Here is a 72,089-nt window from a genome sequence, read left to right as displayed (position 1 = left end):
AGCACAAAGATGGTAGAGTTTACAATAGAAGTTGAAGTCTTCTGATTCTTGGCCCAATTCCCTTTTCATTAAACTTCCCTGTTGATTTTACAGATGGGATAAACACAGAGCCAGATGACAGACAGCTAGATTTGTTAGGACTTTTCACTTTGTTTCAAGTTACAATTTTCAGTAGTTTTTTGGATCCTACATTGAATCCAGTATAAGTAAAGCAGGAACTGAAGTAAACTAGGACACATTTAGCCCTGATGTTATGTGTCAAAATACCACTTGGATTTGTCCATTTTAATCTACATTCTAAGATTTTTCGAAACAAAGAATAAATAAATACATGCATTCTTGAGCACAACGTTTCATGAATTTGGGAGTTTCATTTTGTGATTTTTTTTTTTTTGGTAGGCTGATTACTGTTCCGAGCTTATCTTTTGATCTTCTAAGATAAATGCTGTTTTTTAAAAGAAATTGCTGTTGAAGTTGCTACTGTATTTTGGCTTTGATGTGTTGCTTTATTCACATTTTCTTGTTTTTCCTACTATATATTACCTTTCAGGGTCTTTGAGAAACAACCTCTTCATTTGCAAAATTCCGATTACAGATTTTTAATAAAAAGAGGTATGGTTGGATTTATTTGTTATTATAGATTGAGTTAAAATCCATTAGTAAATTACACTAAAATTATTTCTTTTACAAAGGAAGAAATTTATAAATCAAGAAACCCAGGGTTACCATAGCAATCCACGGAATCTAAAGATTGGAAACAGAGGACTATATTCTACTTTCTAGAAAACACTTCATTAGAGGAAAGATATATGATGTGTCTTCAGGGCGGAATATGACAATAAGAGTAGATCATTGCTTAACAAAAATACGTCCATTTTATTCCCTGCCTAAAAATAATGCAAGGTAATTTGGAACAATTTTTATCAAAAATGTGCATAATACTTCTATCTTTGGCACCATTTGTATTCAATAACAGGAATGGGGTAGAATTGTGTACTTAGGTGACTACGTTTTGGAAATACCCTAGCTGTAGCAAATATGTTATGTGGGAAGCTGGGCAGAAGGAGTGAGATTGGAGAGAAGAAGACATTGTTTTTGAAAAGTAAGAAGTGAATCAAAGGGGAATGAAGTCAATCACATAAGGTGGGCTTTCTCTAGGAATTAACACAGAATTGTGTGTGTGTGTGTGAGAGAGAGAGAGAGAGAGAGAGAGAGAGAGAGAGATGCATGTGTCTTTGCATAGTTTCTGGTCTTTTGGCTCATCAAATATACACCAAATAGACCTGCTGCAGTGGACATCTGTTGTTTTTGCCTGCCCAGCATCCATTCCCCCTTCTTTTAGAAACAGCATTTCATTTTTCCTTTGAAAAACTATACTTTGCCCAACATGTATAGTCTTTGTGTTGTATTCATTCAAGGTGTCTTGTTTTCCTCTGGCCAGAGGGTAGAACCTGACCCCAGTAGGCCAGCCAGACTCTCCTTTGGGCATCTGAATCTTTCATGAATGATATACAGGCAGGAAAGGGTTGGCAGGGCTCCATCTCAGCCATAGAACCATGAAGACATTCTCCTTTGCTTCCTGAATTTTGACACTTAGACTTGGCCCAATACTGTCTTTTCAGAGGTTTGATTGCTCAGATTTTCTTGTATTTAGATTTTTCTTTTTAAATTAGTTTAAGTTAGCCAGAGTTAGTTTCTGTTACTTATAACCAAACCCTAACTGTTATTCATGATAAATGGGGCATGAGACACACCAACTGCTAGATTGCATATTTTACAATTCTCTATTTTACTGTTGAGTTTCATTTGGGAAGCTCAATGGTTCTAACATTCATCATTTTGTAGGGGCTGAATTCTGTCCTTTCAACAGATCTTCATCCTTAAGGCAACTGCCAGTGTTCTACTTAACTCGTTAAATTTGAGATTCAGGATGCATGTGAGGAGGAAAAATATGGTGAATTTTACAAACCAGTAGTCCGGTTTGGTTATTCCAGCGAAGCAGCAAAAGGGGAAGCAAGAAGACTAGTCAGTGTTCTGGACGCCTTACACCCATAGGTAGGACTTTGTGTGTCAAGAACGGGAGACCTTAGCCACAGACTGAGGCTGCAGAAGATGAGGAGGCCCAGATGAGATGGAAAAATCCCTCAGTCATCCAAGCATTTTATAGAAATAGGATAATTCATAAAAGTAGTTGCAAAGGGGCTTAGTGGAAAGAAGCGTTCAGCTTTTTTGTGAAGGACATTAGGGCAGGAGCTGTTGCTTTGATTTTGATATATAATGCCATACCCTGAAACTCACAGTTGTTATTTTTTATTATCTTTTTTTTTTCCAAATCCATCTCTGGGTATTCCTTTCCTGAGTTAGGGACATGAGAGCCCAGTTTTTCAGATGAGAAAAAGTTGTATCTTTGGTAAATGACTTATTCAGAATAACAGAGCTAGTAAGTAGAAAAGCCAGTCAAGTCTTTGTTCTCAATAGTAGGAAGTTCTATACTTTTAAAATTTAAATTCCATAAATTTTATAAGTAATACTATACCTTATGTGTATGGTATTATACATATGTGGATTTCTCTCAACATTGAAAGATGATTTTTTTCAGTCTCAGAAAGGTTGTCAGTGTTTCTCAGGCTCCCAGAGGTTCTGAGGTTTCTAAGCCCCTCTAGAAATAGTAATTAATAGTAACGCTGCTGATAACAACAGTTAAACATTGTAGATCACCTGATATTTCTCAGTCTCTGTGTTATCCTCAGTATATGCATTATTTCATTTAAACTTTACAGAGGAGACATTATTAGTAGTATTACTGTTATCTTCCTTTCATAGATGAAGAAGCTGGAGCTTAGAGAGGTAAAAGTGAACTGCCTGAAGTCTCCCAGTTCCTGAGAGATGGAGACAGGACTCAAACACAGGAAGTTTGACTCCAAAGACGGCTCTCCCAACATCACATTCCTACCTTCTCAAATTGAGCTTTGCTTTTTCTCCACGGGCTGCATCTTTGAGTTACCATTCCTTAAAAGGTTGTTCTAAAAATTACTGAGAACAGTATACTTGTTACTTTCACAACAGTAAAGAATAGGTCAAATTAAATTCTTTCACAGCAGGTTATCACTGTCTCTCTCTCTCTCTCTCTCTCTCTCTGTCTCTCTCTCTCTCTCTCTCTCTCTCTCTCTCTCCCTCTTGAATTAGTAATAGTATCTACCGCCAAAGGAACTGTGGCAAGCCTCTGTCCCACCCTTCCTTTCTCCCAGGCATCTAACTCTTCTCCTGTTTGTTCTATTTTAAGCTCCAGCTAGAGTCCATCCTTAGTTAACCTTCCTGACAATTGGTTGTTCTCTCCTCGGTTCCGCCATAGGACTGATAACAGTGTAAAATACTGTTTTTCGGTTACATAGTCGGCTTCCTCATGAGACTGTGTACTGCTCTAAGTTGAGAACTCAGCTTGTTATATTCCCAGAGTCTTACACAATTCCTGGCACATGGTGGCACTCACAGTATCCATACGTAAATGGTCTAAGGAAGTCTTCCTTTGAAATCCACATTGTCCTCTACCTTGCAAGTATATTTTTATAAACAGAGCTCCCTGCACTTGATGTCCTCCCCTTCCCTTGATTTCAATTATTTACATCAGAATTACTTAATCATGTGGCAGATAATTAAGGAATACATTATTTATGTTAAATAAATTAACCCGACATCCCTTCTCCTCTCCTTCCCCTTGGCTGCTGAGCCTGGGTTTCAGTCATCTCACAAGGAGCGCTGACATCTTGCGGACCTGTGTGGCACACTGTCGTGGCTGCCTGGTCCTCCAGACGCTCTGACAAGCTTATCTCCCACCTTGTGCCCTCACTTTCCTTTCTCTGTCCTGTTGCTGCCATACCTAGGTTTTTAGTCCTGGAAACTCTGTGACCACGGGCAGCCCCCTAACCTGTGTGAGCCTCAGTTTCCTCATCTCTTATTGACGCACAGAGTTGTGGTAAAGATTTAATGAGGTCATGCCTTGGACCTTTTAGGAAATAAAATGTCCGCTTAAACAATTTTATGCTCCAAAATGCATTAGTATCCTATCATATATCTGTAGGAGACATCTCTATTCACCAGCAATAAATTGGAGTTACACATCTGTGGAATGTTAGAGCTGGAAGCATTTTATCATAATAATCTATTCCAATTTCTCTTTCCACAGATGAGAAGATAGGCTCAGAATGCATAAGTTATTCTCCCAACATTTACTAAACTATTAATAGTAATGATGAACATTTATTAATAATAACTAACATTTAATGAGTCTTCGTCTATACCAGGCATCGTGCTAAGGCTTAACATAGTTGATTACGTTTGATGATCACAATAATGCCTTGGAAAAAGTATTACTATCCTCATTTGACTGATGAAGAAACTGAGGCAGAGAGTTTATGTAATATGCCCAAGGCCATGGAGGTAGTAAGTGTTAGGGATCAAGCCCAGGCTCATCTTGTATCTGGAGCCCAAGTTCTCGCTCATTGTTCTAAATTACTTCCCACAATGTCGTCAGTTAGGAGTAGGGCCCAGAGTGGGCACTGGAGCCTGACCTCTTGCTTCTAAGTCAGTGAATCTTTGTGATACTATTTCTTAGGCTACCAAATCCCCAGCTACACACCTCATACGTATATAGCCTATCCCAGCAAGAATGTCTCTTTGTTGCAGAAACAGCTGCACCAGATCTCTAATGACCATTTTTTTTGAATTTTATTTAATTTATTTTTTTATACAGCAGGTTCTTATTAGTTATCTATTTTCTAATGACCTTTTGATAGATCTTTATGGCTGGGCTCTCAATGTCAGCATCCATGCATCTATTTAGATATCCTCTTTATGTCAGCATTTGTGCTTGTGGAGTTTTAGCATTGGTAAGAACGTTCTCTCCTTTACCACCAAATGGCAAATGTGCTTTGAAATATCTGTAGGATTTTCACACCTAATGGATCCATCTAAGCACATTGGTCAGTAACATACATTTAATCTCTAGACAATGGCTATTTCCTCTGATTTAGATGGGCACTTACTTGTGTGGTGTATGACACTCAAGTGTACTGTCAGACCCCAAATAGAGGTCTGTTGATTCTGGCTCAGCAGTGTTCCATTTTCTGTCCAGTGTTTACGTGGAAGCAGTTGAAGACTTCAGGGAATTTATGTAGCATGCCGGTACTCCAGTTCACACGAGGGAAGATGCTGTGCCCATATTTGCTGCATGGACTACGTGTTGTATTAAATCTGCCATGATATTTGAACATGCTGTGTTGCACAGAAGACAGTGTTTTCCCCAGAGGAGAGATCCTGTGCTTGATTGACGGGGCTGGTGACCACAGGTCAAGGTTGCTTGGTGTTATCGGCCATCTGTTATCTTGGCAAGTATTTGACTGGAGGGCATTAATGTGTTCGTAATTTCCCACTTGATCTGAGAATAAGGCTAAAAAGACATTGTCACCAGTGGGAGCTGCAGAGCAGAGCAGAGTAGCACCAGCAGTTCGTCTCCTGGCTTCCTGCTCAGAGTGGCATGGGCTGAAATCAGCCTTTCTTTCTGAGTCCCCCTCCCTGAAAGTCATTGAGAAGGCAGCCCCCTTGTCATGCTGCTTAGAGAGAAAAGCCCAAAGCAGGTCTCATCAGCAGGATTATGTACACAGTTTTAAATCACTCTAAAAGGTCTTGATCATTATAAAACCTTTTTAAAGTAGGACAGCCAATTCTTCAGTTTTGCTAAAAAGCAGTGAAATCTCATATCTATTCATATGTTCATTTCTTGTTGCCCCATTTGCTTGAGAAGTCTGTGCTGAAACATAGGATTTTGATTAAGCCCTTAATATTCAAGGAGATATTTACCTATTGTTATGCTTGCTGTGTGGATGAGAACAGGAGTGATTGCTGTGGAACTTCTGCGGTTAACGGTCAAGTCACTTTCTTGTACCTTCCTCAATGCAAAATTGGCAACAAGTAAAACATTCCAGAGAAAGATCAGCTATAATATGTCCTTAGAGCCAACATGAAAGCCCAGGTGAGCCATACTGACTAACAGGAAATAAGATTTTAGCATCCTAATGAATACATTAGTGTATGCTGCTGTTTATTGATCCACTGAGTTTAGGCAGCTCTTCCTTTTAAACTGAAACAAGGAATAAAAGCAGATGGAGAAGAAATTCTTAAACAAATTGTAAATGGATCAAGAAAAATAATATATTTTCAAGCAGGGTATGCTTTAAAAAATAATATAGTCACCCAAAGAGATAGGAGGATTTGTCAAAAAGACTGTCATTGCTGAAGTTTATTTTTTGTTTGGGAACTGCAGCTCCCTAGAAATGTAAGTCTAGCAGAGGACCAACATGTATAAGTTCAATTTTCAGAAGATATCTAAAAACATTAAAATATTATGAAGATAAATACCTGTCTCTCTTTCCTCATGCTTTTTATCTTTAGCTGATAAATCATGGCTGAAGACACTCAAGCACATGTATAGACCTTATAACTAGTGATATTTGTGCAAGGAAATCAGGCCTAGCTCCAAAGATGGATTCTCTAGATTTTCTAATCTCAGAGATATGAAGGGACTGGGGGACTCTGGTGGGGTTCAGAAAGGAGGAGTCTAGCTGTTTTGACTATTGTGATAACACTGCTTTGCTTTTGATTAATAACAAGAAAATCATTCCCCAAAAGTACTACTTTCCTTATATTCCCCCCAATGTATTCAAATCCTTCTCTATGATAATTATTCCAAAAATCTCCTCTAATTATTTGTTATTATAATAAGAAACTCAAAATTGAGTATTATTAAAAGAAGTCCAGGGTCTTCCCTGGTGGCACAGTGATTAAGAATCCACCCACCAATGCAGGGGACATGGGTTCGATCCCTGGTCCAGGAAGATCCCACATGCCATGGAGCAACTAACCCCGTGTGCCACAACTACTGAGCTCGTGCTGTAGAGCCCACGAGCCACAACTACTGAAACCCGCACACCTAGAGCCTGTGCTCCACAACAAGAGGAGCCACCGCAGTGAGAAGCCCGTGCACCACTACAAAGAGTAGCCCCCGCTCGCCGCAACTAGAGAAAGCCTGCACACAGCAACGAAGACCCAACGTAGCCAAAATAAAGAAAAAAAAAAAAGTCCATTCACTTTCCATGCCTATATATAAATAAAGGGGCATAGATATGTTATTGGCTGAAAGTCCCACCTAAGCAATAAATGCACTTTACTGTTCTTTACCACATCAGAGTAGTGTTTACTGAGTTCCAAGATATTTATAAATTATTGCCATCGATGGGCTGAAATATAATTGAGAAAGAAGGAAAGATAATCATCCAGTGATCAAAAACAAGTTGCTTTGTCTTTCTAATATTATTTGCCCAACTTCAGAGCAAATTTGCTGGTAGTGAATTCTTTTAGTTTCTTCATCTGATGATGTTTTGTTTTGCTCTTCATTTCTGAAGGATATTTTCACTGGTATTTTCACTGGGTTCACAGTATTTTTTGTTCAAATTTTCACTGGGTTCATAGTATTTTTTGTTCAGCTCTTTAAAAATGCTGTGACACTTCCTCTGGCCCCATGGTTTCTGAAAAGAAATCTGCTATCATTCAAATCATTACTTAAACATAGGTAACATTCAAGTTTTTTTTCTTTGTCTTTAGCAGTTTAATTATGTTTGGGGGCATTGATTTTTTTTTTTTTTTTTTTTTTTTTTTGGCTTGTTTGGGATTTGCTGAACTTCTTAAATCTGTAGGCTTATGTATTTCACCAGACTTGAAAAGTTTCTAGCCATTATTTCTTCAGATTTTCTTAGTACTGTCTCTGAGAGAAGAGAAAGAGTACAGTACAGAATAATAGACATTCTGTTATTGTCCACAAGTTCCTAAGACTGTTGTCTCTTTGTTGTTCAGATTGGATAATTTCTATTGTTCTGTCTTCAGATTCACTGACTATTTTCTCCATTCTGCTAATGAGCCCCTCCAGTGAGTTTATAATTTCATTTATTGTAGCTTTTCAATTCATTAGTCTAATGAATTCTTTATATCATTTTCTCTGAAGAGACTTTCTGTTTTTTCATTTGCTTTAAGTGTCTTTGCAACTGTTTGTTAAAGCGTTTTTATGCTTTTAAATTCTTTATCAAATAATTCTAACATTTTTCTTATCTGAGCATCAATATCTGTTAATTGTCTTTTCCCATACAAGTTGAGATTTTTCTGGTTCTTGGTATGTCTGGTAATTTTGTGTTAAGTCCTAGACATTTTGAATATTATGTTATGAAATTTTGAGTCTGTTGAATTTTAAGGAGAATGTTTATACTTTTGTTTGAGCAGTTTAGGTTCAAGTTGCAAGTTATAATGTGCCTTCTTTGGGCTGTGGCCTCAGTTTCAGTTCAGTGTTCAAATCCTTTGTGGTGCTGTTCAGATCTGTTCCACCTGTGTGCCACATGGTGACCACTGTGGGATCTGGGCAGTGATCTATTTGTTCAGCTCTCAGATTATTCAACATGCTGATTAGAATCAGATCCATGCAATTCATAAACAAGTTCATGGTATTATTATCCCAAACTTCTTCTCTTCAGTCTCCCCAGTATTTAACATTTCTCTTAAGTGCTCCGTTTCAGTTCTCTGTCCAGAATGCTGGGGCTTTGGTTGCCCAGTGCCCAGCCTTGCTGTGCACCACTGTGATGGTGTCTGCATCCAAGGCCAAGTTGCAAGAGGACAGAGAGAGAGAGTGAGCAAGTGAGAGAGAGAGAAATCTTCTCTTGGAACCATAGTTTCATAAAATAGAGAGGAAGGTGTTCCTCTCTCTCATTTCTGGCTCCTGCAGGCTCCCATTTCTGCCACTACTGCTGCTAACACAGTATTTCTTGGGGGCTCCATTGTGAAGAAATGGAGAAACAGTAAAAGAAAAATGATCATTTCTGCCCTCTCTCTGAGTGTTTGGGAATTCTTTCCACTCTTCCAGCAAAATGAGAAGGAACTCTTTGCCTGTGCCCCAGTTACCACTTTGGGGTCTCAGATTACATTGAGATCGGTTAGGTTGAAAGAAACAAGAAGAAAAAATGTTAGTAAGCTCACTGCCATTTCAGAGGTGTTAGGAATTCTTGTGTTCTTCCCCAATCTGCTTGCTGCTCTTTATTTTTCAGAGTCTTCACCTAGTTGCTCCTTGCATCCTGTCAGGTTTTATAGCTGGGTAGAGGTTATATAGCTGTATAGAGAATGTATATGGTGTGAAGGATGGGGTGGAGTGTGCTTACTCTACCTCATCTGGCCCTGGAGCCAGTTTGCTTAATGTTAAAAGTATTAGTAATGATCAGTCCAGTCTCACCTAGAACTTCTAAAATACTTTACAAAGTTCTTGGAATTTATAATGTTAGTGCCACTAATTCAGCTTTACTATAACTACCAAAAGAAAAGTCTGCAACTTCACATTTGTGACTTTTTAAAATTAATAGGTTATTTTGAATGTTGTCCATTGAGTGTGTAGTAATCACAAAAGATTGTCTCTTCTCTAAGCCCACAAGTTGTCTTAAGTGAAAATTCACAGCTGCTACAGTAAGTACTTTTAGCAAAGAACTAAACTATGATTATGGCGTGTTATTTTTTTGTGTGTGAACCGACAAGTGTTACTTTTAAACAAAACTATAATATGCTATCCACTTAGTTAGAAAAAAGGGCAGGTAGTATCCTCTTTATCAAGATAGAGTCTCAACTCCCAATCAAAGCAAAAGAAATAAATCATTTCATAAAACAGTTTATTATTATTTAAATTTTACATAGGTGGATGTCCAATAAAATTTCAAGTTGCTCTGTTCTAGGGGATGCAGAGTACATTTGGGCCTCTGGGGACCATGGTCCACTTTAATAGATGTTTTAGGTAATATTTCTTCTTAAGAAGAAACTGAAGCAGAGTTTGGGGTATCCAAGATCTAAGTCATTACTGGCAGCCTTCTTATGTTTTCCTAAATGGAAAGGTGGATACAGTTAGAAATATGCTCCCTTATAATATTGCTTGCCTTTCCTGACACCTCTCTCCTCTTCTTACCCATTTCTATAAGGCCACGTTACCTTTTTTCTAAGCCAACAAGATGATAAGTGATTTCATTTTATTAAAGCTTTGGGGGAAGACTCTGTTATGTCTCTTAAGATGGTGATTTGTTGACGAACAGAAGGGCTGAAATGATAAAATCCAATAGTAGAATTTCGGGCATGTTAGCTGGCAAGAGAGAGAAATTCTACTTAAGAAGCGTCCCATTCCTCTAAAATTAAACCACGTGTATACATGCTTATTTATAACCTTGTGTCCATCCTATGCCTCTTTATTGTCTTTGAAACACATTGTTTTTAGCAATATCGCTCATAGAACTGGAAAAGGTCAATGGAATATAGCATCACCAAATGAAAGAGGAATTTAATTAACCATTTATTAATATATTAGTAAATGAGGGCAGCAGTTCCTTTAACAAACTGTGAATGGTAACTGTGGCTGTTCTTTTTTTTCCCCAGTGACTTGGTACTTTTTTTTCTGTGATGGCAGTATTCTACTTCCAAAAGGGATGACTCAGTCTGTAAAACAATGTCTTCTTACTTGCAGAATAAGATTAATAATACTGAAAAATGGATCCCTGCACTTAGATGTTTGCTAGTATCTCTTAGGCTTCCAAGTGACAAAAAGTATTTCATGTTACCCATGAAATAATAATACAAAGAGCTAAAATTCATCAAGTCCTTATATGTGCCAAGCTTTGTATTAAACACCACATGCATTAACTAATCACACTTTTGCCACCCAACCTATGTGGGCAGATGCTGTTTTTATTCATATTTTATAGATATATTAAACTGACAAGAAAGGTGAAGTAAATTTCTCAGGATAATTCAGATAGCAAGTGGCAGAGTTGGCATTTAAACCCAGCTTTGCGTAACATCCAGGACAATGTCTTATCTGTTCTGCTGTCAATAAATAGGAAACAGCTGTTCTTAAAAGTGTTATTGAACTCAAAGACCAGTAGGTGTTAGTGTGCTAATTAGTAAATATATATTTTAAGAAGGCACATTTAAACAGTCTCTTTGGTAACATTTTCACAGTGAGTGTGAAAGAAGTGCATATTTTTAAAAATTTATACTCTGGGAAAGCATTTTGAAATACAGTGTTTGGAAAAGTGTACATTGAAAGGCAATTTCATTGCCAGAAACAATGTGTGTCACATTAAAAAAAACAAAAACAAAAACAGCAACAACAAGAGTCATGTCTGAGCAGTTAAAAATTTGGAAATGGCATTTTCAAACCTATTTTAAAACCCTCGAAATAGTATTTTTACTTTTATTATTTTTTATATAAATTTATTTTTTATTTATTTATTTTTGGCTTAGTTGGGTCTTCGTTGCTGCGTGCGGGCTTTCTCTAGTTGTGATGAGCAGGGACTACTGTTCATTGCGGTGCATGGACTTCTCATTGCGGTGGCCTCTCTTGTTGTGGAGCACGGGCTCTAGGCATGTGGGCTCAGTAGTTGTGGCACACGGGCTTTGTTGCTCCGTGGCATGTGGGATCTTCCCAGACGAGAGCTTGAACCTGTGTCCCCTGCATTGGCAGGCGGATTCCCAACTACTGTGCCACCAGGGAAGTCCCTAAATAGTATTTTTAAGCTGGAGTTTTAACTAATCTTTTACATTATAATAAAAATAACACTTTATGACTAGTTTGCAAGAATAGCTGAATGACATTAAAGAAGATTGAAATTTATGAGCTACATTTAAGCCAAAAAAATACCCTTAACATAATTGGTGGATAAGATTGAAAAATGAATATCATGATTTAGTAAGCAATGTCAGTGATTTGTGAGGTTTCCTTTTTATCAATGACAATGATTAAGAACACATGTTAGGAAAAAATCAAACTGAACTTGAAATCAGACCTGTGAATCATTATAACACAAAGTACATATTCAATCACTTTGCCCTCACTAAAAATATATTTAAAAACATGATGATGGGCTTCCCTGGTGGCACAGTAGTTGAGAATCCGCCTGCCGATGCAGGGGACACGCGTTTGTGCCCTGGTCTGGGAAGATCCCATATGCCGCGGAGCGGCTGGGCCCGTGAGCCATGGCCGCTGAGCCTGCGTGTCCAGAGCCTGTGCTCCACAACGGGAGAGGCCACGATAGTGAGAGGACCGCGTACCGCAAAAAAAAAAAAAGCCAAACAAAAAAACCCATCATGATTATGATGATATACTTCTAGACTCAAATACAGGAACAAACAACAAATAGTATAGATATTGGAGTCAATCCACAATGTATACCTTTGTTTTCCTAACATCATATATAACCATTTCCTTATTCTTTTTTTTTTAAAGAGTTTTTTTTTTCTTTTTTATATGGACCATTTTTAAAGTCTCTATTGAATTTTGTTACATTATTGCCTCTGTTTTATGGGGTTTTTTTGGTTTCCTTTTTTTTTGGCCGTGAGGCATGTGGGATCCCAGCCCACCAACCGGAGATCGAACTCACATCCCCTGCACAGGAAGGCAAAGTCCCAACCACTGGACCGCCAGGGAAGTCCCCATTTCCTCATTTTTAAACTTCTAATCAAACATAAAAGCAATAAACTGCCTAGCTATCAAAATAATACTAATCTATGCAACATAGATAACTATTATTAATATATTTCAGAAAGTACGTAATGTTTTGGACGATTAATAACTAATATAACATTTCATGCTTATCTCACCCTTTTCTGTTTTTCATGTGTATATCATTTGGTGCAGTTTTAAATACATATAATGTGCATTTGAATAAGAATTTGTTGGATTCATGCTCAACAAATTTCTTTTGGGAAGACTGCTCAATTTAAAAGCTTGGGAGGCCAATGGAATGAGTTTTCTGTTCATGGGCAGCAGTATAGGATGGTGGTGTAGAGCATAGCTTTCAGAGTCAGACAGCTCTGTGTTTGAAGATCAAGCCAGCTCTATGTTTGCCAGTTACTTCCATTCTCTGAATGCCAGTTTCTGTTTCTGTAAAGTGGAGATAAAATTACTTACTTCAGGCTATTACAATGAGAGGTATATTATATAAAACACAGAGCACAGTGTTCATACCTAATAAGAGTACAGTACCTTTTAATTTTTTTTAAGGCAACATCATAGCTTGCATAGAATATATGGGAAGGTGACAACATATGTCTTAGACCTATTTGTTCTGAGCAGATAAGAATTTATCTTTATACATGACGAAAAATGATAGCACCAGCATTGCTTATAATTGTATGAAAAATGGAAACTGAGTCTCATAGTTGAAAAGAGTATATAATTAAATTGTATTTTATTCATTCAAGTAGATAGTATATGAAATGGAAACAAATGTACTAACATGGATAAATCGCAAAAATGCAATTGGAGACTTTTTTTAAAAAGAACAAGTTGTAGAATTTAAAAAAAACAAGTTGTACAATATAACAATACATAAAATTTGGAAACATGACAAACAATGTTGTTTACAGATAGGTGCATATAGAATGAAGGTATAAAGAAATGCTTGGGAATGATAGGTACCGAATTCTGGGGAATGGTGGTTACCTCTTAGTGTGTGAAAAAGGAATGAACTTCAACAGCATTTGTAAGGTTTTAATCCTCAGTCTTGGTGAGAGAAACATGGAAGTTCATTATGTTTCCCCTTTTACCTTTTTGTTTCCATATTTTTCCCTATTTAAAAAAAGTCAAAGACAAAAATATTTGTCTATGCAAAAAATAATGAATGGCCAACGATTTGAGACTGCTGTCTTAAAAGAGAGGGAGGGAGAAAGGAAAAAGATTTTGAGTAAAAATAATTTGCTTGACATTTTCCTTCGAAAAGCATTTTGAACAAGCAAGCCAAAAAAAAAAAAAAAAAAGGGGAAGGGGGCACATCTGGTTAAGGTACTGGCATTGAATGTTTAATTATTCCATTTTTGACACAAGGACATGTTTTAACATCTTGAAAAACCAGGTAACTTTCCTTATGTGAAGCCTGAGCAAGAAAAGGAAAAGCGTTGTTAGTCTCTATACCTTTCTTCTTTTTATTTTAATAAGAAATGGTATCATCGTAGGCAGACAATTTGATGTCATATTTTTCTATGATATTTTCACAGTGTGCACTAGGGCGCCTGTACTCTGCACTATATGACATGCAGGAATTTCTTTTTTTCCCCTTCACATCAGAGCCTCAAAAACAAGCTCCTCGGCATCAGGCACAAAGACTATCAATAAACATTCCATCTTTTCATTTTCTCCCTTGTTATATAATAAAGAAAAGGCAGAGACATGATTTTTGACTGTCCAACAGCAGTCATTTTCAGAATGATTTCTCTTCTCATGGGTCTTTGATGACCAAGAGTTCTCCCACCTCCAGCCTCTCTGTGTGACCCCTGGGGATGGGCAAGAAGCCTCACTAGGGAATGCAATTGAGAAACTTGCCCAGCACAGTCATTGGCCTCCCTTCTGATCAGACTGCCTGCGACTCGGAGGAATATCTGGCACCTGTGTGTGTCCTCTCCCTGGCGTCACACATTTGTGTTCCCTCCATGGCTTTGCTATCAGTGGGAGTGGCTTGATGACATACCTGGCAAAATGCAGGCCACTCCTGTTAGCATATCAGCAATGCAGCCCAGGTTGCTAGGGAGCTGCCCTCTGAGCATCCCTTGATCTATTTTTAAATTTCCATGCTTGTTTCCTCTCTGAAAGGAGGCAAAGAATAATATGGCTTGGCTTTCTCCTCTTTTAAGAAACAAAGTAACCAACAAGGCTAGGACCTGTTGTGAAGTTAAAAAGCGTTTGCTAATTAAGCTTCAGAATGTTATGGTATTTGTGCCCATCTAGTTTCTGCTTAATTAATTTCCAGATAAGGCAGCATCTCAGAAGAGGTAGAAGCCAGTGTCTAAAAGAAGTGTAGGTGAAATTTGCTGGTCTTTTTTTTTTTTTTTTTAATCCGTTATGAAGCTCTTGAAGCACTATTCTTCCAAGTGTTTAACGATAACCCATTGTGGGGCACCCAGGATCCACCCCCCCCATGGGTAATAAATGAGAAATTTGGAGGGCTATTGAACAGTGAGTTTTCACAGCTGATACACAGAAAAGTATTTAGCACAGGTGTTTTGGTAACTGTGAAATACTGAGGAAATTCAGTCTTCTGTGACACTTAGATTCACTGTCTTGTGTGGGATGGAGTCTTATGGAACTTGCAAAATATCTGTAATATAAATAAAAGAAGAAGAAGGACAAAATTAGCTTTTCACAGAACTCCAGAAATTGTTCCTTGTATGGAAAAGTCTTCCGTTTTGGCCATTGGTAACTAGCAGTTTTCTTAGTATTTTTTTCCATGTTAAAATGAATCCAATTTCAAATGTTGTTAGTGAATTTTTAAAAGGATGTGTTATATGCATGCAGGTGTGGAGAAATCTGGTGGAATAACAAGTATGCTAGTCTCCGTGTGTCAGGATATTTTTTTTGAGCCTTTAAGAAAAGATTTTTTTTCTCCTCCTCCATGGCCGATTTCAGCCCTCAACAGCAGCTAATCAACAAGGTTAGGAGCTGTTCGCTTTTCAAATTACAAAGCTAGAAGCAAGTTACACTTTCTGGAATCCATAGTAATATTCCAGGGCTACCATTTGGGAAGTCGTGAGCTTGGATATCGTGGTTTTTCTCTGTACATCAGTGAGGGGTTCAGTTAGTCTGAACTTTGAGGGAACAGTCTATATAAATTTCCATGAAATTTCTTGTCTTTTACAATTTATCATCTTCGGTCTGATGTAGTTTTACCAGATGAGATATTGTTTAAAAAAAAAAATGCATCTGTAGGAAAGTTTATATAGAAACCACTAGAATTACAGTGGAATTTCTTCATTTAAAACACACAGTTTAATTCCTAACATCTGTCAATAACTTTCTGGGGATGAATCATTTTTCTATATTCTTCATTGTCTTTAATATTCATAGAAACCCTATAAACGAGATGCTATTGTTATTCTCATTTTTATAGCTGAAACAACTCCAGTTTCCTGAGAGGAAGTTATTTGCTTTAGGTCATTCAAACACAGGGCTGTCAGGTCACAGAAACTACATACACTTTCCTACTATCCCGTGTGATCTCACTTCTTTGGACAAATAGTACACATGATGGATGTTAACTGAAATTTCTGAAACAGTTTCTCAACTAACAAATTCAATGCATCTACCAAGATGCACTCCTCAAAGGTTGCACGTGGGTTGGATCACTCTTCAGACATTAGCCAAGGAGAGGCAGTTTGGCCATGGGGATCAGCAAAATATGGGTTTTAATCCTGGCCCCTCTACTGACTATCTGAACTTGGGCAAGTTATCAAAGCTCCATTTCCATCTGTAAAATGTTGGTAATATTATCTCCTCCTTTGGTGGTTATGAGGATTAAATGAGGTGCTATAGGTGAAAAAATAAATAAATGGTAGCTAAAAATTAAGACTTACACTGTCAAAGTGTAACGTGGAAACTGTAATCACAAATTACCTTAGGACTTAAGGAGTCTCTGTCTTACTCTTCCAAGTTGAAGCATAAATGCTTAGTGTGAAGCTCTGAGCACCAAGGCCCACATCCATATTTTCAGTAACTTGTGTAAGAGCATAGCTCCAGTCTTAGAGGGAAGAAACCAGAAGGACAGGACATGTAATTACCACAAAAACTGTCAGGAACATCTTGAAGTGTGCCCTCCTTTGTTCACGTCTTCATTGTTGTGGTGGGTGATGATGTTCTTGGAGAGATAAGAATTGTTCCTTGTTTCCATTTTTTTAATGGCTCTGAAATCTTTTGATATAAAATGCAACATCACTGGCGAGAGACTGATTTTCATGTTTTTTGGATTTGTTTTGTTTTTTTACTATTCTGACATGGCCTGGAAGCCAAAGAGTGTTTGACATTCTGAAATCTCATCCTGATGACTTGCCATTTGTGGAAGAGGAAATGCAGAAAAACATTGCGTCTCCCCAGCTAAAGGTGATCTTCTTGTTCTGCTCTTTGGGTGCAGACCTATCAAGTATTATCCCTCATCTGGAATGGGGCAGACATTCCAGCGTTACTGCTGCAAAGACGAACTAAGAAGGAGCTAGAATCTCTGGGGATTGCTTATGTTCTTTCATTTACTGAGGACCTAACCACATCCTCAAAATAGTACACAGTGCTATGTCCTGTGTAGCAAATACTGCTAGTGCTGAGCATACAGACACCAACCAACTGGTTGTACCCCAGGCTCACTTCCATGAAAAATCAGGCAGGTAAACAAGACAATGAGTGTCCTAATTGTTCTCTAAGAATATTGCTGAGGGAGGTAGGGGAAGCTGGGGTGGATTTTTTCAGGAAATGCCAGTTATTCACTCCCTTTTCCCCTTTGGCTTCCAAACCAGTTGAGAAGTAAATCTAGGAAGTGAGATAGCAAGAAAATTGTCAACTTCATTACAGTAGAGCTGGATTGGAGAGTGTGACTTAGACTGGGGGGACAACAGGGGTTTCTCCCAGCCCCCAGCCCCGCTTGCCTGCCCAAATGAACTCATTATCGCCCTGGTCTGTGGCAGAGGACCCAGACCACAGCCAGCTGGGGCAGTACTCCCCAGGCTGGCTCATCTGGCAGAGAAGGATATAGGTGTGGGCAGTAGGTGAGTAGCTTCAGAGAGAGCCACAAAGTTGAGACCCTCTACCTCCCCGGAACATAAGTGAGAAATGGGGTAGGAAAAACGGGTGCGTACTTACTCCACCCAGCAGGCCAAAAGACATTATGTCCTGGCTCACGAAGGAAACGTGTTTCGAGGGAACAATCTGTTCCCCTTACAATGCTTCTTTGAGCTGAATCATGCAGGACCAAAAGGAGCCTGCAGAAGAACAAAGGGAAAAGTGTTCCAGACAGATGACACAGCACATGCAAAGACAGAGATAGAAGGGCCTGGTGTGAGATCCAGGTGAATAAAGAGAGGAAAATAGAAGTACTGTGCATTTATGTTTACAGCTCCCAATGTACTGCACTATCAATATTTCCTTTTGATCTTCATGATAATGCTGAGAGAGAAAATTCTGATAGCATTTGATATTCTTAGTTTATATGGCATCTGTGATTGAATGAGCTAAGTTATATAAAGCACTCCACACAGTGTCTAAAGGGCAATTGGTAAGTATTAGCTATTATTAGTTACCACTACAATCCTATCAGTTACTGTTACTGTGGTTGTTATTGTTATTATTGCTCTTGTTACTGCCAAGGTCCCACAGCTAGGAAGTACCATTATGAGTGACATAGCTAGTATGTGGTATAGCTAGTGAATCTTGTAGCAAGTAAGTGGTAGAACTGGGACTCAGTAACATGGTGTCTAGTAGAGTCCAGGGACTTAATAAGAGCTCTAAAGAGCTGTGCAAATCTGTGAGTTTGCCCTGTTACATGAACAAGTTAGCCTGTGACTATTTCATGGGCCCTGGCTCACAAGACTCCTGGCTCAGAACAAAATAACTTTATGACTTGTGGGACAGCAGGAGGCAAGGGCTTCATGCTCTCATTCTTCTTCTTGACCCCAAGTCCCATAAGGGTGATGTGGGATGTCCTAGGGGAGATGTCACCCACAGTGTGCTTGCGCCACAGCTGAGAAATCCAAAGCTTCGAAATTCCCCAATTTTATGAAGAGTTGAAACTTCCTAACCTTTACCTGGAGGGGAGATATTATCTTTATTGTCCTGGTCAGGAAGCATATCTGCCCTCTGCCCCCTGAGGAAGATAGGATCTCTATCTTCTAATGCTGTTTGCTACACAAATATCTTTGAAAACTATAGTCTAGAAAAAGAATGGATATAAAACGTGCAGAAACAGGGAATAGTCTCTCAACAAGCATGCTGACAGAAAGTCACTCTCTGATTTTTGGGATTAGCCATTTGGTTAATCTAACAGTACCCAGAGAAAGATAAATTGATGCATATAACAGAGAAGTTTACAGATAAGCTTGGTAAACTGATTTCATTCACTGGAAACTTCCTTACAACTCTTCGCTTAAGGGACTGGCAGAAAAGAAGAGAAATTTGCCAGGAAGAAATCCAACAGAGTGTCAGATCCCTCAGACCATGGATTGCTCAGGAACCCATAGGAACCAGAGCCCTTCCAGTGCTTGGAAGGAAACATCATCACCTTGAGCATCGTGTGCTCCAGAAAGTAAGGATGGAGGAGTGTATATTACAAAATGGAGACATGGTCTAAAAGTGAAAAACAGTGACTGACTACAGAGGAGCAGAAGTGAGGTCATATATTCCTTTGGACAGAAGCATAAGTTCAAGCACTGAATTCTCTCTCTCTTTCCCCAAGATGCCTGGGTATATATTTTAATGAATTCTTTACCTTTTAGAAATACCTGTTTCTGGTTCCTAGCCCTAAACTTTCTCATTCAGTATGATCTGAGGAATCTCTTTTGAAAACTCTCCCCAGGTGATGAATGGACAGCAAGGACTGGGGACTGTTCATTTTGGATACATTTTAATATTTGGCTTCATATGCAGCTAAGTGATTTTAAATAATTGTTATAGCAGCTTATAATTTAAGAATTGTCTTTTGTGAAAAACAAAAATCAAAAACCCTCCCAGACAAAGTAAGGAGAATTAAGTAATAATCTCTTAAATCTTGTCTTATATTTGGAATTAAGATGTGTGGTTTCATTAAGTATCTACTCTTGGAAACTCTAATGCTTCCCCATAAGAAAATAGGTTATGGTAATAAAGATGCTATGCTAGATAGTAGACTTGAGGTTTTTCAAGTTTGCTTTAGAGAAATCAGGCCTCCGAAATATACTCAAGAAGGGAGATTCATGTTAGCTTTTCTCATTTGTGGTGCCATTCTAATGCACAACTTCATAATTCATCTTGAATCTGTCAATTCCATCATCTAATCTCTAATCAAAAATAGGTGCTAGGTGACTCTAGTCCACATGCTAATGTGACTTTCTGTTTTTTCTGACATTATCATACAATGTCAAGACTCTTCCCGACTCTCTTTAACCATTCAGTTTTTCCAAAGAGCAGGCCTGTCAGCTGGAGACAGTAAAACTGGCTTCACGTTTTCCACACTTACAGATCAAATGCAGTCACGGTGGCTCCAAGACAACTGACTTTGCATAAGCACCTCCAGTTTCACATTGATCTACATAGAGGGTCTTTTCATCTGCCCCCTAATATGAATATTAATATTCAATGAACAGACCAAACTGTGTCTGGTCCCAGGAAGGAGCACTCAGCGGCACATTTCAGGACATTATGAAAGAAAACTGAGTTTTTTGTAGTTATATTGGTATTGTTCATTACCTGTTTTGTTAGGAAATTTCCGCCTCATGTACTGGAGTTGTTTTGTTATGTGCTAGTTGCTCTAACTAGGATTTCTAAAAAAAAAAAAAAAGTTGGAACAGTTAAACTTTATTTGCAAGTGGGAGTGAGACTGAAATTTTTGGGAGAAGGATAATCTACTATAATATTACATTGTTTTTATTTAATAAATAGTAATTGAATGTCTCTTAAGGCAACACAGTAATTGGCACTAAGAAATCCACAAAATAATAATCCCGTCATTTGTAGTTTGAACACCTCTTGGATGCTTATTGTCTTATTTTGTTAAGATGGAGAAAGTATAGCGTTTTTTTTTTCAAGGAGATTATATAATTTGAGGGTGGGGGGTTGAAGGAGTGGGGTAACATAAATAATAAATTAGCTAATAGGCTACAAATTAAAATGTAATCTCTTAGCAATAAGAGATTATATAAAATAAAGCATGGATACAGAATTTATTTTGACGGATAATTCACAAAGACCCAATCAATCATGAGTGGAACCAAATTATGAGCTTAAGATACATAAGGTAGTAGAGTGAAAATGGCGTCTCTTTAAGGTAATACAATTCGATTTGGCAAAAAATATCCTAAGCAGTTTTACTTTAACTTTTAAAGGGCCTTTGCACTTTTTGCTTTTTAAGAGGAAAGAATGGTTCCTCCTCAAAGCTGAATTCAGCTGCTCATTAGCAGTTCTATTGATGGGATCCCTAAGATGAACTGTCACCTTCTTCTGTCACAGGTATGGTAAAGGCCAGAAGAAGGAGTGGGGAGTGTCTGTGATTTTGAGGCAAGCTCAGTATCTATAGTTCATCTCGGCATCTAAAGAGAATGAGGGCTAAAACCAAGAGAACTGGGTTTTCCAAAGGTGATTAAAAATTCAAAATCAGGGTAAATTGTTTTTTAAACTATCAAACTTTACTCTGGATTCATAGGTAACCACAAATGCTCTTTAAACACCTGTTTAAAGAAAAGGACCAGAGAAATAGAAGAAAACATTATCTTTTGTGTGTAGTTATCTGTTTCTGTGTAGCATTACCCCCAAAACTTTACACATTAAAACTACAAGTATATAACACCTTAAAATTCTGTGGGTCAAGAATCCAGGCACATTTAGCTTGTCCTCGGGTTACAGTCTCTCACTAGGCTGCAGTCAAGGCTACAGTCATCCCAAGCCTTGACTTTGGCAGGATTCATTTTCAAGTTTACTCACCATGTGGACCTCTTCATAGGGCTCTTCACAACTTCAGAAGTTTCCTTCCAAGAGAGAAAAAGATTGGGGGTGAGGATGGGGGTTAGTGGGGCGGGGGGAGAGAGAGAGATCACAGTCTTTGTACCATAATGTCAGAAGTTTTATCCTATCACTTTCAATTTATCCTAATTCAGCTTACTCTGTTTATTAGAAGTGAATTACGAGGCACAGCCCATCTCAAAGAGAGGGAATTAAAGAGAGGGATTTACCCAGGGCATGAATACCAAGAGGGTGGATCCTTAGGAGCCGTTTCAGAGGCTGCCTTCCATATAAAGAAATAATCTAATCCAGTCTCTCATTTTACAGCCAAGAAAACTGAGGCGCAAAGTGGTTAATCACTTGTTAGTGTTGCATAGCCTGTGGCTATTGTTGCAAGAGCCTAGGTATCCTGACATAGTCCCAAACTCTCTGATAAGAGAAGGGCAAGAATGGACAGGGTGGAACCGTAGAAGCTATCTTCTGCAATAGTGGTTTTCAAACTGTTGTTCACAGAATAAAGTGGGTGGGCTTCAGATGACTCATCTGGCTCTTCCAACAGTATAAACCGTATTTCAGTTAGTTTTACATATTGGTCTTTCTTTGAATGAAATAGTTGTGCTGGTCAAAATATCTTGACAGTAATTGTTCTTCATGAATTTTATTTGATAAAGTTTTTCGGGTTTAATTCTGGAGCTGATCGCACTTGTGCATCTTTTTCTGACCCTTACATCCTTTTATCTAGAAATTATTTTTATTACTTACAAGTAGATAAAGGTTTTTAATAATTAGTTTTTCTGTAAGACTCAGTATGTTGGAAACTCAGTTTTTAATCCTTTTATCAATCACTTAATTAAGCCAATTCAAAGTATACCTTCTTGGAATTGTTCTCTCACATCATATTACAATGAATAGAATGGTGAGACTTCTTGGGACCACTGATACATCTTTGAATAAACTTTTGCCATCTAGTAAAAAAGGTAGGTACACATCTATCTGAGGACCTATTACATGTAACTAGATCTTTCATATATTTCTGTTAAAATCATTTTATATCACACCACATACGTTCAGTAAAATAGCTGCAAACCTCAGGAAGACACACACAGAGAAAACCCTTCATGCGAGGTTTATTTATTCTTTTGCCAAATTTCTGAAACTTTTGCTTTTTTAATGTATCACCTCAGCAATCTGTTTTTCAACCTGCTCTTTTCACTTAAAATTTTATAAACCCTGTTAAATTCTCTAAAAACACATTTTAGATCACTTTCACCCCTCATTGTCATTTAGAATGTTTCCAACTTTAAAAATTTATTATAAGTATCACTGTGGGGGGCTTCCCTGGTGGCGCAGTGGTTGAGAGTCTGCCTGCCGATGCAGGGGACACGGTTCGTGCCCCGGTCCGGGAAGATCCCACATGCCGCAGAGCGGCTAGGTCTGTGAGCCATGGCCACTGAGCCTGCGCGTCTGGAGCCTGTGCTCCACAACGGGAGAGGCCACAGCAGTGAGAGGCCCGCGTACCGCAAAAAATAAATAAATAAATAAATAAATAAATATCACTGTGAAGACTGTCTATGTACATTTATCTATATACCCTTCTCTGAGTATATATCTCCTTCTGATAATTCTCTGGGAGTCAAATTTCTGAGAGAAAGGGTACTTAAAGATTTTTGGCAAAAATCACCAAATTGCCCTTGAGAAATTTTCCATTCCCAGGAGCAGATTAGGAGAATAGAGGAATGTAAATATAGGTTTCTACAACTTTTGTGACAGCCCTTTTGTTTAGCACACACACACAATCACATACACACACCTTTTTCTTTCTTTCTTTCTTTTTCTGCTAAGGAAACAGTCACTATCTTCTAAGAGGAGGGGAACTTGTGTAGTAGGAAAACACGAATTTAGGTTTGTGTCTCAATGCCCAGTAGGTCCAAGTGGATACTCCTCTTGGCCCGATGCACTATTGCGTTCCTAATCGCCAAAGTGTTATACCAGGAAAAGGTAGTGTTCTGTTTTGCTCCCTATCTCTCCCATCCATTCTGACACTGCATCACTTTAGGAAATATTAAAAAATATATCACAGACATTTAGAGGGGAGCAGGGGAACTCATTGATTTTCTGAAAGCAATTTGTTAATTAACATCAAAGGAATGAAATCTGACTTGCATAGCCTAGTGAGTGGCATTTTTCCATAGTCCTGGTTGCTATGGTGATGAAGGAAACTCGTTTGTTCTGGGTCACTCCTAAATTTGTGCATGAAAGCATAAGAGATTATTCCTGTCTAATCAAGTTACATGGAAAAGTTGAAGGGGAGGTGCTGTATTTTACAGCCATCAACCCTCACCAGAAGAAAACACAATAGCTGAGAAAAGGGGATTATATTTTCCTTTTAAAAACAGAGCAGAGAATTTCTAACTGACCCCAAAGCCTCTTCCAGCAGAATATTTTTTTTTCCCCTTGCACTAATGTGAGGAATGTGGAATCACGTTTCTTAAAGGGAATTAGAGCACATATTGAAAAACTCTACAACCCGACTTTGCATAATGAATAAGGAGTAGGGTGTGCATTCATTAAACAGTTTTACTTTTGAACTTAAATTCTACAGTGTGTCAAATGCCTCACTAGCTCTGCTTTGCCAGGAAGCCAAGTTCTGTTACAATTAACATAATTGGGAAAGCTGGAATCGAGAAGGAATGGCTCACCTTTTTTTGTTTTTTTTTACCAGATGTCCTGGCCCCTGTGGTGTATAGATTTAAGCATCTCTTGCACATTCCTCTGCCTGCCCAACACCTTAGCTACTCCTTAAGCAGATGGTAGTTTTGTATGTAATTACTGGAATTTCTGTATCAGTCCAAACATTATTTTTATAAAAGATTGTGATTTCCTTATGTTTTGATTTTTGTTTATACAAAGCTTACTTTTTTTTTTTTTTCTTCTGAGACACATAGATGTGAATTCAAATCTTTACCCTTCCATTTATTAGCTGTGTGGTTTGGGAAATTTTTTTTTTTTTTTTTTGCGGTACTTGGACGCCTCGCTGTTGTGACCTCTCCCACTGCAGAGCACAGGCTCCAGATGCGCAGGCTCAGCGGCCATGGCTCACAGGCCCAGCCGGTCTGCAGCATGTGGTATCTTCCTGGACCGGGGCACGAACCCGTGTCCCCTGCATCGGCAGGCGGACTCTCAACCACTGCGCCACCAGGGAAGCCCTGGGGAAATTTTTTTATACCTCAGCTGCTTTATCTATAGAATGAGTAGATTTACCTATACAGGATTGCTTTAAGTTTTCCCCTATATTAGTCATCTATTACAGCATAACAAAATACACCCAACATTTAACAGCTTAAAACAATAAATATTTATTATATGACACAGTTTCTGAGAGTCAGGAATCTGGAGCAGCTTAGCTGGTTGATTCTGGCTCAGGGACTTTCATGAGATTGCAGTCAGACATCAGTCACAGCTACAGTCATCTGGAGACTTAGCTGAGGATGGAAAACCTGCTTCCAGGCTCACTCATGTGGTTGTTGAAGGTTTCCATTCCATGAGGCGGCTGTTTGTAGCCATGTGGTCCTCTCCATAGCAGCTGTCTTCCCCAGGAATGAGTGATCTGAGAAGAAAAGTATGAGAACACAAGAACAAGAAAAACACCCAACACAGAAGCCACAGTCTTTTCTTTTTTTTTTCTTTTTTTTTTTTTTTGAGGTATGTGGGCCTCTCACTGCCGTGGCCTCTCCCGTTGTGGAGCACAGGCTCCAGACGCACAGGCCCAGCGGCCATGGCTCACAGGCCCAGCCGCTCTGCGGCACGCGGGATCCTCCCGGACCGGGGCACGAACCTGCGTACCCCGCATCAGCAGGTGGACTCTCAACCACTGCGCCACCAGGGAAGCCTGCCACAGTCTTTTTTATAACCTAATCTCAGAAGTGACAACTCATCATTCTTGCTGTATGTTATTTATTAAAAACAAGCTACTGACATCCAAAGAGCCCAACAAGCCCACACTCAAGGAGAAGAGAATTATGCTCCACTTCTTAAAGAGATGAAGTATCAAAAGATTTGTGGATACATTTGTAAAACCACCAAGTCTTCCATAGTATACAATTTACATTCATCTCACGTACAAAATACGTACCCCAAATCAAAGCCCCCCAAAGTCTCATGCTATTGTAGCCTCAGCTGAGAACCTGGAATTTTACCATCTAAATTGAGTCAAGGTGCAGATAAGACTCTTCAGATTTAATTCCCTAATTGTGGCCCCTTGAGTACAGTTTCCCTCTGCTTATGAAACTAAAGGCATATATTATCTGCTGCCAACACACACAGTGTACATACACCTCTATAATGTTGAGACAGACTTAGGATAACCATCCTGAGCTTTCCTGATCCAAACAAGTAAAAATAGGCACAAAATGTCATTGGTGCATAACTATTGTGAAATCCTGCTGGACAACTGTTTGATATTTACTGATAAGTTCACAGAGTTTGGGAATAATTTTCCGTGGCTCTCAGCTTCACCATCTGGGCCCTTGGTTCTCCCTCATCCTTCCTTTTTTTGACACATAGAATGTATTTGCAGCTAAGTAGTTTTCTTAGCCTGCTTTCTGATAGTAGAATTTTGGAGGTCCAAAGCCTTCTTTTCATTTTCTATTGTTTCTGTCCTTTTCAATTCAAGCTGGCAATGTTTTTGCATATATAATTCTTCTATAAATCTTATTTATGTGAATCTTATAGAGGATCACTCTATTAGAGAATAGCCACACCTCCAGTTTCCTCAAGATAAGTCCTTTAGCATAGGATTCTGCTGAGACTCCTGAAGGACAGTGCCCTTAAGATTCCTTAGCACTCCTATTGTTTGATTGAGAGGATCTGCAAGACACTCAGTTGATAGCTTTATTGAGTCTTTTGTCTGATTGAAAGGAACTCCAAGGCACTGTTGTAACTTTTTCTGAGGCCTCATGAAATAATTTTACAGTCACACACTTGGCTTCACCTTTAGATTAGTTTTCCTGGCAACAGTCTATATATGTGCTTTGCTGAGAAGCCATTGCTTAATTTTAGAACTGTTTGCTATCTGGAATGTCTTAGATTTCTCAAAACCATCAGGTCCTGGTTCTTTCAAGTTTAATGACCTTTCCTTTATTTTTCTCCTCTCTCATTTTACTGTAAGGAGCAAAAAGAAACCAGGCAGTGCTTAGAACAACTTTCTTAGAAATTATGAGGTTGCGGTCACCTGTCAGCTGTAGCTATAGTTATCTCAAAGTTTAAATGGGGCTGGTGAATCCACTTATAGGTTCACTCATATGGTAGTCGGCAGGCTTTAGTACCTCACTGGCTCTTGGTTAGAGGCCTCTGTTCTTCATTATGTGGGTCTCTATGGCAGTTGGCTTCTCCTGGATCAAACAATCCAAGAGGGTAAGACCTAGAGTGTGAGAGTAAGATACAGCATGCAAGTTGAAGCTGCAGCCTTTTTGTAACCTATTCTTGGAATAATGTCTCATCAGTTCTGCCATATTTTATTCATTAGAAGTAAGTTATGAATCCAGACTGTACTCGAGAAGAGGGGAATTAAATATCACCTCTTAAAAAGAGGAGTATCATGGAAGAATCAGGCTCCCTGACTTCAGACTATACTGCAAAGCTACAGTAATCAAGACAGTATGGTACTGGCACAAAAACAGAAATATAGATCAAAGGAACAGGATGGAAAGCCCAGAGATAAACCCATGCACATATGGTCACTTTCTCTTTGACTAAGGAGGCAAGAGTGTACAATGGAGAAAAAACAGCCTCTTCAACAAGTGGAGCTGGGAAAACTGGGCAGCTACATTAGAAGAATGAAATTAGAACACTCCCTAACACCATACACAAAAATAAACTCCAGATGGATTAAAGACCCAAATGTAAGGCCAGACACTCTAAAACTCTTAGAGGAAAACATAGGCAGAACACTCTGTGACATCAATCACAGCAAGATCCTTTTTGACCAACCTCCTAGAGAAATGGAAATAAAAACAAAAATAAACAAATGGGACCTAATGAAACTTAAAAGCTTTTGCACAGCAAAGGAAACCATAAACAAGATGAAAAGACAACTCGCAGAATGGGAGAAAATATTTGCAAACGAAACAACCGACAAAGGATTAATCTCCAAAATATACAAGCAGCTCATGAAGGCTCAATATCCAAAAAACAAACAACACAACCCAATCCAAAAATGGGCAGAAGACCTAAACAGACATTTCTCCAAAGAAGATATACAGATTGCCAACAAACACATGAAAGGATGCTCAATATCACAAATCATTAGAGAAATGCAAATCAAAACTACAATGAGGTATCACCTCACACCAGTCAGAATGGCCATCATCAAAAAATCTACAAACAGTAAATGCTGGAGAAGGTGTGGAGAAAACGGAACTCTCTTGCACTGTTGGTGGAATGTAAATTGATACAACCACTGTGGAGAACATTATGGAGGTTCCTTAAAAAACTAAAAATAGAACTACCATATGACCCAGCAATACCACTACTGGGCATATACCCTGAGAAAACCATAATTCAAAAAGAGTCATGTACCACAATGTTCACTGCAGCGCTATTTACAATAGCCAGGACATGGAAGCAACCTAAGTGTCCATCAACAGATGAATGGATAAAGAAGATGTGGCACATATATACAATGGAATATTACTCAGCCATAAAAAGAAACAAAATTGAGTTATTTGTAGTGAGGTGGTTGAACCTAGAGTCTGTCCTACAGAGTGAAGTAAGTCAGAAAGAAAAAAACAAATACCATATGCTAACACATATATATGGAATCTAAAAAAAAAATGGTTCTGAAGAACCTAGGGGCAGGATAGGGATAAAGACGCAGATGTAGAGAATGGACTTGAGGACATGGGGAGGGGGAAGGGTAAGCTGGGACAAAGTGAGGGGGTGGCATTGGCATATATGCACTACCAAATGTAAAACAGCTAGCTAGTGGGAAGCAGCCGCAGAGATCAGCTTGGTGCTTTGTGACCACCTAGAGGGGTGGGATAGGGACAATGGGATGGAGGCGCAAGAGGGAAGGGATATGGACATATGTGTATGCGTATAGCTGATTCACTTTGTTGTACAACAGAAACTGACACAACATTGTAAAGCAGTTATACTCCAATAAATATTTTTTAAAAAGGAGTATCAAAGACTTTTTGGACATATTCAAGAAACCACCATACCTTACTTTTATGGACTGACTTGCATCCTCCCAAAAATCATACGTTAAAGCCCTAACCCACAATTTGACTGTATTTGGAGATAGGATCTTTAAGGAAGTAATTATGGTTAAATTAAATCATTAGGGTGGGACCCTAATCCTGTAGAACTGGTATCCTTGCAAGAAGAAGAAACACCAGAGATCTTGCTCTCTCTCTCTTTATTGTGTGTACATAAATAAAAGACCAGGTGAGAACATATCAAGAAGCCCAGAAAAGTGGCCTTACCAGAAACCAGTCCTGCTGGTACCTTGACCTTGGTCTTCTAGCCTTTAGAATTGTGAGAAAATAAATGTCAATTATTTAAGCCATCCAGTCTGTAATATTTTGTTACGGCAGCCTGAGCAGACTAATACATTCACGAAACACTAATAAAGAAGGAATCAAACTTCTTAAAGTCAGAGAAAATCCAGCCCTGAATTCATCTGCATGTGAAAAATTTCTTTATATATATTTTTTTATTTGTAAAGTTTATGAAAATATTATATAGGATCAAGTAAAATTGACGTTTTGGAACAATGTGCTATGATTATACTGTGAGTAATGAGTAGAAGCCTTATTACACAAAGTAGGTGTGCAATAAATAGTAATTTTTAAATTAGAAATAGGTATTTGTCTATGTCATTTATTCTAATCTGCATTAAAAACTCCATGAGAAATAATAATCTTATCCCTACTTTCCATATGAGAACTTGGGCTCAGTAAAGTCAATGAATTTGTCCCATCTTGGCATTCCCAATAGTAACAGAACGTGCTAGAGTTGTGTTCTTATCACCATACAAAGCTGCCTTTCTAAAGAGTTCACACTGGTATTTTGAAACGATTCACTTCTTGGAAAATTGACATTTTAAGTAGGAAAACTCTAGGATCCTCCAGTGACAAATATCATGAGTAGAGAAACCAGTAAAAATTATTTTATCTTATAGAATCTTTGCTTACATGAGATTCATGTATTTTTAATTGCCAAGCACCAATCCTTACATAGCAGCACACTTTGGGAAATAGAAAAGAAAATATACATTCATTCATTCAACGTTGTTTGGACACTCACACCCTGCAAGACATTGTATTAGCTGTTTCGGAGGTCTAAGAGAAGACTGATGAGGACTCTGAACAACTCATATTATCTCATAAAGGAAATTAGGTATGAGCACAAAGAATAATCTTGAGTGTATTGGTTACTATTGCCACAGTAGCACTGGGTAACAAACCACTCCACAACTCAGTGACCTATAACAATAATTTATTCTTGCTTACTTGTCTGTAGATTGCCTAGGCAGGTGTAATCTGACTTAGCTTGCTCTTTGCTTGTCTTGACACAAGGTGATAGATTGCATCAGGATTTGTTCAAGTGTCTCATTCTCCCTGATTCAATGTGCTAGCCAAAGAATGCTCTTCTCGTGCTGATGGCAGATGCATAAGAGGAGCAAGCAAAAACCTCCAGTGCCTCTTAAAGACTAGGCTCTGGACACATTGCTACTTATCCCATATTGCATTGGCAAAAGTGACACAGTCAAGCTCAACATTAATGGGGGTGAGAAAATCGACTCTGCCTTTAATGGAGGACTTACAAAGAACAAAAGACATGGATACAGAGAAGGGTAATGAGTTGAGAACAATAATACAATTTATCACAATAAGTAATAGAATATGATAAATTCCTTAAGAAGCATCAAAGAAGGAAAAGAGTAAGCAATGTAAAAAATGAGTTAAAAAGCTCATTAGAGCTTATTTTAAACCCATCTTCTTCTTCAGTTAAACATACATTAATTGTTTAACTGTTTGGTGCCTCAGTTTCCTCATCTTAAAATGATTTTTGTAAAGATCAAACCTAATCACAACACGGGCATGAGTACCAGTGCCTGGCACATAGCAAGAACTCAATAAAAAAAGAATAAATACAAGACTAAAGTTGTAAGAGTTAATATTCTACTGAAAGAAGCAAGACATCCAGTTGTGAAACAACTGGAGAATGACACAGGCAACCTCTAAGTAAGAATAAATAGCATATCAAAGTTGATCCATGTGGAGAGAGCTTAGCCAGGCAAGTCTTCTTTATCCACGTAGAATGAAGCTCACCAAATGAATAACTGTAGTTCTGTCTCTCTTTTATTTCTTAACAATTAATTTCGGGAGAGCATGAATATATTTCCATTCATCTTAACTGTTTATAAGATATTCTGGCAGTGAAATGACATGGTTGTCATGGAAGCAATCAAGAATCAGGAATCAGAACTCAGGAGACTATAGGCAGCTGACCATGGCTCATTTTTTACAACACAAAAGATTTTGGGTTCTTTCTTTACAGTAAGTCACTTGTGAAAGAACATGTCTAACAAAATTTTCACTTTGTGATTCCAAATTAAATTCATTAAGCAGATATAGTCCCATGAGTGCTAAATACAGACACATTTATATATGTGTACTTGATATCTATATGCATCTTACGCATATTTGTGCATTTTAGGTATTCTAAAATTCTAAACGTCAATTCTCATTCCCTCATTGCCTTGGCTAAGTTTAGAATTTTCCTACTATCCTGGATACTGAGACCAAAATTCAGCTCAAGGATCTTTTTATTCAGCTGGGTAAAACCTCTCTACTCTCAAGGAGTTTCCAATTTACAGTAGTTCCCCCTTAACCATGGTTTTGCTTTCTCTGGATTCAGTTACTCCCAGTCAGTCATGGCCTGGAAATATTATACGAAAACTCTAGAAGTAAACAATTCATAAGTTTTGAATTGCTGGCCGTTCTGAGTAGCATGGTGAAATCCTGTGCCATCCCCCTCCATCCCACCCGGGGCATGAACCATGCCTTTGCCCAGCATATCCACTCTATTTGTTCTGACGCCTTCTCCCCATTAGGCACTTAGTAGCCCTTTAGGTTATCAGATGGACTGTCATGATATTGAAGTGCTTGTGTTCAAGTAACACTTATTTTACTTAATAATGGCCTCAAAATGCAAGAGCAGTGATGCTGGCGATTTGGTTGTTCTCTTGCTGTGCCTAATTTATAAATTAAACTTTCTCATAGGTATGTATGTACAGGAAAAACATAGTACGTATGAGGTTAGGTACGATCCACAGTTTCAGACATCCACTGAGGATCTTGGAATGTATCCCCTGCAAATAAGAGAGGACTACTGTATTTGAGAAAATAAAAAATATTAAAAAATACATGTTCAAGAAAACTGTTAAGAATATACAGAAAGAATAATCAGTTTCCCCTAGGTTCTATTCTATGCATTCTGGCTACACCCACTTTGTATTTTTTAAGTATTTGAACAGACTCTTTTCCAAGGTGTCATCTTCATTTGTTTTACCCAAAATCTTTATTTCAGTTTAATTTGGCAGTGATCATGAATGTTCTAATTGTAGGAGAACTGTGTTAGGTGCTTTGGAAGGTACAAAATTAAAACAAACAAACAAAAAAACCACTGTAGTTGTCCAGAGAGATCCTAGCAGTGGAACAGCCCAATAAAAAACTGTTTTGTACATTACACAGAAGAATGAAATTTTGTATGTACTTTCCTCTAAGGGAAGAAGAATGCACAAAGTAAGTGACATTTGAGCTGCTCTTAATTGATGAATAATAGGATTTCATTAAAGAAATACTAAGTAGAGGCAAAGTACCCTAGAGATAAAAATATGGAGATATCTTGCAGGCCTTTGAAACTCTGCATCTTAGACCTAGGCAAAACACCAAAACTGGAAGTGTAGCTATGGAAGTTATAATAATAGTGGTGTTATATAAAACCACATATATAGAGAGAGCCATAGAGAAAGACTATGAACAGAAGGAAAGAAAACATAAAGGATGATAAAGGAAAAAAAAAAACAAAACCCACAGAACTGGAGACTAAGAAATGATGACAATGGGCAATAAAGGGAGTGCAGTGTCATGGAAAATGAGGAAGTATCAAATTCAAAAGAAAAATCAATTGGAGTATAAATGAGAATCATGAGGAAGAAGTTCGTGAAAATTAATTATCTTACTGGAGGGAGGATATATATATATTTTTTGGTAAGTCATGAGAAAATAAGGAAAGGACAAGTGAACAGACAAGTAAAATTTCAAGGAGAATAGGAGAGAAATTGAAGAGGTCCATATTAAAAGATCTTAGTGTTATTGTTTCATTGAATGATCTGGATCTGGGTGAAGTCACGTAGCGAATTTATTCTTTCTTTCACTGCCCCTTAAACTGGATGCCTAGACTCATTCTTTCATAATCTGGATAAAATCTCAGTTGGGTACCACCGCTTTTCTGACCTCTTTAATTCCCAAGAGTAGCCTTATTTTGCTAACTGAATAGTCCAAAACAATATAATATTTAATCTCAAAGGCATTCAATTTATAACTGTCTCTCCTTCCCCAGCTCAGGCTGATTTCAGGCTTAGAAGCTTGCTGTCAGGAGGGATACATAGATTCATTCTTCTCTTACCCTTATTTACCTGTTCCCCCACTCCCTATTTATTTTTATCCCTCCAGGGTATAGTAAAGTGGAAAGTGGAGAAAGAGGGAAATTTCTCAATCTATGTGGCTGGAATAGTTATCATCTGTTGTCCTTATCCTCTTGAGGTAGATGTACAGTTTCAGGCTCCATGTCTCTTTTGTTGAGTTTCTCAGAAAGGAATCTTTTGTTGAGTTTTTCAAAGATACACACACTGGGAAGCACCAATGGCAACTTCTGTAATCCAAGGCAAGACTTCTTTCAATTCCACCCTCATCCTCTGGCCTCCTGATTGTCCACCTCTCTGCTGAGTCACTTCAGCCCTCCACGCAGTTCCTAAGATGGTCCCAGACTGACACTCTATCTTGAGAACCATTTTATTTCCCAGGAAATGTGCACCTTTTCCAGCTGTTGGTGGAGGGGCAATTTGCTCCTGGTGCAGGTCACTCTAGGCACAGCTTTTCCCTTCAGACTTTTCCCGGTAAGAACCTCATGGCAAACCTTAGGCCCAGCTCCAAGGACATATATTAAGGACTCCTTGAAAGGTCTTTCACACAATATAAGGTGAGGAACAAGGACAGGACGTAACGGTATTTCAACTCTTCTCCCCAGTGAATTCCCTCATGACCTCTTAAACTTCAATATCTTATACATTCAAAAGGTAGTGATGAGCCTATGCTAGCAGAATTGGTTTTGAGCCATCTCTTTTGCAAGTCCTGTGTAGCTGGTTTAACAACTGTCTTTAGAATGAGGGAGTGTTTGGCAACTACTGTGTCATTCTCAGCCAAGAACTTATGCAGAAAATTCAAGACAACAGGAAGAGTTGAATTTAACATCCTGATACATTAGTAAAATGGGAGATTAGATCATTTATTGAGCCTCAGTGAGGGCATTTAGGGATTTTTGTGGTTAATAAAAGAGAAATAGGGACTCCGATAAAGGAGGTAGACAGTCAATTAGCAATGAGAAAAATATTTGGTGAATAACAATTGAGGGGGGGTTGATTACATCAATGTGAACTTCAAACCATCAATACAGTTATGGGAATTTTGCTGTCAAAAACCAATAGGAGGGCAGCTAAAGAGAAAAAGAATAGTGAATTTATTTTCCAATCATGACGACTGGCAAAATGTTTTGTAGCCTAAGATGGTACTTATTAATGGTTAAGACGTAGAAGAGAAACCAGACTAGGCAGAAAGGAAACAACAATAATGACCTTAATCATTCATTAAGCATTTCCTGTGTGCCAAGGAGTTGCTAATGTCTTGTAACATACTTTTGTAATATTATCCTTGTTTTACAAAAAAGAAAAAGGAGGTCTTAGGATAGGTTAAATAACTTTTTCTTAAAGTCCTGCAGTTCTAAGTAGAGGATGTGGTTTCAACTCAGATCTGCTCCACAGAGTCAGCACTCAAAGGTGAATCAGAAGAGTACAAGCAGACTTGGAGATTAATGATTATACAGATCCACATGAAAAGAAGAGTGTGGTTAGTGTGAAGTGGAATGATGGGGGCCTGTCAATCAAGAACAGAAATTCCAAGTTACTATCATAGAGTACTAATGAAGTGCAAGTGTGGCTGTGCAAATGGGTTGCCCATGTGGAGTACAGCTGAAGGTCACTGGAGTAGAAATAAATCCAAGAACTGATACACTAGGGTGTTGTTTCCTTGATCCTTGTGAATCATGTACCCATTCAAGTTAAAGGTGGAGGATAAGGTGCAAAATAGAGAATCTATGACTTGGGGAATAAAGATGTCAAAGAATGTAAGGGAAGCACCATGGAAGTAGGCAAAATTCGATGGCCAAATGAAAAATGTTTAATGGTATGGGCTTCGTGAAAAGCTGGAATTGTTGAATGAAAGGGATTGCAAAATAATTAGGAAGTGGCAGTAGGAAGTAAATAGAATTCCAACACTGACTCTTGGCTCCAAGGTGTGAGAAAAGGAGTCACCTCTAAAGGGAACTGAGCAGGATGTATGGTTTTCAGGAAAAGAAAGATCATTCTCCATGCTTTCTACCCAATCTAAAGTAACTCCCTCCTCCAGTATTCTCCATCACATTAGTCTCTTCTTTTTTCCTTGTGGTGTTTATTTTTATATAAAGCTACTCTTGTTTATACTTTATCCATCACTACCACATGAGCAACATGATGGCAGGGACTTTGATTTGTTGATCACTGTAGTCCCATCATAGAAAATAGAGTTTGGCCCCTAGTAGGTGCTCAATAAACACGTGTCAGATACATGAATGAGTTAGAGTGAATATCTGAGGAAAATCTTGAGAATATGTTTAAGCTTTTTAACAGTATAATAGGAGTATCAAAGAGGAGAAGGAGGAAAGGTGGTCAATTTAGGTCAAGAAGAGTGGCCTGATCTAGATGGAGAAAGTGTTTAGTAAAATAGAAAATACACCTAACTAGAGAAGTTTAACTTTTGTTGGCAAATGGAAATCCCCTGAATGATGGAGGTAGAGAACCAAGGAGCAGCAGGCTGTAGGATCAAGTTCATTATGGGAAGAAGATTGGATTATAGAACTCAGTATTCCAAAGACCTTTTTGGGACTTGGGTGAACTGTAGATTCTTCACCACCTGTGACTCTATTGCACTTCAGTTGTTTGCGACGGCTGAAGAAGGTAATAAGGATACTGAATATGATCCCATTCCTCTCATATGTATCATATATTTCTTGAAATCATAAAATAATTATTTGATTCTTGGTAAACAGACTGTTTTTCAGGTTAAATGAAGTGGAATGTTGATGTTATTGCAAAAGTAACTTGGTTTCTTAAGAAAACTACACTGGAGAAGGATATAGGACTGGAGAGCCCACAAAATAATTTCATTTGCTTTCAGGTTTCAGACGGTAGAGGAGACATAAAAGGGGGCTATTTAAGGTGTGATTATTTCATAGTGTTAAAGCTTAAAACAGGTAGGGAAATAAGAAAGTGGAGGCAAGCAGAAGGGCTGAGAAAGCTTGAGTTTTTTCCATTTACATTGAAAACAAACTGGGATTTGGATTAAATAAACAGGATAATTGTCAGAGTCTACCACATTTACTTAGGTTTCTACACTGGAGTCAACCAGAAACAACCTCCAAAATGTCTGCCCGGAATGGCTACTTGACCTTTTGTTTCAAGGGAGTGAAGTGGTCTGATGAACCCTCACAAATTCCCTGGCATATAAAACTTTTCAAGAGAGTCTGCTCTTATGTTAGCCTTAAAAAATCAAGCAAAAGGTCCTGGAGTTTGCATTTGAAGCTTATTTAGATCTGAACTGATTCAAGAAAGGAAAATCACCCCAATGCTTCAAAAAATTGATTCTCTAAATTCTGACCAAATAGTTTGGAATGGTTGTTTATCCTAATACATTAGAGCTCATTAGATAAAACACAGGATTTGTCAGAGAGGATTAGTGGGGGTTCTATTTGTCTGTTTATTTACATTTCCTTATTGGGATTTATAAATTCAGTCATGGATAGATGAGGGATACAGCAGTGACTGATCTTAAAAGAAATTAATTAAAATATTGGAAAACGAGGGATTTGGTAAATGATCCAGATTAAAACGTTGAACAAGCATGGGAGAGATTCAGAGAAAACAGTAAAATTTAAAAACATGGTGAGGCAAGAAGTCTCATTCTGTCTACAGTCTCCTTACAATAACCTGGAAAGAAGTGCTCATGAAGCCCAGGAGGCCAAGGTGCCACCCCTGGGTGTCTTTGTGTTAGAGGCTGTATGTGTAATGGTTAAGGCTGCTGTACTCTGTAGTTAGATTGCTGGGTTCATAACCCACCGAGATCACTTCTTAGCAGATCTTGGGCAAATAACGTTGTCTCTCTAAACCCTGTCTTATTTGTGAAATGAGGATGATAATAGAATCGACCTCATAGGGTGGTTATGAGGATCAAATGAGTGCATGAGTAGAGCAACATCTGGCCTTCCATAAGTACTAATTATTATTTTGCCATCATCGTCATCATAATTTCTGGTGACTCTTACAGTGTCTGACACATGGCAGACACTCAGTAAATATGTGATGAGTGACTGATGGAATGAATGCTAGCCAAAATAAATCGTTCTACCCCCTGTTATCACACTTAAAGTCGACCATGAGGAGCTAAAGTTGGGCCACACACTTGGTGTCTTGTATGGTTCATTCAAGGCATATAAATGAGTAAAGCATGTTTGGTGTAAGAAAGCAAAATAAGCCTTTTTGGCCTACATTTTATGTTCTCACTAGAGGTAGATCTCTGGGCATTGAGAAATAATTTCTGTAGTCTCAGTAAAATAATAGCTCATACACTGATAAATGGCAGCTGATTACTTCTCTTTGTCAAGGATGCGATAAGGAGTGGTGGGGACTGTGGCAACCTGGAGACTCCACAACCTTGGAGAGCAGATACCTTTTGCGCAGTTCCAGCTGATCATTGCATTTCAGAATGCAAACGTAGCATTACCAACTCTTTGATTTTTCAGAAGAACCTGGAAAGAGAGCGTAAAAACACTTTTTCACGTGTTGTCTCAATAGTCTTTGTAGTTATTGCTAGTCTTTTCAACACTGGGCAGGCTAAACATGCCCTGACTACACACTGATGATCCAGTGCAAGGTCCTCTAAGTAGGAGAGTAACCTATTAAAATGCAAATCCCCTGAGAATGCAGAGCTTCTAACAATACTGTTATCTGCAGTTGTCACTGGAGAGAGGACTGGGGGTGAAAACATCTAGGGGAGGAAAGATAAAGGAGAGGTGGGAGGAAGCTAGAGGGAAAACCTGCTTACTCCACCGTTTCAGCTAAAACTGGTTGTAATACAGAGAACTGGAGAAAAATGAGAGGCTTTTTTTTTTTTTGAGAGGCGATTTTTGAATGATCATGAAGGAACACTTAAGGGAACTATTTAAAAGTTAGCGTTCTTGAGGGCTTCCCTGGTGGCGCAGTGGTTGAGAGTCCGCTTGCCAATGCAGGGGACACGGGTTTGTGCCCTGATCCGGGAGGATCCCACATGCCGTGGAGCAGCTGGGCCCGTGAGCCATGGCCGCTGAGCCTGCGCACCCGTTTGCGTTCTTGGGAAAGATGAATAAATTAAAAATTAAAAATACTATTTTTCAATCAATGTAAGAAGTGTGCGGCCATTAGTCTTAAAACCACCCATTTAGAAATCGAGTGTTGTTTTCCGTTTATCTCCAACCATCTCATGTTTGTTTCTTAGAGACGCAAATACCTCAGTGTTTTTTAATCTGTGAGACATTTGGGGAAATTGAGAATTGTCTGTTTGTACCACTGCTGAGCACATTTTTGTTCTATGTAAGCTTGCTGCTCTTGTCATCAATAATGGCCTTGTCATACATTTGCAGAATGTTTGCCTTTGATTTTGGTCATAAACTAAACTTTTGAAATACATCCAGAAGTTCCCATCACTGCAGAAGTTGACCATGTTCCTGCCTCCAGGTGCTGGTGTCCTGCCATTGTCCACGTCATTGATTTAGGACCCATTGCATTTAATTCCCTATTCAAGGAAAGTCGGGCAATAAAACAGAAAGAGAAGATAGAATTTTAGGAGATTAAAATCTAACAGAGAAGACAAAGCATTAAACAATGGCAATGTAAGATTAGTATACTAGTTATAGTATACATATAGTATACTGTAGTATAGGGTTTATATATAGTATACCATATATAATATGTAGCATAACATTGCAATAGAATATATAGTACTGCCTTGCAGTAAAAAAAACAGGGTTGAATTTTGTTCCTCTGCTGACCAGCTGGTTGACTTTGGGCTTATCTGTAAAAATGGAATAAAGACACCTAATTCCCAAAAGGCTGAGGATGAAAAGAAATACTGTTTGTTCATCACTTAGCATGCAGTCCCTAGCTTATAATGAGTGCTCCAAAAAGACAGATATATAAAATGTTGCTTGCCTTCAGAGAGCTTATTATCTAGTTACAGGCGAAATATATTTCATATAAAAATTTAAATAGCAATTCCATTGCTACCTAACTCTGGATTATGATAATAAGGAGGCAATAATATAATTCATAAATGATGATAATGAGGGACATTGCTCAGGATTCCTATTTGGAATATTAAGATCTGTTAAAGTATGTATACCTAAAAATTGTGGATGAAGGTATAGCATACATGCAGTAAACCACATGGACCTTAAGTGCACATCTCAGTGGATTTTTTTCCTATGTATACACCCATGTCACAATGAAGACATAGAACATTTCCATTATATTAGAACTTTCTTTTTTTCCCCCTTTCCTGTCTATATATCCCTGCCCTCCACCTTCAATTAACTGCTTATTACTACTATTTCCAACCCTTTAATCTGAAGGTGAGAGTTATTAATTACTGAAACAGCTCTAACTTCCAGTGCTGGATTGCCTACTCAGTGACTCTGGACAGGTCTCAGATACCATATCTACCACCCATGTCAGAGGCACTCTCTGGAGTAACTAGAGACAATTCTGGCTATAGGATGCCTCCTTTATTTTTGTCGAATAAATGCATTTACTCAAAAGTGGAATTTGCTCCCAGATGGCTATATATTACATTATTGAGATTCTGTCCTTTAGTTCCATCCTCCAAAGTTTTCTAAATGTTTGGAGAAGAACATCTGTGACTAAGAGGTGTTCTGCCTGATTTCAATTATTTTCACCAGGACAGAAATAATAGGCCCACTATGAATCTGACTCCAATTTTCTTTTGGCTTACGTGGAATACGAAGTGGCAAATTTCTCCCTAATCTGTAGAGAATCAAATAACTGTTTAATAAAGAGGTCTAAAGTAACTTGTTTGAAGATACTACTTATTCTCCCTTATAGCTTACTTTTCAGTGTTAATGGAGGATTGGGATTTAGATCACCATGTTAGTTTTCTAGGGCTGCCATGACAAAATACCACAGACTGAGTGGCTTAAACAAGAGGAATTTATTTTCTCATGGTTTTGAAGGCTGAAGGTCCAGAATCCAAATTATCAGCAGATTTGGTTTCTTCTGAGACCTCTTTCCTTGGCTTGTAGGTGACTCCCCTCTTACTTCTCCTCACATGGTCCTTGTTCTCCACTTGTGTAGCCCTGGTGTCTCTTTGTGTGTCCATATTTCTTCTTCTGTAAGAACATCAGTCAGACTGGATCAGGGCCCATCCTAACAACCTTATTTTAACTTACCATCATTTAAAGGCTCTGTCTGTAAATATAGCCACATTTTGAGGTATTGTGAGTTAAATCTTAAGCTTATGAATTTTAAGGAGGAAACAGTGTAGCCCATAACAATCACTGATGTGTATTTTAGAAGATCGACAAGGAAAAGTGCCAGATTAGCAAGCAGAGGATATGTCCAACAATCCACAAATATGTGTTTGTCATGGAAGCTGAGAGTTCAAGAAAAGGAATAGGCATGGTAACTCCACAAACCAACATTACCCAGATGTACAAAAGACTAGAAAATAGACTGAAAAGGTAAGTGCTGAGAAGGTCCAGTTAAAGCACACACATTGAACAAAGAGGGATCATGAAGGAAGCCTTTCTAATGGAGAAGAATGGGAGCTGATTTTGAACAGTGTGACTATCATAGATTTTCAGGAAGATGGAGGACATTATCTCAGAGAAGAAAATTTAGTACAGGGACCAAGGATGTCAGTCAGATAAAAATGGGTGGGATATAAATACAAGATAATGGTTTATATTTACTTGATTCCTTTCAGATCTGCATTCATGGAACTCACTTTGATGTAAAAAATCCTGTCATTGTTACGAGAAACATTTATTAAAGCACCTCTTGGAACCAAATTCTCATGAGGAACCAAATTCTCTCTTGTTTCCTGAATGGAAGGGAAAAATCATCTTATTATGCCTTCTAATGCCAGTCAAAATCTTCCCCTGTATTCTCACCATTGTCTCCAAATCTTAGGACTCATGGAAGATCTTTTGCTCCCTGGGGGCATATCACACCAATAATCTAACATAGCAGTTCATTGCCAAGATCAATGGTAGAGAGAAAGGTAGAACGATAGCCAGCTCCCTCCTGCCAGTGGTCCGGGACCCACAGGATGTCTCATGTCTATAGAGGTCTCAAGTGAGGCAGCCACTGACGTAACCAAGGAGAGAAATATTTGAAAACTACTTGCCTAATAAGCTGCATGCCCCAAACATGTTATACTCTTCCGTCCATTGAAAATGCAATTTTCTACTTTTAAAATCAAAATTGGACTAGATTTTTACATTTTTCTCCACATAAAACTCTGATCGTTATTTAAGAGAAATCAAACGATACAGTAGAACATAAGGAAGAAAACAAAAATCATCTGACAGTATCCCACCCTGAATTAAACATTGTTAGCTTTTTGGTGACTATTATTGTTAACATCTCCCTATAACTGGGTATTTTTAAAATTTTACATAATTGAAATCGTACCATACCAGCTTATTGGCAACCTGCTTTTGTCGTTTAACGATATGTCATGGACTCCTTTTGATCTCAGCGTGTTTAGATCTACATCATTATTTTTAATAACTGTGTGGTACTCCTTTGTGTGGATAAACCATCATTCTTAAACCAGTCCCTTTTTGAAGGACCTAGACATCGTTTCCAACTTTTTTGCTCTTATAAGCAGGCTTTAATGAACATCCTTGTGCACTGTTGTGCACTGATCCTATTGTGTTCTTTGGATAAAGCCATAGAATCTGGAGACATTCTTAAAATGGCTGCTTATGAATAAAATATACAATTTTCCCCAAATATGCCAGCCCCATCTTTTATTTTGAATCATTTTGTATTGAATATTTATGACTTTGTCTTTCACTTTCAAAGATTCTACTGTGCAACCTTTACTCTCACACCTTCTATGTTGGTCAGAAGGAGAGAGCATGCATTGCTGTTTTTAGTTCTATGTTCACGTTGCCATGGACTATATGTAACTAAAGGGTGGGGATGATAGAAACTCTTATAGTAGTTTGAAATGCAGGATTGTTGTAAGATGGATTGTTTTTGTCTGGGTCTTTAAGAAAGGTAGAAGTTAGGTAAAGGATTTTAGGGAGGAAAAACTTCAAGAACGGGTAAGGTAATTGTAATGTGCTCGGCGTCTGGTGGGTAAAGGAGGGAAGTAGTGATTAAAACATTTTGGGTCAAGATCTGTCAGTCCCTGTTTACTTCTCCAGATAACATCTCTCTTCATGTCCCTCCTTGATCTCTAACCCATCTAAGGCATGTCTTTTAATTCTTTGAACAGGGCAAGCTCTCTCCTATCTCTGCTTACATTATTTCCTCTGCTCTATGCCTCGGACATTCCCTAGAATATACACCCTTCACTTGATTAAGAAATGGTTACTACAGAGCTCATAATATGCCCAATCTTGGAGGCCAGTCTCATTACGAAGCCTTCCCTGAATCACCAAGACTGAATTAGATGCCCCTTCTATTTGCATCCATACTTCCACTAACATTATACTGATTTCATTGGATTTAAATACCCCATCTTAATTATCAGTTTTCCCCCATTCAAGGATGACATGCCTTGAGTGTAGCGGCTTGTGTCTCTCATTTCCATCACTCATCATCTGTAGGTTCCTACAGAACCCTAGAATCTAAACCAAGAAATGACAAATGTTTTCAGAGCTCGATTAAATATTGTAATTAATCGACTTTTCTTGCAAAATTAATGACAGCCAGCCAGTACAAGCTTCAGGCTGGCTACTTGGGAATGAGGTTATCACAAGCAGCTCAGAGATTTGTTGGGAAAATAGGTGCTTCTCCAGAAAGCTGGGAGAAGTGAAAATGAAAAGAAAACTCTGGACAACACAGTTTCTCTCTCAAGTCATTGTTAACTTAAAAGAGCCTCTTCTAAAATGGTATTTTGTGGAAAACAATTTTAGATGATGATAATAATAGATGCGCACAATGACATTTAAGGTTGTGAAACATTGCCTACAAAATCTATTTCTGGGTTATTCACCACATACATTAGCATATTAGATGCTCTGAGAACTCCTACAAGAAAGAAAGTTGTTTAGCTACTTTTAACCTCATGTTTCCCAAATGTAATTATGACAGAATACTTTTCAAAGCATACCTATTTATTTGTTGCAGAAAAACAGTATGAGGAAACATTGTCTTCAGAAGTCAGGGGGAGAATTTCTGAGATTATTCAGGGCTAATATATTTGATACCACTTGCAGCTGTCCTTCACAGGGCTTATCAGTCTTGTGTGCTGTGATTATAATTAAATTACTGATTTTAAATTAGTTAAAATGCATCGCATACTCATGACTTTCAGACAAATCTATGGAGACAAAAAGTCTAAGCTAAAGTATACTAATGGTAAAATATATGTTTATCATTCTTGGGTACACATGAGACAAAAATACCTGAGCAGGAGAGCTGCCATTAAGACTACTTTTAATAATCATGTAAAAATCATTTGAGATTGGCATACTGGTTTTTTGAGTCTCCCAAATGTGTTTTCCTAAGGAGGATAAATACTCCCACTGAACTCCTACTTATCCTTCTTATTTGCTCATCTCTAAAATTCTGTAAGTCAGTGAATTTCAAATGGGCAGAGTTTGAATTAATGTGATTTAGATCATAGGTCAAAGACTTAGCATTTTAAATGGAAATATATTTTCTATTGTTCTTCTATGGCAGAGTTTTGTGAAGTGTATAAAAGCACTCTTCATGTGAGCAAGCAACCCTAACAATTACGTTTCATTCACTTTCAGACTCTTTTTTTTTTTGAGAGAACATTTTTGCTTGAGAAAGTTTCTCATGTGTAAAGAAACCCAATAAATAAGAGCAGATAAAAGTAGAGTATCTTGTTTGAAGTGGAAGATTATAATCATTAAACAATAACCACAGGGTAGGACACAGAAAATTTTTAAAAATTTGATATAAATACATTAAGATAGAGACTATGGTATATATTGAAGGTATATTACAGTGGTTGAAAATGTGTAACTGAGTTCAAAGTGCAGCAGCTCTACGCTTCCTAATTCTGTAAGCTTGGCAAAGCTACATCTATATAAATCGGAAAAATACCATTACTTCCTCTTGATGATTCTTGTGATAGTTAAAGAGTTAATAAATATAAAGTACTTAGCGTGTGTTCAGTACACAGGAAGTGCTTGGTAAATGTTATTTATTAGTAGTAGTATTATTATAAAATTATTATAATTTAGTTCTGGTCCTTCAATTTTCTTAGTCTTTTTCAGCTGTTTCAGGAGACAACTATCTTATTTATACCTGAGTTTCAATGTTCTGTGATACATTTTGTACATTGTGGGTATTCAATATTGATTTGCTGTTTATTAGCTGATTTAGTATTATTTACTGATTTGCTAGTATTCAGTTGCTTACATTCTTAAAATCTATTTTCCTGGCTTTTTACCTAGTTTCTGTTTTCCAAGTACTAGGGAGAAGTCCATCACATCTTTTCTTCCCTCATCTTCACATGTCATTGCTAATTTCTCTCCTAGCCCAAGGGATTGTTCCTTTTCCTGAAAGACTTTTTTGGAGAGGTTCTTTTCTTTTTTTAAGTTTCAGGTATACAGCAGTATCATTCAACATCTGTATACACTACAGAGTGACCACCACCACAAATCTTGTTACCATTCATCACAGTTGATCCTCTCAACCCATTTCAACCACCCACTGAATACCCTTCCTCTCTGGTAACCACTCATCTGACCTCTGTATTGTTTTATTTTTGTTTTGTTTGCTCTTTTAAAAAAATTTCATAGATTCCACATGTGAGTGAAATCGTGTGGTATTTGTCTTTCTCCATCTGACGTATTGCACTTAGCATAATACCTTCAAGGTCTATCATTGTCACAAATGGCAGGATTTCATTTTTTTTTTAATCCATTCATTCATCAGTGGATGAACACTTCAGTTGTTTCCATATCTTGGCTACTATAAACAATGCTGCAGTGAGATAGGGGTGCATATAGCTTTTCAAATTAGTGTTTTTGTGTTGACTTTTTTTAATACAAATTCTCAGTGGACAATGTCCTTCTTTCTGTTCACTTTGGCCTATTCTCTGGTTACAGTCTTCAGTTAGAGTTTAGCTATCACCCCCTACTGCGTCTTCTTTTTGTTGTTGTTTTGTTTTGTTTGAAAGGAGAGAAGAAAGTATTTTTGCCGCCTGCAGCAAAATGTAGAATCCAGTGAAGGGTAATGATTAAAAAAAAATGGACTTTGGACACAAAGGGACCTGGACTCATTTTACCTGCTTTTTCCCTTGCTATCTCTATCAGTGTAGTTGGTTATTTCTCCATGGGGGGCCTCAGCTTCCTCATTTGTATAATGAACATACTACTAACTTGGTGAGGATGAGAAAACATGTATGTCTAGGATGGAGGGAATCGGTGAATTTTGACTCTGATCATTATAATTTTCCTGTTTTACTATAATAATTCATCATCAGTTAGCAAATCAAAGGCCACAATTCATATCAATATTTAATCTTCAGCAAAATAGGAGTATGCTTAATCATCATGTATAATTTGAAACTGACAGGGGCTAACTTCAGAATCTTCTCACATGTCAGCTGATAAAGCATTATTTAACTTCTTTTCTGCATATTAAACAAATAGTATATTAACTTTGAATTTTAAAAGATCCTGTTTTAAAGATCCCGATCATTGAAGACTTCCTTGTTTGATGGTTTTCCAACATTTTATGTACAGATATTTTGAAGAGTGTGAAGAGCACAAAGCATCTCTCGGTATGTTGTATCATTTTAGCCTCCAGTTAGAATCTTATTTGAAATGTGATGCAGTGTACACGAACAAAACCAAATTTTATGGTGTTTTTGTTTATACATCACATATCTCTCCTCCCCCTCTAGGGAGGGGTAGAAATTCTGCAGAAGTTAAAGCTAAAGAAAACAAATTTTGAAAAAACAAGTGATTGATGTGATGCAAGTCAGAATCGTTCAGTCATAGACTCATTCAAAAATGGATCTGCTGGCATACCTTTGCTTTGGGGTGTTATGATCCTGAATTCAAACTGTCTCTGCCACACATTGGCTTTGTGACCATTGTTAGCCTCTCTGATCATCATCTTTTTCCATGGAAATACTAGTGCCTGCTCTATAGGTGGTTGTTAAAGATAGGGGAGATAACATGTTTAACATATAGCGATGACTCCTGATTACTAGTATACTTTTCCCCAGAGCCCTTCCTTGTATTACAGAAGTAGTTTAAAAAAACAAACAAAGAGAAAAAACAACACACAGACAAGCAAAGTATGGCTAAGAAACAGCACTTGCTCACCCAGAGGTCCCAGTCTGTTGCTGGAAGTGTTGACCTAGATTGTTGCTGTATCTGGGGCTCACAGCCATGTGTTAATTTCACACATTGGCAAAGTTTGGATTTTGAACATCGATTTTCCTGGGTAATTCCTAGCTCTGCCTCCTACTAGCTCTGCAAGTTTAGGCAAGTTGCTTAACCTTTCTGAGCTTGAAGTTCCTTGCCTGTAGGACAAAGCTAATAAGGGTAGTGGAAATTACTTACATCATACATTTATATGCAAAGTTTAAGGACTCAGTGAAAGCTTTTTATTATTACTATTTAATAATAATTCTTCAGCAGAACAGCAGATATACTTGAATCATTGTTTTAAGAGGAATTTCTTCCAGTTTTCACAAATTATAGGAGAGCTCGTAAGGAAGTTAAACAAGTGTAGATAGCAGTGATCTTTATTATATTTCATCTTTTTCAGACACTCAGACACTGGGTTCTCATTGAGCACCACATTGGGAGCACTGAGATTAATATTAATAAGAAGGATGATGGCTCTTTTATAGCCTCAGAGAAAAGAACAAGACAGTTTTTTAATGCTTCTCTCAAGGAGCCTACCATTGCCTTCTCTAAGTGCTCAGAACATTATCTTGCTATGGATATCTCCACCCTCGTGGCAGAGTCTGCATTATTGTGGTATCTCTAATCATAACGCAGTGAGATTCAGATATTTTACTCTAATTAATGTCATCTTAAAGGGTGTGCTGTGATGAATATATGTAAATATCTCATGCATTTGACCAGGCTTTCAGATCTGAACTCTGGCTTCCAGGAGTCAGTGTGAACTAATTGAATAACAGAAAGCTCATAATTTAGCTCCTGTAAAGAAACTAAAATTGTCCTGTACACTATGCAAACTAGGTCAGGGTACGTAATTATCTGTAGAATAAAATATGAAATAATTCTTCAGTTTCTTTGTGTCTTCTGTATTTTAGCTGAAGATATTAAAGTGGAGGAAAGAGCATGTTACAACTTTGGAAGTTGAAGACACATTTTAAATGTAACTCCTGTGGTCTGCGATGTAATACATCGTACTTAGTCCTTAGTGGGTGCTCCACAAATGCTTGTTAACCACAAGAAAAACACCAGAAGGTCACAGAAGAAATGGGTAGGACTCCTCTGTGTTCTTTTTTCAGGTTTTGTCTTGCTGTATATCCTCAGGCAGTACCCTGGATTTCTCTCTCTGAGCTGAGAGGGCTAACAGTCCTGTCTTCTCTCTCCCCTACGGCCAGACCTTCATCCAGTCCCATTTCCATTGCTGCAACTGTGTTCTGCATTGTCTGGCCTCTCCCAACCTGCACATAGCTGCCAGACTAGCCTCCCTAGTACATGACTTTCAGCATATTATCCTCTTAAAAAGGACTCTGAAATGCTCTGGAATACTCTTGCCTGGTCAAATAATACAGTAGTAGGAAAGATTATAACCAACGATTATAGTTATGAACCATGGCAGTAATAGTTGTTGAAAGTAAGGAAAAATCCAACTTAAACTGACAAACACACAGGCAAGCAGCATTTACTGGACAACTCAACTAAAAAGTCCAGTAACATGTTTGGCTTCAAGTGCTCCAGGCTATCATGTTAGGCAGGTCTGGTTTCTTCTGATCTTAGATCTGTTGGTCCCACCCTCCTCCATGGATTGGCTTCATTTGCACACAGGCTCTTCTCCCAGTGGTTGTATCGATGGTTCCTAGCTATCCTGGGTATGTTCCCATCCAGAACATGTATGTCCTTTTCCTGATGATATCCACAAATGTCCTGAGGGAATCCACAAATTCCCTCTCATTGGACATCTTTGGTCATATGACCATCCCTGAACCAATGGCTGTGATCGGAGGATTGGAATTTAATAACAGGCTTGGGTTTAAATAGCACACTCCACTCCTGGAGTCCCCTCAGAGGTGGCAGAGGCAAAGTGCTGGATGGGTACATTCTTCAATGATGATCAGGAAGTTTTGCCTGAAGTATGTGTAAATGGTGACTAGGTGGCCCAAACAAGAGATGTGTATCATGCACATCTACTGTCAATTTTACCTCTTGAACACAGTGTTAACACAGCTTTTAAACTGCTGAACTCTGTGGAATGTGTAGATTTATGTGAATACAAATGTCAAACAATACGAAACATGTCACTTGCTATAAACGCTTTATAAAAGAGCTTTAAAATCTGTATATTCTGGCTACTTGGAGAAAGATCCAAACACTACCTGAAAATAAATAAAAGGAAACCACACAAGACTCTCTGTCCATATCCCCACCACCACCAAAAAAATCCCAACCCCCCAAAAAAACTGTAGCTTTGATGTGTTATTTTAGAAGTTAAACATTAATTTAACTAGAAAAGGGTAAGATGAGTAATGTGAAAAGCTAAGTCAAGATAAAAACATAAGATAACTTATTTATCAATTAGTATGTGGTTTGTAAAAATATTTTTAATAAAAGATGTAAAGATTTAATATTTGAAGCATTTTCTAACTTCAAAAATATGAAGTGTTTGCAGCTTCTGATCGCTACTTTTTCATTGCTACTTGCCATTTCTGCTCAATAAGGCTCATGCTTCCAAAATGCCATGCGGGACTTGTAAGGGTGGAAGAAGAAAGAAATCTTTATTCTGTGTTTCTGATGAGAACGATTTCTTTCATACAAATGGAAGTGCCTGTGGATTCCCCTCTGCTGATTGGTGAGCTGAGCTGCATATATTTCCCACTTAGCTTTTAGTCTCTGAGAATCACACTCCCCATATTTATTCTCCCTAATATGGTTTTTTTTAACATCTTTATCGGAGTATAATTGCTTTACAATGGTGTGTTAGTTTCTGCTTTATAACAAAGTGAATCAACTATACATATACGTATATCTCCATATCTCCTCCCTCTTGTGTCTCCCTCCCACCCTCCCTATCCCACCCCTCTAGGTGGTCACAAAGCACCGAGCTGATCTCCCTGTGCTATGCGGCTGCTTCCCATTAGCTATCTGTTTTACATTTGGTAATGTGTGTATATATATATATATATATATATATATATATATATATGTCCATGCCACTCTCTCATTTCATCCCAGCTTACCCTTCCCCGTCCCCATGTCCTCAAGTCAATTCTCTACGTCTGCATCTTTTTTTTGCGGTACGCGGGCCTCTCACTGTTGTGGCTTCTCCCATTGCGGAGCACAGGCTCCGGACGCGCACACCCAGTGGTCATGACTAACGGGCCCAGCCGCTCCGCGGCATGTGGGATCCTCCTGGACTGGGGCACGAAACCATGTCCCCTGCATCGGCAGGCAGACTATCAACCACTGCGCCACCAGGGAAGCCCCTACGTCTGCATCTTTTTTTCTGTCCTGCCTCTAGCTTCTTCAGAACCTTTTTTTTTTTTTTTTTTAGATTCCATATGTATGTGTTAGCATATGGTATTTGTTTTTCTCTTTCTGACTTACTTCACTCTGTATGACAGACCCTAGGTCCATCCACCTCACTACAAATAACTCAATTTCCTTTCTATGGCTGAGTAATATTCCGTTGTATATATGTGTCACATCTTCTTTATACAGTCATCTGTTGATGGACACTTTGGTTGCTTCCATGTCCTGGCTATTGTAAATAGAGCTGCAAGGAACATTGTGGTACATGACTCTTTTTGAATTATGGTTTTCTCAGGGTATATGCCCAGTAGTGGGATTGCTGGTTCATATGGTAGTTCTATTTTTAGTTTTTTAAGGAACCTCCATACTGTTCTCCACAGTAGCTGTATCAATTTGCATTCCCACCAACAGTGCAAGAGGGTTCCTTTTTCTTCACACCCTATCCAGCATTTACTGTGTGTAGATTTTTTTATGATGGCCATCCTGCTGGGCGTGAGGAGATATCTCATTGTAGTATTGATTTGCATTACTCTCATGATTAGTGATGTTGAACATCCTTTCATGTGTTTGTTGGCAATTTGTATATCTTCTTTGGAGAAATGTCTGTTTAAGTTTTCTGCCCGTTCTTAGATTGGGTTTTTGTTTTTTTGTTTTTTTGTTTTTTTTTAATATTGAGCTGCATGAGTAGCTTGAAAATTTTGCAGATTAATCCTTTGTCTGTTGCTTCATTTGCAAATATTTTCTCCCATTCTGAGGGTTGTCTTTTCATCTTGTTTATGTTTTTCTTTGCTGTGCAAAAGCTTTTAAGTTTCATTAGGTCCCATTTGTTTATTTTTGTTTTTATTTCCATTTCTCTAGGAGGTTGGTCAAAAGGATCTTGCTGTGATTTATGTCATAGAGTGTTCTGCCTATGTTTTCCTCTAAGAGTTTTATAGTGTCTGGCCTCACATTTAGGTCTTTAATACATTTTGAGCTTATTTTTTTTATAGTGTTAAGGAGTGTTCTAATTTCATTCTTTTACATGTAGCTGTCGAGTTTTCCCAGCACCAATTATTGAAGAGGCTGTCTTTTCTCCATTGTATATTCTTGCCTGCTTCATCAAAAATAAGATGACCAGATGTGCGTGGGTTTATCTCTGGGCTTTCTATCCTGTTCCATTGATCTATATTTCAGTTTTTGTGCCAGTACCGTACTGCGTTGATTACTGTAGCTTTGTAGTATAGTCTGAAGTCAGGGAGCCTGATTCCTCCATCTCCGTTTTCCTTTCTCAAGATTGCTTTGGCTATTGAGGGTCTTTTGTGTTTCCATACAAATTGTGAATTTTTTTATTCTAGTTCTGTGAAAAATGCCATTGGTAGTCTGATAGAGATTGCATTGAATCTGTAGATTGTGTTGGGTAGTATAGTCATTTTCACAGTGTTGATTCTTCCAATCCAAGAACATGGTATATCTCTCCATCTATCCGTATCATCTTTAACTTCTTTCATCAGTGTCTTATACTTTTTGCATACAGGTCTTTTTTCTCCTTAGGTAGGTTTCTTCCTAGGTATTTTATTTTTTTGTTGCAATGGTAAATGGGACTGTTTTCTTGATTTCACTTTCAGATTTTTCATCATTAGTGTATAGGAATGCCAGAGATTTCTGTGCATTAATTTTGTATGCTGCTACTTTACCAAATTCATTGATTAGCTCTAGTAGTTTTCTGGTAGCATCTTTAGGATTCTCTATGTATAGTATCATGTCATCTGCAAACAGTGACAGCTTTACTTCTTCTTTTCCGACTTGTATTCCTTTTACTTCTTTTTCTTCTCTGATTGCTGTGGCTAAAACTTCCAAAAGTATGTTGAATAATAGTGGTGAGTGTGGACAACCTTGTCTTGTTCCTGATCTTATAAAAAATGTTTTCAGTTTTTCACCTTTGAGAATGATGTTGGCTGTGGGTTTGTCATATATGGCCTTTATTATGTTGAGGTAAGTTCCCTCTATGCCTACTTTCTGGGGAGTTTTTATCATAAATGGCTGTTGAATTTTGTCGAAAGCTTTTTCTGTATCTATTGAGTTGATCATGTGTTTTTGCTGCTTCAATTTGTTAATATGGTGTATCACATTGATTGATTTGTGAATATTGAAGAATATGTGCATTCCTGGGATAAACCCCACTTGATCATGGTGTATGATCCTTTTAATGTGCTATTGGATTCTGTTTGCTAGTATTTTGTTGAGGATTTTTGCATCTGTGTTCATCAGTGATATTGGCTTGTAGTTTTCTTTTTTTGTGAAATCTTTGTCTGGTTTTGGTTTCAGGTGATGGTGGCCTTGTAGAATGAGTTGGCTATATTTTTGAAGAGTTTGACAAGGATAGGTGTTAGTTTTCTCTAAATGTTTGATAGAATTCACCGTGAAGGTATCTGGTCCTGGGCTTTTGTTTGTTGGAAGATTTTTAATCACAGTTTCAATTTCAGTGCTTGTGATTGGTCTGTTTATATTTTCTATTTCTTCTTTGTTCAGTCTCAGAAGGTCGTACTTTTCGAAGAATTTGTCCATTTCTTCCAGGTTGTCCATTTTATTGGCATATAGCTGCTGGTAGTAATCTCTCATTATCCTTTGTATTTCTGCAGTGTCAGTTGTTACTTCTTCTTTTTCATTTCTAATTCTGTTGATTTGAGTCTTCTCCCTTTTTTATCTTGATGAGTCTGGCTAATGGTTTATCAATTTTGTTTATCTTCTCAAAGAACCAGCTTTTAGTTTTTAGTTTTTTGTTTTTTGAGGTATGCGGGCCTCTCACTGCCGTGGCCTCTCCCATTGTGGAGCACAGGATCCGGACGCGCAGGCTCAGTGGCCACGGCCCACGGGCCCAGGTGCTGCGCGGCTTGTGGGACCCTCCTGGACCGGGGCACAAACTGGCATCCCCTGCATCGACAGGCGGACCCCCAACCACTGCGCCACCAGGGAAGCCCCAGCTTTTAGTTTTATTGATCTTTGCTATTGTTTCCTTCATTCCTTTGCATTTATTTCTGATCTGATATTTATGTTATCTTTCCTTATGCTAACTTTGGGGTGTTTTTGGTCTTCTTTCTCTAAGCACTTTAGGTGTAAGGTTAGGTTTTTTATTTGAGGTGTTTCTTGTTTTTTGAGGTAGGATTGTATTGCTATAAACTTCCCTCTTAGAACTGCTTTTGCTGCATCCCATAGGGTTTAGGTCGTTATGTTTTCATTGTCATTTGTTTCTAGGTATTTTTTGATTTCCTCTTTGATTTCTTCAGAGATCTCTTGGTTATTTAGTAGTGTATTGTTTAGCCTCCATGTGTTTGTATTTTTTACAGGTTTTTCCGTGTAATTGATATCTAAGCTCATAGTGTTGTGGTTGGAAAAGATACTTGATATGATTTCAATTTTCTTAAATTTACCAAGCCTTGGTTTGTGACCCGAGATATGATCTATCCTGGAGAATGTTCCATGAGCAGTTGAGAAGAAAGTGTATTCTGTTGTTTTTGGATGGAATGTCCTATATAAATATCAATAAGGTCCATGTTGTTTAATGTATCATTTAAAGCTTGTGTTTCCTTATTTGATTTCATTTTGTATGACCTGTCCGTTGGTGAAAGTGGGGTGTTAAAGTCCCCTACTGTGATTGTGTTACTGTTGATTTCCCCTTTTATGGCTGTTAGCATTTGCCTTATGTATTGAGATGCTGTTATGTTGGGGGCATAAATATTTAAAATTGTTATATCTTCTTGGATTGGTCCCTTGATCATTATGTAGTGTCCTTCTTTGTCTCTTGTAATAGTCTTTACTTTAAAGTCTGTTTTGTCTGATTTGAGAATTGCTACTCCAGCTTTCTTTTGATTTCCATTTGCATGTAATATGTTTTTCCATCCGCTCACTTTCAGTCTGTATGCGTCCCTAGGTCTGAAGTGGGTCTCTTGTAGACAGCATATGTACGGGTCTTGTTTTTGTATCCATTCAGCCAGTCTATGTGTTTTGGTTGGAGCATTTAATCCATTTAAACTAAAGGTAATTATTGATATGTATGTTCCTATTACCATTTTCTTAGTTGTTTTGGCTTTGTTTTTGTAGGGCTTTTCCTTCTTTTGTGTTTCCTGCCTAGAGAAGTTCCTTTAGCATTTGTTGTAAAGCTGGTTTGGTGGTGCTGAATTCTCTTAACTTTTGCTTGTCTGTAAAGGTTTTCATTTCTCTGTCGAATCTGAATGAGATCCTTGCTGGGTAGAATAATCTTGGTTGTAGATTTTTCCCTTTCATCACTTTAAATATGTCTTGCCACTCCCTTCTGGCTTGCAGAGTTTCTGCTAAAAGATCAGCTGTTAACCTTATGGGGATTCCCTTGTATGTTTTTTATTGCTTTTCCCTTGCTGTTTTTAATATTTTCTCTTTGTATTTAATTTTTGATAGTTTGATTAATATGTTTCTTGGAGTGTTTCTACTTGGATTTATCCTGTATGGGACTCTCTGTGCTTCCTGGACTTGATTGACTATTTCCTTTCCCTTGTTCGGGAAGTTTTCAACTATAATCTCTTCAGATATTTTCTCTGTCCCTTTCTTTTTCTCTTCTTCTTCTGTGACCCCTATAATTTGAATGTTGGTGCGTTTAATGTTGTCCCGGAGGTCTCTGAGACTGTCATCAATTCTTTTCATTCTTTTTTCTTTATTCTGCTCTGCAGTAATTATTTCCACTATTTTATCTTCCAGGTCACTTATCTGTTCCTCTGCCTCAGTTATTGTGCTGTTGATTCCTCCTAGAGAATTTTTAATTTCATTTATTGTGTTATTCATCTCAGTTTGTTTGCTCATTAGTTCTTCTAGCTTCTTGTTATACATTTCTTGTATTTTCTTCATTCTTTTTCCAAGGTTTTGGATCATCTTTACTGTCATTACTCTGAACTCTTTTTCAGGTAGACTTCCTATTTCCTCTTCATTTGTTTGGTCTGGTGGGTTTTTACCTGCTCCTTCATCTGCTGTGTGTTTCTCTGCCTTCTCACTTTGCTTAACTTAGTGTGTTTGGGGTCTCCTTTTTGCAGGCTGCAGGTTTGTAGTTCCTGTTGTTTTTAGTGTCTACCCCCAGAGGCTAAGGTTTGTTCAGTGGGTTGTGTAGGCTTCCTGGTGGAGGGGACTGGTGCCCGTGTTTTGGTGGATGAGGCTGGATCTTGTCTTTCTGGTGGGCAGGACTGCATCTTGTGGTGTGTTTTGGGGTGTCTGTGACCTCATTATGATTTTAGGCAGCCTCTCTGCTAATGGGTGGCGTTGTGTTACTGTTTTGCTAGTTGTTGGACATAGGGTGTCCAGCACTGTAGCTTGCTGGTTGTTGAGTGGAGCTGGGTCTTAGCGTTGAGATGGAGATCTCTGGGAGAGCTTTTGCCATTTGATATTACGTGGAGCCAGGGCTCTCTGGTGGACCCATCTCGTGAACTTGGTTCTCCCATCTCAGAGACATAGACCTGACACCCGGCCAGAGCACCAAGACCCTGTCAGCCACATGGCTCCGAAGAAAAGGGAGAATAAAAGAAAGAAAGAAAGAACAAAATATAATAAAATAAGGTTATTAAATTTTTTTTTTAATTGTTAAAAATTAAAAAGTAATAAAAGGGCTTCCCTGGTTGCACAGTGGTTGAGAGTCTGCCTGCTGATGCCGGGGACACGGGTTTATGCCCCAGTCCAGGAAGATCCCCCATGCCGTGGAGCAGCTGAGCCATGGCCGCTGATCCTGTGCGTCCGGAGCCTGTGCTCCGCAATGGGAGAGGCCACAACAGTGAGAGGCCCGCGTACCGCAAAAAAAAAAAAAAAGAAGAGAGTAACCAAACGAAAAAATAAGTCCATCAATGATAACAAGTGCTAAAAACTATACAAAAAAAAAAAAAAAAAGAAAGATAGACAGAACCCTAGGACAAATGGTAAAAGCAAAGCTATACAGACAAAATCACACAAAAAAGCATGCACATACATGCTCTCAAAAAGCAAAAAAGGAAAGAGTAATACATATCTATATGTAAAAAAAAAAAAAATGGAAGAGAGCTACCAAATCAATAAACAAATCTAGCAATGATAATAAACTCTAAATACTAAACTAAGATCAACATACAACCAGAAACAAATTAGATGCAGAAAGCGAACCCCAAATCTACAGTTGCTCCCATAGTCCACTGCCTCAATATTGGGATGGTTCGTTGTCTTTTCAGGTATTACAGAGATGCAGGGTACATCAAGTTGATTGTGGAGATTTAATCCGTTGCTCCTGAGGCTGCTGGGAGAAATGTCCTTTTCTCTTCTTTGTTCGCACAGCTCCTGGGCTTCAGCTTTCGATTTGGACCTGCCTCTGTGTGTAGGTCGCCTGAGGGCCTCTGTTCTTTACTCATATAGGAAGGGGTTAAAGTAGAAGCTGATTATGGGGCTGTGGCTCACTCAGGCTGGGGGGATGGAGGAGTACGGAATGCGGGGCGAGCCTGTGGCAGCAGAGGCCAGCGTGATGTTACAACAGCCTGAGGCACACCATGTGTTCTCCTGGGGAAGTTGTCCCTGGATCCTGGGACCCTGGCAGTGGCGGGCTGCACAGGCTCCCAGGAGGGGAGGTGTGGAGAGTGACCTGTGCTTGCACACAGGCTTCTTGGTGGCGGCAGCAGCAGCCTTAGCATCTCATGCCCGTCTCTGCGGTCCACGCTGATAGCCGTGGCTTGCGCCCAGCTCTGGAGCTCGTTTAGGCGGTGCTCTGAAGCCCCTCTCCTCGCACACCCTGAAACAATGGTCTCATGTCTCTTAGGCAGGTCCAGACTTTTTCCCGGACTCCCCCCCAGCTAGCTATGGCACACTGGTCCCCTTCAGGCTGTGTTCACTTATCCATACCAAGTCCTCTCCCTGGGATCCGACCTCCAAAGCCCGAGCCTCAGCTCCCAGCCCCCGCCTGCCCTAGCGGGTGAGCAGACAAGCCTCTTGGGCTGGTGAGTGCTGGTTGGCACTGATCCTCCATGTGGGAATCTCTCCACTTTGCCCTCCACACCCCTGTTGCTGCGCTCTCCTCTGTGGCGCCAAAGCTTCCCCCCTCCGCCCCCTGCAGTCTCTGCCCGCGAAGGGGCTTCCTAGTGTGTGGAAACCTTTCCTCCTTCACAGCTCCCTCCCACTGGTGCAGGTCCCGTCCCTATTCTTTTGTCTCTGTTTTTTTTCTTTTGCCCTACCCAGGTACGTGGGGAGTTTCTTGCCTTTTGGGAAGTCTGAGGTCTTCTGCCAGCGTTCAGTAGGTGTTCTGTAGGAGTTGTTCCAAATGTAGATGTTTTTCTGATGTATTTGTGGGGAGGAAGGTGATCTCCACATCTTACTCCTCCGCCATCTTGAAGGTTCTTAATGCCTTGAAGGTTCTTAATCACGTCTTAATGACAGTGCTGGTACGTTTACAGCAGATTATGATTTTTTTAAAATCCCTTCCAGGTGAAAGTTGCCATCCTCTATAATTTTCAGAGTCAGCTTTCTTCTCCTATGTAGGAGGCTATCTTGCTAGTGTAACCTACATGAAGTGGACTGTGCAGGGTTAGGTATGAGAGCATCCAATATCCAGCAGTCTCTGAAGTTTTGCCACTCTGCTGTGGTGGGAGATAATTTTAAATCAAAGTGACAGAAAGCACCATAGAAAGAACATTCTTTTCCCTGGAGGTTTGTGTTCCTGGAGATACTGCTTGGAAGCCAGACTTTTCCCTCCAAAATGTTGATTTCCTGACAGTGAATGAATAGTTCTTTTTACCATTTGGAAAGACAGGGACAGAAAGAGACTGGGACAATGGAACATGGTGTAGGTGGCCAAAGGGAAGGGGAAGGGAAGGGAAGGGAAAAGGAAGGGACGGGAGGGTGAGGAGGGGAGGGGAGGGGAGGGAAGGTGTTTATTATCTTCAGGATTAGACTGGCAACAGCAATCAGCTAAAATATGACTAATATGGTGTGACACATGGAGAGAGCAGTCTAGAGCAGAGGTTGGCAAACAACATTCTGTGAGCCAAATGTGGCCTGTCACCTGGTTTTTTGTACAGCTCATGAGCCAAGAATAGATTTTACATTTCTAGATGTTTGAAAAAAAAATCAAAAGTAGCGTTTCATGACCCATGAAAACCATATGAAAATCAAATTTTGGTGTCTATACATAGTTATATTGGAACACAGACATGTTCATACATTTACATATTGCCTGTGTTTTCATGCTACAAAGGCAAAGTTGTGTAATTGTGACAGAGACCTATGAACTGCAAAGCCTAAAGTATTCACTACCTGGCCTTTATAGAAAAAGTCTGATGACCCCAGTTGCAGAGGAAAGAGGAGATTTGTCAGAGAACAGCCTAGGTTAAAATGGAGAACACCTACTTCAGTCTAGTGGAAACATCTGTCCTTTAGGCAGAGAGGATAAGATGAACTCCCCCCAAAAGGTATTTTTTCCACAATGTTAACATATCCTGAGCAGAAACTAGAGCAGAGGTATTTTTCCTCTGTTTCAAAGTAGGATAGGTCTAATCCCCTAAGCTTTGGGCACTCTTGATCCTTTGTGTCAAGGACTCCAACTTGACATGGAAAGTGCTTATGTTATGAGACATGTGAAGTGTGCCACATATGAAGTATGTATGAGCTAATGAAGTATAGATTTTGGACAAATTCACAGCTATTAGGATTTAAGTGAGTCAACTTTAGCTTTTAGTGCAAAAACATTACTTAGCTTTGATGGGAGGAGACCCGGGAGGCATGTCCCTTAGCATCTTTGTTGTATGACCAGTACAAGAGACAATATTCATTGGAGTGACGATACTAGCCTACTTTTTTTTTTTTTTTTAATGATGTAGGAAAATTATAGACCTATTTCTGTATTAAGTGAAGAGAAACAGAGACAAATAGACATTGCATGTTTCTTTTGGTCTTTCAGCACATACATTGTGACTGATGAATGGGGATACAGCAATTCTACCCATTTGGACATTGTTAGAGTAGATACCTATGTAAGGACTTGCTATTTCTTCTTCTTTTTTTTTCTTTAAACCTTTTAAAAAATATTTTTAAATACTTTATCTATTTATTTGTTCATTTTTTAAATTGAAATATAGGTTATTTACAATGTTGTGTTAGTTTCAGGTGTACAGCACAGTGATTCAGCTATACATACGTATATGTCAATTTTTTTTCAGACTGTTTTCCCTTATAGGTTATTACAAAATATTGAGTAAAGTTCCCTATGCTATATAGTAGGTCCTTGCTGGTTATCTATTGTATATATAGTAGTGTACCAATTTCTTCTTAATTTATTTTTATGAAACCATTTAATTTCAGTATGTGAGACACATGAACAGGCAGCATGGCAAAATTGCTTGTTTTAGTCAGTCGTTTCATATTCTTATGAATTTAGTCAATCGTTTCAGAATCTTATGATTTCCTAATTGCTTGTCAATTAAAGCTCCTGGCCTCAAGGTTTTATATTCTAATAGGAGAGACATGAACAAGTGACATAAAATTACGAATCTAAAGGGAAATGTGGATGGCTTTCTTTCTTGTTTGGAGATACGACAATGGTTCATAATGCCCTATAATTTGTAATATAAGAATAATGGAAATTCCTGGTAATATAGTATTAGAAGTAATTATTGCAAATCCTCAAAAAATTTACTAGTTAGTCCTTTACAGAAAAAGTTTTTGATCCCTCTTCTAAAACATCTTGCTAGTTGTCTTTATTCTTTATTTGGCTTTGATGGGAAGGGTTTTGCTTTCTGAATTCCTATTCATTATCAAAAATACTGATTTAATGATTTTGATTTTGGGGGGATCATCTGTATTTAGTATTAATGACTGTTTTGGTACCTGAAAAATATTGAAAGTTAACAAGGAAAATAAAACCAATCAAAAAATATACAGGATATAAAGAGACAATTCTTGGGAAACCATAATGGCTCTCAAATTTGTGGAGAAATTCTCAACAATATTAGCTATCAGAAGTTGCAGATTAAAACAAAAATGAAATTTGGTTTAACATCCATCAGATTGACAAAAGTTAGAGGGTTGGATGTTATCAGGCGTTGGAAAGGATATTTTTAAGCAAGAAACTTCATCTCCTGTCTCATATGTATTTGAGCAAATTCTGGATGGAATAAGCTGGCAGCAGCTAGTGAATTTAAGCCTCTAAATACTTTATATCTTAGAGATATATCTGTGAGTAGTTATCACCAAAAAAAAAAAAAAAAAAAAAAAGTCGCTCGGGACTTCCCTGGAGAAGTAGTTAAGACTCTGTGCTTCCACTGCAGGGGGCACGGGTTCAATCCCTGGTCGGGGAACTAAGATCCCACATGCCATGTGGCACAGCCAAAAAAAAAAAAAGTCTCTCACAGGTCCATGACAAGGGCTGTTCATAGGCCAGCACTGAAACGAGACACCTAAAGTCCAAAACAACAGCCAGGAAACACCAACCAAAAAACAACAACAACAAAACCGTACAAACAAAAAATCCCCAAAACAAGAACACCCAACCATAAACCACCCTAAAATAAATGTTATTGTGAAGGACTCATTGGGAGTTTCTAGTCTAGTACCAGCTAGGAAAGTACATAAATTTGCTTTCTTAGTATCAGTATTTTATTCGGAGGATTTGGCTTCTGCAGAATTCCCAGGAACTTGAACTTTTATCCTATATATAAAGGCATTAATGACCAGAATATATTATCTCCTGTGATACAGCTTTGTGCTATTTTCATTAAAAATATCCTTAATATAATCCTCCCCACCTGTCCCTCCCCCAAACTTGTGAGTTATACATTAAGGAAAGTTCTTTTATGATAGAGAGGAAATCCAGATTCATTCTTTATTCCCCTTTCTCATTGCCCATTTGAAGCTGTTTAATCTTTCCTATAATCATTCTGTAATTCTGACAAATTCCCTTAAAAAAAGAAAGAAAAAACTTTTAGAGGCTGTGATGCAAGAGAAAAGAACACATTCTTCCCTCATATTTATTTACAATAAACTTTAGTCACTTCCCGAGACTAGATTATTGTGGATAATCCACTTCTCAGTCTATCATTCCACTCGATTCCCACATGCACACACACATACCCATTTGAATAAGTATGCTCAATTTCACATAGACAGAGGGGGTGCCTTGGTCTAAAGCTGAGATTCATTGGTCCATATTCCCTAGCCTCTAGGGCAATCTGCCTCCAGTAACCTTTTTGCTTCCTAATGATTATTTTATGTGTTGATGTTCTTTTGGAGCGACCTTGCTGCCACTTATGCGTGGTGAACTCTGCCTTTTTTCAAGAGTGTGGGCGTAGCCCTCTCAAGTCATGGCTTTGACTTTGGCTTTCTTGCATACATTTCCAGAAATAAGTATTATTGGTTTGACACTGTTCAAAGGAAGAATTAAGGTCTGAATGTGGTAAATTGCGGCACCAAAAAGACGTAGGTTTAATCAAGGATTCTTACCTATCAAGATCCATAGAAGCATTTCGGGGCTTCCAGGGATGATTTGTGTTGATGGGGCTAACTTTGGAGAATTGGGATGAAAATTTAGTGGCTTTGTTTTTGTTTTTTGGTTTTCTTTCACTTTTTAAGAATTTTTTGGTGTCTTAAAGAGAATATTTAAGAGAACTTGATCCATCAACTTGAAATGTTTACATTCTCTCTGCACCACCTTTAAGTTTGTGATCACACAGGTTTTAGGGGTGCAGTTTACAGCAATGAATTATATGACAATTGAATTAATAAAGCAGGAACAAAGTGATTATCATGCGCAGCTAACAAATTGAGAAACTGTTTTGTCTTCGTATTTTATTCTGTTCCCTTGCTATTCTGTTTTAACACTGTTTCATGGGAAGTCACATCCATGCAATTGCAAATATGACTTGACTGCATTTCTAAGTGGTTCCAAGGGACATTTTCTACTTTTCTCTGCCATGCAAACTTAAACATAGCCAACAAGGTTATCATTTCATAGCTGTTGAAACACTGTCATTCATCTTCTGTGATGTAATTTTTTACATAGTCCAAACTGTAGCTGTGCATAACAATTTCATTGATATTCTGTCCAATGTCACAAGCTTTCAAGTTCAGTACCTACACATTTATTGCATTGAAGCTGAGATTACCTGAAAATCGTCTTGTCAGGTGCTTCTTCCCATTAGGTCTGAAGAAGATGTAGAGGGCATGGGAAGGGCCCCTGCTGTCTTCATGTGTATGATAAAAAAGAGTTTTCTGAAGACTAGCAGTGTTCCAACATAATGATTGCAACTTATTTGGGGAGCTCATTGCCTTGCATTTTGTGAGAAATGAATAAATGAATGAAATAAATGAGAATTCCTGTTGTAAGTCAGTAAAGCATGGCTTAATAATCATTGATCTTGGAGCCCTCTACCACATGCTATATAGGTGAATTTAAAAGGAATATATGAGAAGAAAAAATACAATATGCAGAAGAAAAAGGAGAAGGAGAGAAAGGCAGAGGACATGCAGGAGAGGAAGTAGTTATTAAAGTTGTTATCATAATATATCCTAATTCTGAGGGACACAGACTTTACAGTTAGAAAAATCAGAATTTTGATTTCTGAATATGCCATTTTCTTGTCATGTGACCCAATATAATAATAATAATTTTAAAAAAACTCTTTTTTGAAAAGTTAGTTTGTGCCAGGGACTGTTGAAGAGATTTACTCTCATAAAATTATTTAATCCTCACAACTCTTATGAGATATGTGTTTTCAGTATTACTGTTATTTGTCATTCTCATTTTGTAAGTAAGGAAATAAAGCACAGAGAATATAAATAACTTGCTCAAGTAGTAAGTAGGAAAGCTAGAATTGAATCCAGTTCTCATTCTTAACCACGTTTAACCACTGACTCTTTGTTACAATACTTCCTCTCAAGTGATTGAACTTTTCTAAACCAGACTTTACAAACATAGCAAATGGGATAATGATACCTACACTATAGGCTTGATGTAAGAATTACATTAGGTAAATCCCAAGAATGAAAATGTTCCCTTAACTCCACAGACTGTGGGTACGTTCCAGTTAATGACTCATTTCCTGTGTTCTTGCCTTCATTGCTAACTTAGGGTCTCCCAACCTTCTGCAAAGTCACCCCTCTCCCACTGATATTTATGGGATTTCTCAGTTATGCCTCACGTGACCTGAAGAAGCTGCCCATCAGGTAAAGCTACACCTTCTTTCTCTTCTTTGCGCTCCCACTTCCTTATCAGTGACTTATATTCATGGAAATCCTTGAGGAGGAAGCTCTAACGGTATGACTGATGGCATCATCATGAGCATGCCACCATTTCTGCCAAGTCTGTTGTCTCTGGACCTGGTCCCATAGCCACCAGTCCTTTAGGAAAATGCAGGTCCCCTCAAGCACAGTGAGCACCTCTCCACAATAACTTGGCCTACAACACAATACTTCAGGTTTAGGACAACCTGATGACATTATCAGAAAGTCTTATGAAAACTGCATCTTGAGCTTCCTGTTCCTAACCCATTTCCTTGCTGGGGCTTAAAACCAATTCAAGCACGTGGGCAATGTAAATATGTTCTTCCTTTCCCTTCATTGGTCTCCTGGGATCTCCAGAGCATGTGCACACATGCACAAACCTTCTCACTCAGAATTAAGGCAAAAGCCAAAAACCCTTAGCCAAATCAACACATGCACATAGATACTACAGACACTACCTTGTGGTACCGATTAGTCATCGGTAGACTTGTTAAGATAAATCTAAATTATTTTTAAATTCATCCAGACCAGATATACACAGAATACTTAGTAAATATATTAAACATTCATCCTTTCTATTACCATTAACCCAGGAATAGATACGTTAAAGCTAACTCTCCAATTATATATCAAGTTATTCCTTCAGCAGTTGTCTTTCTTTGAAACATAACCTATAATGTTTACAAAGAGAATAGAGAAAAATGATAAACCACAATCTCTGCAATCCAGAAGTTTATAATCTCTTTGAATAAAAGAGACGCACATACTAGAAACACTGAAGTAGTTAAGTAAATGTGCAAATGTTAACATTCATTTATAAATTCAGTCTCCAAATATGTATCGTCTACCATGTACCAGCATTGTATTAGGAATCAAAAATGCTGTGATAGATAAAACAGATGTACTACTGTCAGTCCCCCATGGAGCTCATGTTATAGTGGAGGAGATGAAAAATAAAATACATAAGACTGTGAAAATAATTATGCAGGAAGTAGAATACAGACTAGAAGAGTAGGATTTCAGAGAAGGAGGTTGTATTAGTTTGCTAGAGCTGCCATAAGAAAATACCATAGACTGGGTGGCTTAAACAGCAGAAATGTATTTCCTCACAGTTTTGGAGGGTGAAGTACAATATCAAGATATTCATAGGGCTGATTCCCTCTGAGGCCTCTCTCCTTGGATTATAGATGGTTGTCTTCTTCCAGTGCCTTCACCTGGTCTTTCCTCTGTGTGTCTTTATCCTAATCTCTTCCTGGTATAAGAACACCAGTCATATTGGATTAGGGCCCATCCTCATGACCTCATTTTAACTCAGTTACCTCTGTAAAGACCCTCTTTCAAAGTACAGTCACATTCTGAGGCACTAGGGAATTAGGACTTCAGCATATAAATTGGGTTTGGAGGGGGAGCACAGTTCAGCCCATAACAGCACATCGACATTACCTCTACCAGGTTTCCCTAGCACTGATCCAAAATTAGTTGGACCAGAATTATCTGAGAATAAAATATAGCAATTTGGGCCCTACTTCCTGAGAGTGTGGGCCATTGAGATGTAATATTAATAAGCCTTCCAGATAATTTTGATGTGGATTCAGGTTTGGGAACCTCTAGTACCAGTAGTCAAGAATAGTTGGAAAGGACATATACATGGTCAAGCTTGGGTTGAACATTGAGGGTGGAGAAATTTGCAAAATATCAGTTCTCAAACTTTTTGGTCTTTCAAACTCTGAAGATGGTTAAGAATTTTTATGTTTCTGAGTTTTAATCTGTCATTATTTACTGTGTTAGAAATTTAAAATGAGACATTTAAAATATTAATATCTCAAAAATTTAAAAAATTATGTTGACATAATTTTATGACTGTATTTTCTAAAACAAAAATAGAGGGGAAAGAGTGACATTGTTTTAACATTTACGCAACTCTTTCAAATGTAGACCAAATACAACACCTGGCATTCTCGTGTCTGCTTCTGCATTTAGTCTGTTGTGATATCATTTGTCATGCAACCTCTAGAAAACTCCATTTATGAGAGAATGAGAGTGAAAGAGATAATAAGATCTTAGTAACATTATTAAAATTGTTTGATCTCATAGACCCCTAAATGGGTCTCAGGGATTTCCAGGGATTCTTGGAGCATACTTTGTGAGTTACCTGTGTAGATTTGAAGTGATGACTTTTTGCTTTCGTTAGGAGAGCTGTGTGAGAAAACACTCCCTAACAAGAATGTCTATGACCTATTTAAGGATAACATGATTATCTTGGCTAGAATACAGTAAAGAGTTAGCTTTTCTTGCACCAGATTATTCTCCTTGTGCCGGATTATTGCTCTTGAACATTATTCTCCATTCATAAATGGAATTGTCCCTGCTTTGGAGAGGCAGGCATTTGTTCTTCTTGTATAGCTGCTGTTTTTTCACCCCAATTGTTTTATTGTAGTTTTCTTTCTAATTATTAGCTTTGGGCTGTTTTTTCACCCCAATTGTCTTGTTGTCGTTTTTCTTCCTAATTATTAGCTTTGGCAACAATATAGATAATGATTAAGAACTTTGTGATTAAGGGGCCTGCAGACTCAGTAAAGGCCAGATCATCAACATTTTAGGCTTTGAAGTGTACATGGTGTCTGTCATAACTACTCCATTCTGCTATAGTAGCGTGGAAGCAGCCACAGAAAAATGTAAACAAAGGAGTGTGGCTTTGTTCCAATAAAACTTTAGGTATAATAGACACTGAAATTTGAATTTCATATAATGTCAAGTGTCATGAAAAACTGTTCCTTTTTTTTTTTTCCCCCAGTCATTTAAAATGTAAAAACTATTCTTAACTCTGGCTATACAGAAACAGGCATTGATCCAGAACTCGCTCCTGGGGCTACAGTTTGCCTCACAGTTAGGAGTGTGGGGTTTGCAATCAAATCAGAAGTCAGTCACTGATTCAGCAATTTATTAACTAAGAGATCACACTCCAGGCAACCCCTCTAAAGCCTCTCTTTCCCCATCTGCAAAATGATAATAATGATAATGAATTCATGAGTATGTCCTGAGTTTAACATGCACAAAGGACTTATCAGAGTGCCTGGATCAAATAAGCACCCAATTACTGATCACTACTAGAATCATTGCTAGTTTTTGTCTTTATCAACCAGTGTAATAACATTCTTATTATGACTTTGAGCTGAATTCTACCATGAGCTTACTTTTTGAGCTTGTAGTGAAGGATGATATAGTCTTTTATAGGAAAAAGACCTAAACGAGCTCTGGGTAAATTGGGCAAGGCATTTTTTCTCTCTGGGCCTCATTTTCTTCACCTTTTAAATGAGATGGTGGGAGGCCAGGTTTGCTTTAAAATTCTAGAGGCTCTGAACCCAGAAAGCTAATTGGCTTGCTTGTGTCCTTATTTTTCCATCAAAAAATGAGAGTGGGGCTTCCCTGGTGGCGCAGTGGTTGAGAGTCCACCTGCCGATACAGGGGACACGGGTTCGTGCCCCGGTCCGGGAAGATCCCACATGCCGCGGAGCGGCTGGGCCCGTGAGCCATGACCGCTGAGCCTGCGCGTCTGGAGCCTGTGCTCCACAACGGAGAGGCCACATACTGGAAAAAAAAAAAGAGAGAGTGAAACAATATGGCTATTCCTCTGGGAAATAAGGAATTTTTAAAAATATCCCCTAGAGAAAGGAAGTTCAACACTTCAGGTCATTTTAGTGAACTGACAAATATACGGGCCCATGAGACCATAAAATTGTTGACTCCTCTTCCACTTTTAGTTGTTTACCCATGCTGGTTACAAGTTTCAACTTTCTAAATTGACTTTCATGTTTGGGGAATAGAATATATTAGGTATTTTATTTATTTTCTGTTCACCATTAAATAAGTCAGTCCAAGTTGAAATAGAGTTCTGGAACAAAGAATTTGCAGTTCTCTTATTTAAGAATCTTTGATAGGAACAGACCCAATCAGGCCAAATTAATTTAAATGGGACTTTATTGTATGGGTGCACATGGCAGGTTATTGTAACTCAAAAGCTTCAACTTCTTGAGGATCTAGTTCATCACAACTGGATTTTGTTTTAGTGTCCACTGAATTCTTCTCTCACTCACAACCATCCAGGACCTATATATTATTTAGACTAAATCTTGGAATGAGCCATTTTTCTACTGGTTTAGTGTTAGGGTGGAGATTTTTAAACCCAGCCATATCATGGGCCACCAGCCCAGTATTTACTGAGTACCGACTATATGCAAAGTTCTTCTCCATTAGGCACTGGAGATAAAACATTGAACAAAACAAGACCATGTTCTATGAAGGAAGAAGTTGAAAACAATGAAGAAGTGGTAAGTGCTACAAAGAAAATGGTTTAGGAACTTCTTTAGATAGGTTGGTGAGTTCAGTCCTCTCTGGGGAGGAAACATTCAAACCAAGGCCTGCAGGAAGTAAAGGAGTCAGTCATGCAAAAATGATGATGATGATGATGGTGGTGGTGATGATAAGCATGATGATAGAAGCAACCACACATAGTGCTACCCTGTGCAGACATCGCTCCACGTGCATTTACATACACTAACTTATTTAATCCTCAGAATCACCTTATGGGTAGATAGTATTATCAATTGCTTTTATATGACAGGAATCTGAAACACAGAGAGATGAAGTCATTTGCTCAAGGTCAGAGCTTTGTAAGTGTCAGAACTAGAACTTGAACCCAAATCCTGTCTTTTAATTAAAGCACTATGATACCCCTGAGAAAGAGCATTCCAGACAGAAGGAACAGCAAATGTAAGGTCTAATGTTTGAGTCAGCCTTGCTCTGGCACAGGTAGTAGCCTGATTATTGCTTCCTTGAGCTAGAGATTGTTGGTGAGAGGATTTCAGCAAGAATGGGAAGTTGGTTGGGTTGTCATCATGACCAGCATGTCATGTGTAACTAAGCCTGTATTGGCCAGTAAGCAAAAAAAAAAAAAAAAAAGAAAGAAAGAAAGTTAGGCTTTCATTTATCAGCACATTGAAAAATGATATATTAGTGCAAATTGTTATTCTCAATTATCTTCAGAAAAACTGGTGTGACCGTTTTGGTTCAAATTTCACCATTTGGATTCAGACTTAGATATTGATGATGTACATTAAATTATGATTTCTATTAGCTTATTTATTTTACTATGATATGTGTACTACATTATTTATTTTACTATACTTGCTGCTAAAACAAATTTCTTATTTTATCACACGGAATGTGGTATTATTTTCTTCGCTGTAGTTTATATCCTAGGTAACTAAACCTTGGAGGTTCTATCAATCAAATCAACACAAAACCAAAGGGTCCTAGAATCTCTGTTTGTCTTGGAGATATGTGTATCACTGCACTGTCAGAACAACTATATGACATCCTTTTGAAATGTCATAAGTGTTGTTGGAAGGCATAGTAGGAACTCCATCATTCTGTGGCTGTGGATGCACAGTTTTAATAAGAATAACAAACACAGTAGCATACAATAAAAGAGAGAAGAATGAATTCATTCAAGTAACTATTTCAAAAACAGCAGTTAATGATGAAAATAATACATTTTAATTTCCAAGTTGTTTTCCAAACTGCTTATAAACCAACTATTAACTGGGAATTCTTCCACTGAAAAATTGGTGTTTTTAGACACAGGCTTGAGTATTAATTTATTGGCAGAGAAATTTCTCCTCTTCAACTCAATTTGGGTCATTTTATGACATGACATAACAGAGTAATTTAAATAACTCATTATTTTCCTGTATCTCACCCTTCCAGTATATATTATACATCATAGTTTCATCCCAGTATTTATGGAGCAAAGCAATGTACAAGACATTCTAAAAGGAATATGAGTCACTGAGACTTCAAAATATACTGTAATGTAGCGTGTGTAAGACACATCATAAGTAACTATAATGCAATAATAATAATGACATTGATGATGCTAACATTTTTGGTGCACTTACTGTGCGCTAGGTATCATGTGGAGTGTGTTAATGTACTCTCCCTAATCCTTAGAAGATGGTTTCAAGGTTGTTGTTATTAATTCTGAAGAAGTAGAAGCTCAGAGAGGCTAGATAGCTTGCCCACAGAGCTAATAAATAGCAAAATCAGGATTTGAACATGTTTGTCAGACTCCAAAGAAAATGTCTATTCTATTATGATGACATTTTCCTGTGTGTTCAACAGAATGTTATTAAAGATGATGAGCAAAATGTTTACAGGGTCAAATCAGTTTAGGAACATTGGGTTCACTATAGTTAAACAGGTTTATTAATTGAAGGGCTATTCAGAACCTTTAATACGCTAATATGCAAAGTAGAGCTAGATGAAAGTAACAAAGTATAAATGTTGACCGTGCATATTCAATTGCTGAACCCCGCATCCACTCCCAATAGACACACAGAATATGGTATAAGATTATTGATTTTTAAATACACTTTTGACAGGCCTCTTCCACCCAATATTTTATTGTTTTAAAAGAAGAGGAGAGGCATAAGATATATTAAGGAGAGAAAATGGAAAGGACTTAGTGGAGAGAACAGACAGAAGTAAACTGTGAACTTTCAACTCTACACTGGGAAAATACAGAAATTTAAAAGGACAATGGAAAAATAAGAGTGTAGAACTAAGAGAAAAGGCTAGGAATACATATGAAGAAAGCACTGTAATAACAAAAGAGCAAAGATGTATCGATCATCTCAGCTGGCAGTAGGAGGAGTCAAGGAGTAGAGAAACAAGAGAGAGAATGGGTAGCATTGAGGAATGGATACACATTGATAACTGTTGTGGGAGTGGCAAGGGTAGGGATGACTTAGAAGGGAAAAATGACATCAAATCTGGCAATTAAAAAAATCTTCAGTGAACCTTGAGATAATGGTTTCTTTTGAGCAGTGAGGACTGAAACCCTATTAGGGGTTAGGAAAAGTTAAGATAGAGAATGTAGAAAAGTTGGCAGTGTCAAGGGCAATTTTATTTGAAAAAGGAAGATCTGAGTAGACTTGAAGGTAGAAATCAAGGACATAGTCAAGTGGTGAAGGTGAATATGAAGGATAGTATGAACCAACATTCCCGAAGAGATTTTAGGGCTTGAGACTCAAAGGTATGGGTAGACCTTGTTGGATTTGAGGCCAGTGAAACTCCTCAGAGAGCAGAGAAAAAAAAAATTTGATATGAGGAGAAAAGTAGGGAGATTATGAAGAAGTAAGAAGAAAAATTGAACTCTTTCTTGTGATCATCCGGCCTATTCAGTAAAGAGAAATAAAATAATTCATGCAATGAGGAAATACAAGTGTGAGATTGTTAATTTGATGGTAGTGACAGGATTTTGATAAACTTTACTGGAAATATTATTTGTTATTAAAATCAGTTAGGTCAAACCTTATAAAATTGCTTACAATTTGGTCATTTTTAAACTTAAATATATTATTTTGGCGTGCAAAAATTTTATATGGTTTAACCTAATGATATAAATGGCTCACAGACAGGGTCCAGCTGAAGCTGAATAGCGTGAATTTGCAGTCCACACATATTACCTGCAATTTTTTTGAGGACAAAACAGTGAACAAGAGCAAAAATAAGAAGCCAGGAAGTGAGCCTGACAAGAGGACAAATCAAAATATTAAAAAGTAAACAGTGGTCATTTACTTTAGCATCATAGGATGCTAATGAGAGTCTTCAAACAATTGATCAATTAATAATGCAGTATCTGATGCCAGAGAGGGTTGGCTTAAGGGAGCAGGGCATGTGTGAAGAAAGGAGTTTTGAAGAAAAGAAGTGAAATTTAGAAATTAATTTTAAGATGAAATTGTTTTTAAAATAACACTGAAACTTATTTCTGGTTACCTGAGTAAGTGAGACCACTGTCCATGGTCCTGAAATATGAGTGACTCTCAGACAAGGTTGTTCTTCCCTATCCCATGGAGATGCGTCCGCAAACCTGGAGTGCGAAGAGGCAAAAAGCAAAGGTGGAAAAAATAAAAATAGCAAGAGAGAGACAGCAGATTGAGGGAAATAAGATGAAAGAAATGCAGTGAAATATGCTCAAGGTGAAATTAGAAATGGCTCAGTATTCGTTTTTGACTTGCTCCTATAAAAAGTTACCACAGGGCTTCCCTGGTGGCGCAGTGGTTGGGAGTCCGCCTGCCGATGCAGGGGACGCGGGTTCGTGTCCCTGTCCGGGAAGATCCCACATGCCGCAGAGCGGCTGGGCCCGTGAGCCATGACCGCTGAGCCTGCGCGTCCGGAGCCTGTGCTCCGCGACGGGAAAGGCCACAACAGTGAGAGGCCTGCGTACCGCAAAAAAAAAAAAAAAAAAAAAAAAAAAAGTTACCACAAACTTAGTGGCTTAAAACAACGCATTTATTTCCTAACTGTTCTGTAGGTCAGAAATCCCAACACAGGTCTCACTGGGATAAAATTAAGGTGTTGGCAGGGCTGCATTTCTTTCAGGAGGCTCTAGAAGGTAAATCCATTGCCCTTCTTTTTCCACATTCTAAAGCCTGTCCACATTCCTTGGCCCATGGTCTCCTTCCTACATAATCAAAGTCAGCAACATTTCATTCCTCTGACCATTCTTTCATTGTAACATCTGTCTATGACTCTCTTTTCTGCTTCCCTTCTCCACTTTTAAGGACCTTTGTGATTACATTAAGCCCACCTGGATAATCCAGGATAATCTCTTTATCTTAAGGTCAGCTGATAATCAGCCTTAATTTTATCTACAACCTTAATTTCCATATAATCTAGCATATTCACAGTTTCCAGGGATGTAAAGTTATCCCTTGCTTTTCAAAAGTTCACTTTACACAACTTTGCTTTTATGAAAGTCCTACATTAGTACCTGCTTTCATGAATTGAAAGAAATCTGAAGAGAATTTAAAAAAAAAAAAAAAGGTCAAAAACAAAAATGCCTTTCACCAAGCTCCTTTGCTGAGATCTACTCTCAGCATCA

Source organism: Phocoena sinus, chromosome 3 (assembly GCF_008692025.1).
Source record: "Phocoena sinus isolate mPhoSin1 chromosome 3, mPhoSin1.pri, whole genome shotgun sequence".
NCBI lineage: Eukaryota > Metazoa > Chordata > Mammalia > Artiodactyla > Phocoenidae > Phocoena > Phocoena sinus.
This window is presented reverse-complemented; position numbering follows the sequence as displayed.